The 72,089-nt window shown below is 38.8% G+C and overlaps 1 protein-coding gene across 1 annotated transcript; it reads right to left on the reverse strand.

Moving 5' to 3' along the window:
• Positions 1 to 18,998: 18,998 nt before the first annotated feature.
• ALKAL1 (ALK and LTK ligand 1) lies at positions 18,999 to 55,987 on the reverse strand. Its single transcript, XM_033070849.1, has 6 exons — positions 55,713 to 55,987; positions 54,662 to 54,975; positions 29,554 to 29,607; positions 25,531 to 25,611; positions 22,492 to 22,568; positions 18,999 to 19,655 (listed from the first exon to the last, which is right to left on the reverse strand). The coding sequence occupies exons 2-5, from the start codon at positions 54,963 to 54,965 to the stop codon at positions 22,504 to 22,506; spliced, it is 504 nt and encodes a 167-aa protein (XP_032926740.1). The 5' UTR covers positions 54,966 to 54,975; positions 55,713 to 55,987; the 3' UTR covers positions 18,999 to 19,655; positions 22,492 to 22,503.
• Between the last annotated feature and the right edge of the window lie 16,102 nt (positions 55,988 to 72,089).

Below are 72,089 nucleotides of genomic sequence, written 5' to 3' on the forward strand. Positions count from 1 at the left end.
AAGGCCACATTGAGCTTTTAGTCAAGCCCTGTAATGTTCTCCAATCACTGAAAATTTGCATGAAAGCCTTGCGGCAATGAGCTAAGTTGATATAAGTTAAAACATCCCTGGCAGGATTTATCCCTGGGTAATTAACTAGACTTGGCATAATGGAAAGGAACAGATTTACCATTCAGCTACAGAAACCTGTTGAGGAGAAGTAACTGCTAAACTTCTCTTTTTCCTAATTCTTTTCCTAATATTATGGACTATACTTTTGTTTCATTAAAATGAAAAGAATGTGGGGTATCTTATATATCAATGCAGAAAATTACAAGTGTGTTTCTAGCATTTTTATTTTTTAAATTCCTGTTCGCAACTCTGCCATATCATATGAAGACATGTGCAGTCTATTAAAACCACAAGGTGTTCCACGCTGGGGCACATTCACAATCTCTAAGTGAAGCTCTCCCACTTGATGTGAAAGACCTAACATCCCCCACCAGCAGCCCTGGACGTTGCATCACTGAATGAGCTTGATTTTCTCTGTGCAATCCGTCCACCTCTAAATGGACCCAGTTCAAGAAAAAGAGCTGTGAAACACTGTCCACATTACAACTTTGCCCTCTAATTTGGCAACGAGGAGTATGAATTTGCAAATGGCTATGAAACATCCCAAGAAATTGAAAGATTTCAGACTGGACATCGGAGTAACCACGACTGATCTTAGAGATTGTATTTTTGTCCCCTACTGTGCTTTATTGGGGGATAGCATTATATGCTTATCCAACAGAATGCCTTACTTCTCTGTGGGGTCCAGAGAAACATAAATCTACCCAACACATTTTCCAAAGACATCTGAGAGTTCCTCTGCCAGCATTCTGAGCTCACAGACACAGGCCAGCTGTGGCTTGGAAGCTATAGATCCAATTTAGCATGGCTTTGTGCCCAAACTAAAACGTCTTGCCTCAGCAGAGCTGTGTTCATGCCTAGATGACTTGCCTGTGTGAGCCATATCTCTGTTTCCAAGTACCTTGGCTATTCAGGCTAATGGAGCTCACCAGCTCTGTCAAGAGTGGTGTACAGGTCAAGAAAAGGCCCCCCGAGGAATTTTCTGCTGCAAACTCTAACACCTTGTGAAATTTAGTCTTCCCCAGGCAAAGGAAAGGATTTGGGTGCCAACTAAGTTCTTAGGGACAAAATGATGTTTGTCCATCTCATCCAGTCTTGTGAAGCAGCTGAATGTTAGATTAAAGGCATATTAATACATTATAACCATTATAACCTATAACAATTTAGACTAAATATTCTATTTATATAGTGTATAAGCTAGCTTGTTCTGCTCGGCTTAATTAGGATCTTAATGATGCAAATTTAGAGAACATGTCAAATTTTTAGACAAAATAAAATCTATTTTATTTCCACCCAGTATGTACAGTTGCTGCATATACTTTCAAGACGTTGTATAGTAAAAATTATTTTGGTTTTCAGAATCTTCCCTGAAAAGATGAACTGAGATTTCCTGCATTCTCTAAATAATTCAAAGTAGGAAGTCAGTGGTACAAGTGTGGGGAGTGAGTATTACTTGCCTTTAATTAAAAAAAAAAGAAATCATTAACAAAACTCACAAGACCTAAAAGAATTAAATGTTTTGGGTTTGTTTTGTTCCCTTTTTTCCCTTTATTTTGTTTTGTTTTATTTTCTGGGACAATTCCAAAGATGATTTGGGATTACAAATTTCAGGTTCAAACTTTTCAGTGACCAGATCAAGCAATAATTCAGGTCACAATTTAGGTGGATGAATGAAAATGAAGAACAAGGCCTATAGAAGTTTGAATGATAGTGTAATTGCTTAGTACCATAGAAACATAGAATATGCTGAGGCAGAACGGATCCATCAGGACCATTAAGTCCAGCTTCTGGGCCTGCACAGGACAAGAATCACAACACAAGCATTTCATATAGGCTTTAGATTACTGCCAGAATATTGCTTGCCTATATGGAGGTGTTCCATCCCTGCCATATATTCTATTAATGGGATCAAAGACCCTCACTTATTAAATTACAGTAATTTCACGACCATAAGGTGCACTGGACTATAAGTCGCACGGGTTTTTTTGCAGCAAGGTTCCGCCCTCAGTTCCCTCCGCACGGTTGCTGGCTGGGGCCCCCGCCTCAACCCGGCAGCCATTGGCCCCCTGGCCCGCCTGTACCCAGCAGGAGGGGCCCCACGGGCCCCCAGGCCTGCCGGTACCAGGCGGGGCCGGGGCCTGCCCGCCTCCCCTCCATGCTGCCTCTCTGGGGCTGGTCTGTGCCCACTGCCCCTCCGTGCCGCCTCCCCGGCGACGGGCTATGCCCACCACCCCTCCATGTCCCCTCCCCTGGGCCGGGGCATGCCTGCCAGGGCTCCTGCCCACCTCCACGGGGCTGGTGCAAGCCTGTTGAGGCTCCTCTCCGCCTGCACGGGGCTGGGGCAAGCCTTCCAGGGCTCCTCCCCACCTCCACGAGGCCGGGCTATGCCTGCCAGCGTGCAGCCCTGCCTCCACTTGGCAACCGTGGCCCTGCCGGCTCCCGCCGCAGCTCGCAGCTCTCACTTCCGGGTTCGCAAATTTCACAACTTTGTCCATCAGACAAGGCGCACCGGACTATAAGGCGCACTTCCGGGTTCGGGGGAAAATTTTAGTCAAAAGGGTGCGCCTTAGAGTCGTGAAATTACTGTATATTAAACAGATAGGAATTAAATAAATTATAAAAGTGTATTATTTCATTAATAATTTGATTAAAATTTGGAGGGGTATCACAAAATCTCATGTCTGAGTACTCAGAATTAGTTTTCTAAACTGTGCACATACCCTTCTAAGTAGTGTGCTCAAGGGAAAAAGATTACAGTAATTTCAAGACTATAAGGGGCACCCTTTTGACTAAAATTTTCCCTCGAATCCAGAAGTGCGCCTTATAGTCCAGTGCACCTTATCTGATGTACAAAGTTGCAAAATTTGCCAAACTGGAAGTGTGAGCTGTGAGTCGTGGTTGGAGCCGGAAGTGCCACCGCAGCCGGCTGGAGGCGGGCCTGGAGGCCCATGGCACCGCCCCTGCTGGGTCCAGGCAGGCGGGCCAGGGGGCCCATGGCTGCCGGGTTCAGGCGGGGCCTCAGCCAGCATCTGCGCGGGGGGAGCTAGAGGCGGAGCCTCACTGCAAAACAAAGCGCGCCTTATAGTCCGGTGCGCCTTATCTGATCTACAAAGTTGCGAGTTTTGCTGACTCCCGGGGGGTGTGCCTTATAGTCCAGTGCGCCTTATGGTCGTGAAATTACTGTAATTGCTAATACACCATGATTGATACATTAGCTATTGCTGTAATTATCAATTTGTTATTTTGAATAACCTTTAAGGATGCAAAGAGATGCAAAGAAGTCAGACGTTTGATAATTCATATCAATGGATTCCACTTTCTGAAGTTCCAGTCAGGTTTTTCAGAAGAATCAGGCTTGCATACAACTACAGAAACCACCATATATCAACATTTAAGAGATTTCTCCAAATATATCAATAACATTACTGAAATCAATATTGACAACCTAGTTAGAATTTGCCAGCTTCTTTTAATTTATAACTGTAAGTTTGGTAAAATATCATTTGAAAAACAGTAGGAAACATTGGAATTCTACGCATGAGTGGGAACAAAAAAATCACATAATTCACCTGAAAGATCTTTTTTTTGCAGCTTTCTTTTTTCCTCATACATGGAAACACATGCACATTTTGCTGCTCCAATCACAAGCTTGAAAACACACTAAAGTCAGGAAACTTTAAAAGAGTGTAATTCATTTAACTAAAGCTTTATCACTGCTTTTGTTTGAGTCTCCATCACAATCTCAACTGAGGTATTAATTCTTATTTGATTTTAATAATCCTTAGCTATGGGTGTGCTGAAGTGATACAAACACATTATTCTGTGACTTCAACTGCTACCAGCCTTCTAACCAATTGGTGGCCTTCCAGGAGCATGTACTCAAACACAGTATAATACTTTAGTTTCCACTGGCATTTTGCCATGGCTACACTACCATCACATTTCTCTCATCCCAGTGGTTAAATGCTTGGAGGACGAGTTGTTTTAGTCTATCCAGTAAGCTTACTAAAATATAAATATTTATGGATGCAAATACAATTCCAACATCTTATCAAGCTGGCCAAAATCTACTCACATATCTGTTTCCAGGGATTTGACTACTGAACTTGGCAACAGGAAAATGATTGAATTGATCAGCACTCTAAGAAGGTAAATATGACAGTGAGTTTGCAGGAAGTCAGTACTAGTGACCTACAAGTGAAAATACACTGCTGCTGAGATTCAGTAACATAACCCTATGTGAGGTGGCCTAGAGAATAAAACAGATTTCTGAGAAATTATTATTTTACAGAACACTTTCCTACTGAACCACAGAAAGCATGGCTCACTTACTGTTCCATATATTTTTATGCTAACCTGAACTTAAAAGGATAAATATTCTAAGAAGCAAATACAGAAATATTTTAAGTGCTTGTTCTACTACTGACCACCGCAGAGATGAGGGTTGTGAGCATAGAACAAAAGCAGTGGCAACAACTCTGGGCAAAGTGTGGGCTATATTACAGAATAAAAAGTAAACAAATTATTCCAAGGAGTGAAGCAAAATTTCAGAACACCAACGGCAGTTTCTTGTTTGGGCCATTGTTCCCTGAATGCCTTCATGGGTTTACATTTCAGGCAGGGAAGAAAGCATGGCCAGGAAATCTTAGGAAAGTCCTATGATCCTATCATCCCATCCTTAAGCAAGGGAATGCAAGTGCAACCACTCGTTAGCTCCAATTTCTGATGTAGATTGGGAAAAGGAGGTGGGAGGACTGGCTTAAGAGGAGAACTTGGGCCAGGGAAGAGAGCAGGGCATCTATCTCCAGGCTTCTGTGGAGACAGATGAGGAATCCGTCCAGTAGGTGGAAAAGCTTAGCCTTATCTGTCTTCTACACTTCTTATGTAATCAAAGAGAGCTCTGACATAGCATGTGCAGTCTTAAATGTCTTATTAACCAGAGTAAAGTGAGATTTTGCTTGCCAGCTGTGTTTTTCCAATGTTCCTTGGCTCGGCTGTGCACCATCTGTCTTTAAATCGTAAATAACATTTACCCCTTGAGTCTCTAATCACCTAGGCTTGGATGACCCTCAGATCACAGGCTCATATTCAGCTCAAGTCTACTACCCAGACCAGGTGCAGCAAACAGAGATAAGCTTGCAAGATTTTGTTGATGAGAATAGATTCTTCTGAGAGCAGAATCTGATTTAGATAGACAGGCTTTTAAGACATGGTATACATTTTTGATAGCAGAAGTGTTGCCTACAATATATGTTCCATTATCATTTAAATATTCAAGCAGTAAAGCTTCCACTGTATTAATCGTGAAATAATTCTACAGAAATAGCCAAAAAATGAAAACCAAGTTGGATCATGATTTTCCTTTAGTTTTTATTTTGTACCTCATTCATGTTCATACAAATGTTAAAAAGTTTAGGAGGCAGCTGAATAACTGAATGGTTTTAATAATATTTTCTTTTTACAGAACTTCACCATCTACTGTAGCTCCAAGACATCTTCTGAAGAAAGCAGTAAAGAAAGAAAAATAAGAGGTTGAAAAATGTCAAGCAGAGAAAACCTCCTTGACCTTTTATACCTTCCTGTCAGTAATTCTAGGGCCAGTTTTAGCTCATGACATGGTAATATTTCCTGTGCAATATATTTGTAGGGATACATACATTTGCATAAGAGAGAAGAAACAAAGTAAATATCCTAAAGAAAGGATACAGAACAAGCAGAAAATCAGAAAAGCTGAAAAAAACTGAAATAAAAGACCAGAAGAAAGATTTGCCTTAGCAGAAACAAATAGTACTCAAATATTTATAATAACTCCCTTTGGAAAAACTCATTGCATCCTCTTTATTGACAGTGAAACAAGTGTGTCTTTTTCAGCATATGTGCCCCACATATCATCTCTGTGATAGTATAAGCAAAAAGACATAAAAACAGAAAAGATAAGCAAAATCAGGGCAACTATTTCCAAACTTTTCAAGCAATACTTGCTTTACCTGGTACAGTTGCAATTTCGGCTGTCTTTTCCAGTCCCTAACTTTTCTTTTAGTAGTAAACAGAGCTTATTCTGCAGAGAGCACTGCCAAAGCTGTTGGACTGTATTATTTTACTATTCTTAATAGTTAGTATTTCAAAGACAACAAAAGAAGAAACTCACTGATAGATAAACATTCATAGAAGAGATGGAAAATTAAAGATAGACCATTGTCTTGTACGTGCAATGGTTTGTTCAGATTGAATGTATTCATTTTGAAGATATTTTATGCCTTCAGGGTGAAAAGTTCTGTTTATTGTACAAATTAATTTCCTAAAATTCCTTACCATTTTAAAAGGAGACTCTGCCATTTTAAAAGGAGACTCTAATCTTTACACTTCTGCAAAGATACAGCAGAAAAGTACTTTGAACTCTCCAGCTACGTCCAGACTGCATTGACACACAAGTGGTGCCTAACAACAGAATTCCATTTGTAAATAGCAGTTGGAATACTTAGGATTGCCTAGTCACACCAAAAAGAAGAAAATAAGAGGGAATTGTGGGAGGATGGTTTGTAGGGATAGTGCAGAAGACAATTTTCCTCAATGAATTACAGCTGTACTGATTACTGGGGAGTGAAAACAGCCTTGCCTGCCCAAGGAGGATGGGGATTATAAAAGAGTGGGCTAGGTGGTCTGGTGTTAGTTGAAGTCTGCTGCAGTTTGGGATGGAGTCTGCTGGCTGTGCAGAGGATGGGACATGCTGTTGTGCAAGAGACAAACAGGGTTAGGTGGCTGGGTAAGGGACAGCTTGGGGTTAGCCAGTCATGAAGAAGGAAACTTGCAGAGAGGAGTCAGTGCTGTGTGGAGCTGCCTGTGAGGAAAAGAGCCAGAGCTGTCTGGAGTTGCCTGAGAGTAGGCACAAAAAGTGTTTAACAAGGGACTGGTGATGGTGCCAATTGAGTCCATTCCAACAACTCCAAAAGGGAAATAACTGAGCAAACCCAAAACTTCAATTAAGGTGTTCTTGCAGCTCACTAGCACCTCATTGACCTGTTCTGAAGAAGTTAAGAATTTGCATCACATGAACTAGTGGGTAGCAAAAAATCAGTTGTGGCTCTTTCATGAGGTTGTCATGGTGTGGTGTGCTCAGAGAGGTCCGGTTGATAGTAGCACACAATAGGACATGAATACAGCAGAGAAACAGAGGTTCCATACACATTACCAATAGAGGTGCGTGTAATTATTAATATATTGCCCATAAGGTTGATTAATGATGTGCTAACAACCCTAAGCTATGTTTTTTGGCTATTTACCTGTTCTTGTATTGTTCTGACATCGTCTTTGTAAGACAGTACAGTCAACCCTGATGATCCAGACCACTGGAGTAATTTGTGTAACTAAAGTAATCGGTTTTTCAAATCACATCTGTGCTGCAGAGTAAGACATTATCTTAAGTGAGGATCTAGATACTAATCCATAAGATCAAAGGGTCACAATACACGTGTTACTACCTCAGAGCAGGTCTATCTGAACATTGTGGACGAGTGCTGCTGAGTGCCAGATGGCATAAACATAATGCTAATGTGATGTTCTCCTGCACGTAACTGGAGCTTCTCATTCTTTGAAGACACACTCCACTGATGTGAATTTGTGCAAATCTGCCCCCTGCAGCCACCAGCCTCCTGCAAACATGGCCTTTATGTCTTTCCTCATGTTTTATATCAGCTGATCCTTGTCATCATTCAGCTATACAAAGGACATATGGTGCAGATCTCTGGCATGCAGGGACTCAAATTTGGCCAAATGGGAAACAAGCCATGAAGGACACAGAGAGAATGTTGCTTTCATCACAAGCCAAGACTGTAGGAACTGTTCTAGACATTAGCAGACCTTTATGTAGAGGTTTTTCAGCGCGGAAGAAGATGCATAGCCTATTTCACGACAGCCAAAGTAAATAGTGCTAGCAGGACTCCCTTATTTCTCTATTTTTGTACTAGACATCAGAAACATTTGCCAATGTGATGGTGGCTGATATAAACTCAGTACACAAAATACCATCCTCACTGCTATTCATTGGCAATATTTTAATGCTGCTGCTGATCCTCTTCTGTAGTGACCAAAGACTGCTGTACATTTTTTTTTTAGGTAAATCTCATGAGGAGAAGTCAGACCAATTAAAAATGAATAGCAGAAGACTCTTTTAAAATACTAGGTATCTTTATTTTTTTCAAAATTATTTAATAGGAATTTTTAGTCATGGCCTGGTTTTCATCCTCAGATAATTTAATGTCAGAGTACAGCAAGAATTCCTGGGTGGTTTGTAGTTTGTATCACTCTGGAGAGACATTGTCTTTTCCATTTCTCTGTCCAGCAGTTATCCAGGGCTCACATAACTACTCACAGTTAGTGAGTACAGCATTAGAGTGATGTTGGGAAAGCATGCAAGTGTTTTAAATATTTTTAAATAAAAAAGAAACCTTGACTGTGTTCTGTCAATTTCAGAAAAAGTTCAGTTACAAAAAACAGTTCTCTCTATCTGATCTCCTGTCACATATAGAGCCACTAAGAGGGAAAGCCAAAATTATGGATGTCTCATTACCTGTTAAGTCAGTCATATAGCAGGCATAGTTGGCTTATTCTTGTCTATTCTGTGTATAGAAAAAAAAGCTGTCAAGAAGAAAACTTAATAGTTTAGGGAATAAGGGAGGAGAACTTTAATTCAAAGTCATTTTTATAATTTATCCTTGAAGTATGAAAAAGTTTCTGACAGACATACCTTAGCACTGAGATAACCTTGATGTGTCTGAAATTTCAGATGCAATCAGAACAGTATCAAAAAATTCTTCATTTTCTTGCAGGGGAAGATAGGCCTAAAATGTTTTAAAAGACTTCCTAATTATAGAGTATAGCCATTGCCAGTCTCCTGAAGCCTTATTTAGAAAGAAATGGGCAGTGTAAAAAGCATAAGCTTTAAGGCCAGAAAGGATGATTAGATTATCCAAATTCTTATGTGTTTCAGGCCAACACATCTTAATATGTTTAGCTACTTACTAAGCCTAATAATTTATGAATTATCCTAGTACATTTTTTGAAAACCATCAATTTTTAATTCTTCCCTAATGCTCCCAGAGAATCGAACATACTTCAATAGATTAACTTTTTTCCACAGATCATTAGTGATTTAGGGCCATTCTAAATTTAAATCTGCATAACACCAGCGTCCAGCTTTTTGTCTTTATTGTACCTCTCCATACAAATTTATGAAGTCCTTTTGTGCCTTACTCTTGGGAAAGTAATTAAACATGGAAATCTATTCATTACTTGGTAGCCTTTAAAATCACTAGGCTTTTTAAAAATCAACTGAGCCCTTTAATTCTGTCATTCTAATGTATACTTTCCAGCTCCCAGACATTTGTATTCTACTCTCTCTCCACTTGTGCAACAAATCAATGTATCTTGAAGCTGTACAGATAAACCACAGACATGGAGGTAAAAAGATAAGTTTGACACTGTGATGCAGCATATCACAAAGGTAGCACCACTTTTTTCTCTCAGTAAAAAGCTTGTTAGCACACCTAATATGAACCTAGAACTCTTCCCAGGGTTTTCAGGAAGTAATTCTTCATTCTCTATTTATGATCTGTATTCCATACTTCTATATGTGTAGCCTTAGTCTTACTAATATTAATGCTGTATTAAAGCAGGTCTGCCCTATAAATCAGTCTGGACATCAAATAATCCATATGATTATATTTTTGTGATTATTTAACATGACTGTTACCAGCAATAACTTCATAGTTCCAAATTATAAATCAAAAATATGTAATAAGCTTTAAAAGCATTAGTTGATATGGAGTCCCTTTTCAAAAACTCTCCCAATTAATAATGAGTTGTCATTGGCAATTCATTTCAGATTAGCCTGTCAGATGTTTGCAATCTGTCTGCAAAGACAAAGTGCAGATTATATAGAGCATAGAAAGCAAAATATGAGATTGAGGAAATGATAAAGTTTATTGCAATGAGAAAAGAGCTCATACTACCTACTTAAAAAGAAGCTGATTGAATTCACACAATAAAGCACATTAAACTCAGATGGATAAATGTGTCTACAGTTTGGCAAATAAAATCCTTAAAGACATAAAAAAAGTCTTTACTTCGTGTTGGGCTCCTAATATAGTAATTGTCAGTTAGGATCTCATAGACTGCGAGGCAGTGAAGTGAATAGACATGCTCTCCTCCCACTTCTAATCTGTTTCTTCAGACAGCCTGCTAAAACAAACTGCACTTCTCTGCTTATTTACATACTCAAGTTTGCTCTGGGAGGTGGTTAAAAGCTAGAGAATATATAATTCTTAGCCAAACCTACAGCCACAGAAATACAGTGGCACTTTAAACCAGAATGCACTTTCCAAGACACATGGGATCAGAGTATCTTCCTTAAAACCTGTGCTATTACTGGTTTTGCTATGCCCAGGCAATTCTCAGCATTTTCTTCCCATTCTCCAGTTCCTCTCTTCCATATGATTAGATGTCAAAACATAAAACAAATTAATCTTTTATCAGTGGAGTGCTAAATCTTATAGAGTCTGATTCAAGTTCCAAGGTCACCTCCAAAACTTTTTCATATCATTGCATTACTTTAGTTAGCAAGTGACAGGAATTCTATTTAGGAATGACAGATTTACTGTACAGACAGCTTCTTCTAGTGGAAGTTTTGACTAGATTTCATCTTCTTTGAGATATTTTGCAAATATCATGTTGCCAGTTATTATTAGACCTTATGTTAATTTAAAAATAAAAATTCCACTTGACAAAAATATTATTGTACATGTGTATCCTTTGGCTCAAAGCTATTGATCATCATGATGAAGTAGACATAAGTTATGAGATTTCCATGGAGGAAAGAGTACTGGACCAGTGAGAGAATGTTATAACCCAGCTGTAGCAATAATTCCAAGCAGCTTTTAGGCAGTGAAGCCTTAATAAACTTAAACACTTGTTTAAGCCAGATTTATTGGAGCAGCTTCACATAATGTGGTTCTGGTTTAGGGTTTTCTTTTCTGGGCAGAGCACCAACTGGAAAGAAGCCTTAGAATATGCACTCCCTGGTCCACTCCTCTGAAAACACTTTATACCTTTTTCTCTGCTCTTCCCTGTCCTCCCATCACATGTATTACTAATGTAAAATGATAACATAGTTCACTATTTTATGATAAACAAGTAAAAGTAAAGCAAACTAGAAGGATTGTGTTTTATTCACCAAAAGAGGATGCATGGAACTAAGCCTACACCTGAGACAGCAGGTTTCTGACAGTTCCCATGTGGGAATTTGCCATTGCCTTGGATATGTCTGAAAGCTCAGAGTGTTGCTTATTTTGCTTTGTTTTGTTTGGTTGTTTGGTTTTCTTTTTTCTTTTAATAAGGAAAAAGATAAGTACACTCTAAATTTTCTATTTGCATACTTCGTGATATATTGTGTCACTCATTCATGTTATCTTGAACTTCCTTTTTCTTAAGTGTAATTTGCTCTGTATTTCTCCCTCCAAAGCTTTAGAATGGCTTCTATTTAGATTTTGTATTTCAGTCATTTCCAGAAGCTATTGTCACTTCCATGACCACTTTTTCATAAGTTTCTTTCCACCTCCCTGATTTACTCAGAGGAGTTTTCCATTGGTATCTATTTCATTTCTGTTTACAAATTTAAAGGCATATAATATAATTTTGGGAGTTCTAACAATCATCCCTTCCTTTCAAACATAAGCAAGTCTGGAACTCATCTCTACTCTTTCCAATAATAATTTATACACATAAAAACAAAGATTACTTTTCTTGCAAAGCACATTAGTCTTCACCATACTGTGGGGTCTCCAGGATCTATTTGAGTCTAACAAGATTCTAGTTCGGTTCTAGTCTAATAAACTAAAAGCAATGCCTGAAATATGCTGCTTTGTACTGTGCTGCTAAGTGTCCAAGTTTTTTCCTCCTTCTCAAAAAATTAGTATTTTGATGAAAGATACAGTGTGACTGAATAAGTGTTTCTTGTTATTATACAATGAGGAAAACTAAAACTGGAAAGAAAATTCTTTCAAACTGTCTCCATTATTGATGCCATCAAGTCATAATGAAAAAAGAAAAAAGTCACAATCCAAAGCCTTTAAGCAAAGCAGTGACAATGACTCTGATACTCTCCATTAGATTTGCATTGGGCTTGAGGAACTGCTGTCCATCCTGGCCTGAGGATATAAAGACAGTGGAGAACAAGGCAGTTTCCTCAGAACTCTGACATTCAGTTTGGTGTTGATCTTCAGCCATGAGACTCTCTATGGATTAACTGCAAGAATTCAAGCAGTACCATGGATACATTTAATTTCATTTGGGAAAATGCAATATAACTCCATAAACTGAGAAAATCCAGTCCCACCAAGAGCAATTCAGCCGCAGAACAACTTAAAAACACATTCCTGTTCTTCAAGTGAGAAAAAAATATCAGCTGGTGATTTATGTGCTGCGTCAGTCTGCTGTGTGCCCTGTGTCTGTGTGTGACTGGGCTCTAGTGTTCAGAAGCAGCCTTTTTGTACTTTGTCTCTAGTTAGCACCTGTAAATAAACCATAATCCTAGTTAATGTGCCCTGAAAGCTGTAAAATTCATATAAGGCAGGTACAAGTTTTCCTCAGGGTTTGGAAAAGATGAAGGAACTCTCCAGGAGCAAGTAACGTTTAATAACCTTTTTCACCATCTTGCAAACTTCAGTTTCTGATGTCATCAGTGTTATTTCTTACTTTTCCTTGGGGTATATGAATGGGAGAGACCTCTTAAGATGCAGAATTAACCTATTAGACCAAGCCATTTTATAATATTTTAATTGACAAAATTTAATAAACATAATTGAGTTCGCTAATAAAAAATGCTAAAAACAGCCATGATGAGACTCTCTCAAAATCTGATGGTGAAATCATTCAGCATGTTATACTTTCAAAACATCCCAACGTTTGTCCATAGTCAACTTCTATAGAGTAAATCTTCCTACAGGCTTTTCAGACAGTGAATTGCACCAAGGAGTTACAGATTGACAATCTATGGGTAAGGTATTAAGGATTTAGAGATCTTGTGACGAGAAACTATTCCCATTGAAAGCTCTAAATAGCTCAAGTTCACCGAAGCCTGGAGACACAAAAACTTTAAGCAGCATTTCCATACAGCACTCAAAGTGGCATTCAGGAATGTATGACTTATATAGATCCTCATTTCTTCCAGTTGAAGCAGGGAGAAAATCATAAGGCAGGGACATATTTATTGGGAGAAGCAGGGTTGAAAATGGAAAAGAAAGTCAAGGCTGCAGCTTGTTTGCTTTCTTAGCCCTCTCTAATGACGAAATGTGACATATACCCCTCTCTAACAAAGCACAATCAAAATTTGATCACTTTTAAGTACTTACAGTAATTTCACGATTATAAGCTGCACCATTTTGACTAAAATTTTGATCCCTATCTGGAAATGTGGCTTACACTCAGGAGCGGCTAATATATGAAAAAAGTTCTGAAATTTCCAAATTTCCAAACCCAGAAGTGCAAGCCGTGGTGCTGAGCCAAGCACCTGCCAGTAAAACCTGGGATTGCGCGATTGTTACAAATTGGTTACTCTGTTGCACAGGGGGTGGAGGGGGACTCCGTGCCACCAGCAGCGTTGGGGGGGAGGCGGGGGGCTCCATTCCCGCCTGCCACCACGGGGCAGCACCAGGCCGGGGCAAGCAAGCCCAGTGGTAGCGGCAGCGGTGGCTGGCCCCAAGCAGCCCCGCCAAGCCGCAGTGCTGAGCTGGGCCACCCGGCTTGTAATAGTGAAATTACTGTATGGCAATGATAAGAAGTCACTTTGTGCGCCAAAATGAAAGATGACCTGTAAAATATTTCTACCAGACCTTAAGATACTGAGTGGTACTGACCTGGATAATCACAAAGCAATGCATATGAGAAAATTCATTTTACATTTTATGCACTGATAAAATGATGGGCTTCAAGCTAACATTTTTTGAGATATGGAAGTGAAATATTTCCATGAAAACATAAATTCATTTTTCAACTCCATGTTAATGTTACTAGAAAAGAAATATCAGTTACACAAATTGGAAATATTTAATTAATACACTATTTAGACAATAAGTTCTAAGGGAAGCAAATGGCATAAATGGAGTTCATATTGCTGAGAACAGAAGACTACTGCAAAATGTTCTTCATAAGTGCATGATCATCAGTAAATATTTAAAATAAAGATAACAGTTTTGTTTGTAGTAAATGAGTTAGTAATTATTCCTTTAACTTGTTGCTTCATGTGTAAAATGCAAAAATTACCATATTCAATGTAAAAATAGATAACAATTGAAGTGACAGGACAAAGGAACACCAAAGCTAAATTAATTGCGCTCATTACATTGTGCAGTGTAATTGCATTAATAACACTCTACATGGATAGTAGAGTGATGTTTGTATGAATGAAAAAAATACTCATGCTTGGGTCTAGGAACAAAAACCATGATATCCAAATGGTATAAAGTTGTTTGTCAAAATATTTAAGTATTATCATCTTACAGTGAAGCCACATGACAGCTTCACAAATTATTTACACCATGTTCTTTCTTTGGTGGGCTTTTAATGAAAATAACTTATATTTGATTTTTAAATTTTTTTTTTAAGTACAGTAATTTCACGAATACAAGCCACACCATTTTGACTAAAATTTTGCTCCCACACCGGAAATGCGGCTAACACTCAGGAACGGCTAATATGTGAATAATTTTCTGACATTTCCAACCCCAGGAGTGCAAACCGAGGTGCTGAGCTGAGCGCCGGCCAGTAAAACCCGGGTTTATATGATTGTTACACATTGGTTACTCTGTTGCACAGCGGGTGGAGCCAGGATGCCTGCTGGCAGCACAGGAGAAGGAGGGAGACAGGGGAGCTCCCTCCTTCCTTCTTCTCCCGCAGCCCAGGGGAGGCTGGGGCTCCGTGCTGCCAGCCCCGCGTCTCGGGGGGAGGCGGAGGGCTCTTGGCCCCGTCAGCAGCCCCGAGTGGGCCGAGCCCTCACAGCCTGAGCTGAGCCGGTAAACTCGCCACGCCGCGTTTCTGTTACTATTTGGCAACTTTGTTGCATGTGGGTCCTCACTGCAAATGACAGAGCGACTTATAAAGAACGAAATGTTTGCCAACACCCGGCAATGCGGCTTATAGTCCGTGCGGCTTGTATTCGTGAAATTACTGTACTTGTCTGTGAGCAGAAGATAAGGCCTTCATATTCATAGAGACAGTGAGGAGGTAAGATTGGGTGGAAAGTTCAGCTATTATATGATTAATGAAGGAGGAAATAAATTAGATGCAGACTAGCAGCAAATACCAGCCGTGGGAATTCAAACCTCTACTCCAGAGTATTAAGTGCTGCCTACCCTCCCTCCTTTCCTTTGCTTCTCCATAGCTATCTTTCCCAGCTCAGGTCCAGTGCAGGTAGCCCCTGATAATGGGATGGTGAGAGCAGTGGGACTTATTTCAAGCATATTCTTTCTTTCCCAGCATGGCAGCTGTTCATCCTGGTCTTCTTCACTGACCAGTTGTCGCAACGCAAAAGTCCCTCACACCAAACCACCTAGTCCTGAGTAGCTCTGGCAGGTCTATAAGCAGCACCTCTATTTCTGCTGACCAATGCAAGTTTCTGACCCAGGTGAATTAGAGATCCCATAGTGGACAAGGAGGACCAGGTGGGATGAAAAAAATGTCTGTGAGGGACTGCTTTCTTTGGTCATGTTGAAACAATTAGGATTTCTACATCTCCTATGCCTGTTCATCTCTTTAATGTCTCAGCTTTACCCATTTCTCCCCGCAGCTGAATATCAACGTAACCATTAATAAAATCTTTCATATATGATCTGAACATATATTCATTTTGCTGTTTTACATCTCAGTCACTCTCCCAACACTTTTGCTAATCTTCAAAATGGGTGACCAGTGCATGTGTCTAAGGTGAATTTGAAAGTTTTTTCCATATTTTTTCTTATTCTCATTTTTGGTGTCTTCCATGACGTAATTTCCTTTTTAAAACTATGTCTCATTCCATGTTAAAATTTCGGTTTCTGAACGTTACAAGGTGTTCATACTATCACTTATTTCCTGTGTGAGAACTGTTGGGTTCCTATGCGTGGTGTTGGGTTCTTTTAATTTTTTTTTAAAGACCCTCTACAATGAGAGCCCTCACCACAGGAGGAGTTCCTTACAAACTCTTCTTGGCTGTCTTGCTCTCTGCTGTCAAATCTTCAAGTGATGGGTTCAGACAGCTGACAATGGAGTCATTTTCTACCTCACCAAACACCAAAAGTTCATTGTTTTCATGTACACTTTCCTCACAGTGTTTTGCTCTGTGGCTTTAACCTCTCTGAGATGAGAAATAGGGTCTCTGTCCTGCATTTGAATAGCACCCAAAGCACAAACTAGGAAAACTTTTACAGTGTTGTGATAGAAAATTAATATGGTCTCAGCAATAAAGACAGAAAATTTAACTTTGGGTTATGGTATCCATTCACACAGATCCAGGTTAAATTGCTGCTGGCCTTAGGCTGTTGCCCTTCTCTCTGCAATATGCCAGACCAACAACAGTATTTGCTGACAGTGGTTTAGTAACTCAGAAGTCTGGAACAATGAAGCTGTTTGAAAAAGCTGAATAGTTTAGCAGAGTGAAAAATTGGGATGAGTTACTACTGTAGATGCTGGCACTGTCCCTATCCAATATTCTCCACAAGGACAGAAATTACACAAAAAAATTTGACATAGGCAAGGGCAACACAGTAATGGGAAAAGTCTTAACCAGAAGTATTTCTGAAGTCAAAATACTTTTTATTAAATTGCATAGTAAAAAAATGAAAGAAAATCTGGAAGAGAAAATTATCATGTGAAAATGTGACAAAACTACAGTTTACTTGAGTGTATCATCTTGTCTCAGCTTCTATGGCATTTGACACTTTATTTTGGTGTTTCCAAAAACCATTCTCTAGACTTGATTTCTAAAATGTAGGACCATTAACAGATCTTAAAAGGACTGCAACTTTATATTTCAGGTTAAACATGAAAGTGACTGTATTATTCTACTTTGTGATTTTTATATTACTAACTTTAGAACCCCTTTAGTATCTAAAAACTATGATGGAGTATAGTGACAAGCAAAGGTGTAGAGGGGTTGTTCAGAAAAGTTAGTTTTATTTCTAGCTATTTAGAGCATACTGAGCATCAAAAAGGGGCCAAACAGAAAGAAGGATCCATGTCACAAATGTCTTAAAGAATAATTTGTTTCCAGAAAAAAAAAATCCTCTAAATCTAAGCCATTTGACTTCTGGGAAAGAAGAACTATGGGGGTTTATCCTTTTAATCCTTTCATTATTTTTTTTCCCCTCATAAGTATTTTAACTTGTCATACTAATCTCTGCTTTGCATCTTCGCAATATCAGTGAATCTTCTCTAACATAGGGACTTGGTCAGTTTCTACTCAATAGAAAGAAGATTTCTTTACTTTTTCACAGAGGAAGCTCTTGATTTAGCACATTAGATTTCAGCTCAAAAATTTTATTAAATAACCCAAATTAGGTCTTCTCATTGGAATTCAGATATCACAAAAAGTAATTTTCATGGGGAAAAAACCCATAAATACTTGAATTCTTTTCAGTCCCTTGAGGAAAGAAAGGATAAATTTATTTTTTTAGACCTAGAAGCTAGCAAACCAGAGTGGAAATATCAAATCAGAACTAAAGACAAATGCTTTTCTTTGGAGTCTTATTGCCTGTTCTGAGCCTCATCCTGAGCAACACTCTGCTGAAGTGTTTTAGCCAATAATCCTTCTATGAAGTATGTTACTCACTGAGATACAAAGATATCCTTCTCACCATTGAAACCATGGGGATTTTCAGTATGAGTATTGCTTTCAACATGGATTAGAAGGAGACTTGAAAACTTTGCTTTTACCAAAATAACATGATTGCAGAAATTTTAAAAACCCATCCAGTTAATCACAAATACAAAGAGCACAGGACAACCTTCTAGCTGGGACTATCAATAGAGTAAGTACTTGTAAAAGTTGTGGGTTGGACTGCTTAGAGCATCAGAGGACACTGCACAGCTTTGGTGGGGTAATGCGCTGAACATATTGAATGAAGGAAGAAAACCCCTTTGGATAACAAGGCAGCTCTTTGCTATATGATGAGGAATCCCTGGGCAAAGTTTTCTTGCTATTCTGTAGAGGGAAAAGTGCAGGGCAGAGAAGCTAAGGGGCTCATGAAACCCACATTGAGGGAAAGGGTAGAGATAATATTTAATCTGAAGGGACTGTCCTGAATGTTTTGTGCATAGTAATCAATGTGTGCTGTCAATTGCTGTGGTTCTGACCATAAAACCACCACCGGATACAAGGTTGTTTGTAAAGCAATCAGATGAGCTTGCAATAAAAGAGATGAGATAGAAAATGGATAGCAGATGTGACCAATACAATTTGATTTTAAATAAAAAATATGTAGCAGTTGTGCCTTGGAGTCTTCCCAAATATTTAAGACTGATGTATCACCAGTCAAATTCATTCACTATACCCCTTGGATTTATGGTATTATACTTTAAAGCATTTTTTCTTCTGTTAGACTTTTTTAGTATCCTCTTTGTGTACTTATAGGTGTTTTCCGTTGTTCATACTAGGTACTTGATGCATTTTTTGTTTGCACTTATTCAGTTGGAAAATAAATGCCTAAATAAAATTTACCTCATGACAATGAAATGCTGTAAAATACAAAACCCACAAGTCTGAAGTTCTCAGTGGAAGATTATTTCAAGTTCACCAGTAGATTGAATATATATATATTAAATAAGTCACCTCTTAATATACTTAAATAATCCCTCCTGTAAAATAGTTTCTTTTTATGTTCTTTATTCCACCAAAACTGCATTGCAGTTTTCCAGTCTTTATATTTACATTATTTGCAACTCTTTCCATAAGTGCCAGTACAAATGTAACTGATGAAAATCCAAAATAGTCATACAAATGTTCCTGAAAGCAAGGTGCATTTCTGAGCAAATTTTTTCTGATGCACAATAATATATATGCATATATTAACAAAGCTCCATAATATAAAATATCTTCCATGGCAAGTAAAACTTCCCCACTTACAGCTTATTCAGATTTCAGTTACACAGACTTCTGCATTTCAAGTTAGTGCAAATAATGAGAGTAAGAGCCTGAGCAGAACGATGTAAATACAACGGAACAAGAGAAACAGCAAAATTTTACCAACTCCCTGCATACGGTTATAACATTTAATCAGTATATCATTAGTATTCTTCATATACAATGTATTTAAATAATTGGCTTGTCTGAACTATAGGCAACAAATTTACAAAATAAAATAATGCTTCACACAAATATGGAATGTTGGACAAATATATGAAAATAAAATGCATCTAATAACAAAACGTTGTAAATCAAAAAGATAAAAGATGTCTTCTCCAATTTTGAAGATTTCAAGGCACTTTCTTGGCAAATCAGAATTCTCTCCTTGGTAGAAAGTCTGCAAGAGAAAAGGACATGCCATTTTATAACTAGCTTCAAACCAGAGAAGCAGACTGCTTAGTAAAATTCTGTTCACAAACCACAGTTTCATGCAGATTGCATAAATCATAAGATTAACTTCAAATGCCAGTGGGTCCTTCCCTCCTGTGAACACTAATGAGTTTTGCCGTGGCAAATCCTCAGCGTCAATGCCAAGAGATTTAACACATAGTGGTCTATACATAGTCACGTGCAGTTCTACATTCTGGGTTCCATCAAAAACCGTGCTTCCATTTGCAGGCATCCGACTCGGGAAATGAATACAAACCCACCCAAACCTCCCAGAGCTGTAAGGACAGCGCGTGCTCCGTATCCCGGCCCCGGAGCCACCCCAGCGGCCGCCCGGGGTGCGGCGCCTCTCCATGGTGCTGAAACATCCCGCCACGGCTGGTGCGACCAGGTCCCGCAGGAAGATGACTGGTTTTGCCCAAGCAAAACGTCATCTCGAAGAGGAAAAGACCATGTCTTCTTTGTATACCCGCATATTTACAGACAAGGAAGGAAAATAGTTGCATAACAGTACTTCAGCCCTTTTTTTTTTTTTTTTTTTTTAAATGAGGAAAAGGCAGCCTATTTTAGTGCTGGCAGGAAAAGGCTTGAAATAGCTGTCAGTTCTTCAAGTGAGAGAGCCTCCTTCTTCAAGGTAACCAAGAATCTCCAAGACTCTGTTAGATGTTAAACTGAAGGCAAATTTTCTTACAGGCAACAAGATCTATGGCCATGTCCTCTCTATATTAGTATGAGGTTGGTAGGAATAGAGATCCCTTCTGCCAAAAGATGAAGTAGAAGCAATCAGAGAATCATGTTACAAATGCAATGTTATTGAGGAGTGAATGTATGTAATTCCTTTGTTGCATTCCCTTCTAACAGAGAAGAGAGAGCAACTCCTGCTGACGCGTCACTCTTCTCAAGAAAATGTTTCCATTCCAAGAATCAGTGGATATGAGTAAACATGAAGATCTGAGGATGTCTTATTTATAATGGAAACCATCCACTGCACTTATTGGAGGAATGGGGTGAGCACAGAGACAGCTGGGAAACACTCAGATCACAGCTCTACTGTATCCCATAATGTTTTCTCTATTTTTAACAAAGTAGAGAGAAAGCCAGCCTAGATACAACTTTTAGTGAATGCAGTGCACACGAGCTGCAAGCAATGCTTAGCATTTAAATCCTTCCTTCCCTATTTTTCATGTCTTTGAGTGTATTTTTGGCAGGCAAATTAAAACACCTGGCTTTGCAAATCATAGCAACTTTTGATCCTTTTGTGTTTTAAAGATGGAAATAGCATGAGATAGATGCTTCTGTACTGTGGATATGTAGGCAGATCTTTGACTCATTCTCTTCAAAGAAAAAGAAAAAAAAAACAGATTTGGAACACCAGAAATCTCTCTGAAAGCCCTGATACACGAATCCAGAGGTGTAAATGGGTACAGATAAATGAAAAACAGAGACTAAAAAAGTAAAACTGCAGAAAGTAAGAGAGTGGTGGAATGTTTGAGAAACCTGAGATGTAAAATGGAAAACTTAAAAAAACCCCTGGAATTTAAGTACCCCCCGCAATTTTTATTTTTTTTTTCAACAGGGCATTCAGAAAAGGATTCCTGTCTTGAGTCATGAAAAGGAGAAAAGGAGATACAGGCAAAGCAATGAGATGTCTAGTCAGTCTCAGGAACATTGTCGCTGGTATATTCAAAAACATTTGCAACACCTGGAAATCAAGAGGCCAAAGAGACTGGAAATAGTTAAGAAGAGAGGAAGAGAAAGAAATTATGTCATTTCTTCTCAGAACTGAAACATTGCCAAGCACAGCCACCAAAATGAATCCCACCTCCACTGAGAAATCAAATCAGCTAACACTGACTCATATCCTACTTTTCTTATTCTTGATTAGTATGAATTGAAGTCTTGATGCAGGAAGAACTGACATACACAACTCCCTCAAGCTCCAAGCTTGCAGTATTTGTTAGGAGGAGGTGGTGAAAGGAAACTATCTTTAAAGACATTTAAATAAATAAAATTCACTGATTTTATACACTTTAGTGGTTAATAATAACAACCAGCATGTGTATTTTCAAATTAACTTTTGAAAGTATAACCATCTTATTAATATTTAAGCAACAGGAGAAAACAGCTGACTTGGAGATGATACTTTTCTCTGTGACAATGGTGTATAAATAACACATTTGACATGCTATTCATAAACAAGAATGGGCTTTTTTTTCTTCCTCAGACTATTTAGTGAAACCTTTAGCTTTCCACACCTTTATGTCCAGTTTCCTTCCATCACCATGAAGTGGTTATTAACTTTGCAGAAATTCTCAGGAGACAACATGGGAATGAAAAGTGGTCCCAGAAATTAATGAAGTGACAGGTTTTCTATGAAGATTGCATTGGTAGACCTGAGACCAAGAAATTCTGTTTCTTCCACGGATTAACAACAAAATCTTCTGCACAACGGCCTGAAATAAATGTGTTGATGATGTTCTTGGGAAATTTTCTTTCACCAAGCAGACTTCTTGAAATTTTGAACAGTAAGAGGTCACTCAGTGCAAAATTATGGACTGCAGTGCCCAAGTGACTTGTAGGAAATTACAGTGGGGTCTGTCAGAGGTATTTGTGCTTCTATGTATTTCTGGGAGGAGCCAGTCAGTTCTGCAACACCAAAGCTGCATGTTGATGCATTCTGATATTAACACATTTTTGTATGTACACCTGATAGGAAGGTACAAGTGTGAAGTAAACCACTAGACCATTCAACAAATAAGAAAATGAGTGTGGAAAATGATACTTACATAGCAAACGTCCTAGGACTGTGTACACAAAGGGCTCATTGCTAATCTCGTTAGCAATCTTGCACACCTTTTGTAATCTATAAAACAAAATTCCCCACAGTAATAATGAATCTCAGTTGCCAGACACCCTCAAAAAACTGCATAAAATTAAATATTAAGTTTGTACTTGAATTTCAGACACTCTACACAGTGAAGCTGTTACCTGATGGAAATTCATGAAATTATGTGTGCAAGATGCAATATTAGATTGTACCTTAGCATAATCAGTGCTCTAGAGGAAAAGTACAAGTGATGTCAGGAATTTAAATTTGTACCAGGTAGTTTCCTGCTGGGATGTGGAAGACCAGGAATTTAACTCATTAACTGTGAAGTTCTTCTAATTATCAGACTATAACCTGGTCAGATGTAAGGATCTTTCAAACATTTTATTCTTCTATTTAGTATCAAAATTGATTTAATTCTGTATTTTACATGTTTAAGTACATCTCCTAATGAACAGACTAAAGATACTAACATCCCACTTCCAATCCCTCTATCGTGTGTCCTTGGTTCAAATGACCATTTGGTTCAAGTGGACCCTGAGTCACTGCCATCTTTTCTGATGTTTTCTAACAAGAAATGCATGGGTGCTAATTTCTTCTCTTGTTTGATAAGTATTTTAATAAAACTTAATATACAGTAATTTCACTAATACAAGCCGCACCATTTTGACTAAAATTTTGCTCCCACACCGGAAAGGCAGCTAACACTCAGGAGCGGCCAATATGTGAATAATTTTCTGACATTTACAACCCCAGAAGTGGAAACCGAGGTGCCGAGTCAAGCAACCTGCCAGTAAAAGCCAGCATTTCGCGATTGTTACAAATTGTTACTCTGTTGCGCCGCGGATGGAGCCTGGCTCCTGGCAGGCAGCACAGGGGTACAGGGAGAGAGGCGGGAGAGCTCTCTCCTTCCCTCCTCTGCCACAACCCGGGGGAGAGACAGGGGTGCCCCGTGCTGCCATCCCCGCGGCCCGTGGGGTAAGCGGGGGGCTCCTGCCCCTGCCTGCCACAGCAGGAGCAGGCAGGCTCCGTCCCTGCCTGCCACCACAGGGCAGCGCCTGGCCGGGGTGACCGAGCTCAGTGGCAGTGGCGGCCAGCTCCGAGCGACCCCGCCGAGCGGCCCTACCGAGCTGGGCCCCCTGTCCCCGTTGGCAGCTCCGAGCGGGCCGAGCCTGCACAGCCTCAGCCGAGCCAGTAAACCCCCCGCTATGCCGCGATTCTGTTACTATTTGGCAACTTTGTTGCACACGGGTCCTCGCTGCAAAAGACAGAGTGGCTTATACTCAGGTGTGGTTTATTTATGGACAAAGAACAAAATGTTTACCAACACCCAGAGATGCGGCTTAAAGTCCGTGCGGCTTGTATTCGTGAAATTACTGTAAATTGGGCCAAACAGCAAGAAAGTGATTACTATATGGGTTTCAGTTCCTCAGAAAATATTTGTACAGTGTATAACCATGAAGGAGAGGAAATAACTCATCAACTCATCCTCTGACATCCCATGATGACTAAGGTGTCCCTGAAAGAATATAACAAACCTCTCTAAAGACACAGGGAAAGATCTTGCCTATGATCAGCCTGAGTGATGGATAAGGTGGAGACAAATGTGAAGATTTAGCTGTCCTTTTAGAACAGAATATTTCAGGTGAATGTAGCCCATCGTTTGCTTTGGGTTGGCTTGATAAAAGGGAGAGCAAAAACTGTGCTGTAGTTTAAATCACTTTTTATTTTACATTTTACTTTGATAGTTGAACTAAAAAATAAGTTCACACCATTCAAAATCACAGTCTTGTTTTCAACTTTAAGAAAAGCTGTTTAATTAGAAGAAAAAGAATATTACTGTGTTTCTTTAGAAATAAAGTGAAACACTTGGGCAATACTTATGAGCCCAAATAATATTAGCATGCTCTGGATCTATGTATCAAGGCATACAACAACCAACATGGTATTTTTGTTCCACAGCATGTAATAGAAATATGCCTTGCCTAACCCTCTGTCTATTTAGAAAGCTGTATATATAGCTTTTGAGGATCAGCCATGGATTCCTACATTCCAGCTTCTGATAAGCATAAAGGCAAATGGAGATGAGGGCTGCCCCATCCCCTTTCAAATACTAAATCCTCTGAGGTGCTGAGCTGTGCTGAGAGTATCTCAGCTGCTCACAAACAGTACTTCTAAGTGATGCAGTCAGAAAGTGCCATTGTTTTTTCATGTTAAATCCTGAAAAGCTTGCAAAGCACCAAACTTTGTCCACAGTTTGTGCTTATGTATCTCTAATAAGATTCACCTTCTCTAATTAAAACACACTGCTTATTTTCCACTGACTTTAATTGAATTGTCCATTGCACTAGAGAATGCTGAAGTAATTTCTATTTAAGGAATTTCCTTTTTGGTTTGAGGATTTTATTTGCTTTTTATATTCATTTTATCCAGGAACTCTTCTATTTTTCAGTATCTCCAACAAAATTATATTCAGACTGTGTTAAAACAAAGCTTCTGCATTCTCAGAGAGGAAGGTTGTTTGATAAGAACTGAAAGTATCAATTACAGTATGATGAATCAAATAATTTTATGTTGTTTAACAATGGGTATATAATATAAAATTATACTCACAACCTAAAATATACTAAACCCAAAGATACAATCCTGCTATTAAGCATTAATAGAAGGTAAAGAATGGTTCAGATTTTCTCTTGTACAAGTAAAGCCAAAGAGAGCAGGAAGGAGAATATGGTTTCAAGTCTGCCCTCTGCATAAGCATGCTCTACTGATCTTTTTTCAATGTAGTTTTCATTTCATTTATTTCTGCATCTCTTTGAAGGAACTCCATGATGTTCTGCTGCGGGCAAGTGCATTAATAGAAAATCTTTATATATTAGAGGACCTTGGATATGTTCTGTAATGTAGTGCTAAAGAGCAACTGTTAAAAAGGACTAGGACATCAAAGTGTTGCTTTCAAAGTATTACAGCTAGCATTAAAAGGTACTTTGCTACTTACAGGTTGGCGTTGAGCAGTCCCTTGTGTTGTGATACAGTCGATGAAAGTGCTTACTACACTCTGAGGAAAATGTGACTGGTCCTGTTTGAAAATAAGGAGGAGTTAACAACAAGCTCTCAGTGTCACTGTTGTGTATCTTCAATGAATGACAGCAGCACATAGAACTAAGTTCATTTTTTCTTGGTTAAAATTGCATTTAGTCTTCACTGTGCCTTAAACAACTATGATGCAACACAAGTATAATAATGCTAGTTAAATACTAGAAGAAAATTCTGTTGCTGTTCCTTTATGCTTATGATATAAAAGAACAGAAAAATGACACATGAAAATGACACATGAAAATGACAGACTGGTTTAGCCTTGCTATTCCAGTAATTCAAAATTAGCAGTAACATTTCTTATATGGGGAAAAATAGATTGACAATTACAATAGAATTTAGTTCATTCAATAGTTGTCTGTAGTCTAATGTAGAAGGAAAAATGCACCTGTACTGAGGATACTATTTGTAAAGGTAAATAAAAGCAACATTTTAAGCAAATATGAGTTTTTAACCCCTGGAAAGACTAAGTACTTTCATGTGCTAATGCTTTTAATTTGCACATAGATGGTTTATAAAATTCTTAATATACAGTGTGGGTGTTGAGGGGAAAAAATGACAGCTGAATAACATCTAGAAACCTGATCTCCTGTTAAAATAATCCTAGTTTAAAAGTACACAGATGTGCAGAATGCAGGATGTATTTCATCTTTGGCAAGGCAAATCCCTGCATGTCCAGGGTACAGTGTGCTGCTCTCTTCTCTGGACATACTGTGCTATCTGTTTACATTAATATTTGATAAAAAAGGGGTCCCAGCTCATGGCTGGGAGTTGGAACTAGATGATTTTTAAGGTTCCTTACACCCTAAACCATTCTGTGGTTCTATTTTTTTATAAAAACACAGCTCAACTGTAGCAAGTTGCCGAAGACCCCTTCCAAAATCTATGATGTCCCTGGAAAAGTATTACTGGTGAAATACAAGTTGAAAAGGGGAGAAAAATGTAAGATTTGTATCATGTAACCTGCTTAGCAAGACTGTCACTGACAGCTGGGGATGAGTATCCTGTGGTTTGGACAGAAAACATTGACATGAACTACATTAAGTGAATAAGACTAAATTTAAATCTAAATTTAGTACAAGTAGGAGCCCTGAATAAGAATAGCTTGTTTCAAGCAATGCTACAAAATGATCAACGTGAAGAAGACTTTGTTGGCCAACTTTCTCTTCAGAGGAAAACAGGAAGCATTTCTGGGAAAAAAATACTTCTTTTGTAACTTGAAAGATGGTTTATGAGCCTGGTAAAATATATCAAGATAATTCTCTCTGGATAGTGAAGTCAAACAGTTATGAGCTCCAGAGAAGATTCCTCTCTATGGCAATGAACATACTTGAAGATTAGATATATTTTACAGTAGTACATGGATTTCAGTAGATTTTTTTCAGCCACAAATAAACTTTTCAACAAACTGGATGAGCAGCCTTCACAAGTCTGAGCTGGAATATTGTTGCCATTTTTTTTTTTATCTGAGGGAGTAATTAGGCTCAAGGAAAAATATGTAATTTGAAATTATCCAGCATATATGGAGACAACACTGGTTTTTGTCACTCAATAAATTCCATGTCCCTTCACATAATATATGGTTTTCTAGCACTCTTCCCTGTCATCAAAAAATAGGCTGTTAATTTTATTTGTGCCTTACAAAACACTCTGTGTCAGCTGGCTTTCCAAGCTAAATTGATAGATGGCTTTATGACTCACAAGATTATTTATGATTTTTCCTACAGTCAAGGACTGTTACATATGGTTCTTATTTGGCTTTAAAATATGTCTATTATTCCTGGCATATGAGAAGTGTGCAATAATTTTCTTAACCCTGAAACTGTAAAGATAATGGACTATAAAGATAATGTTGATTCCAGCTTCTCTCTTTTTTTTTCCCCCCCACAACTTCATTAGTTTAGGATGTCCCAATTCTTGAACTAGTAAGGACTATAATCAAACAGTTTAATTAATGAAGGCTGCTAGAAGATTATGATTGGAACAGAATAACAAAACCCAAAGTTCCACTGTATTTTAAGCAAATGCCTGTGGATTACAGGATCTAATAAAGCCATGAAAAATAAAATAAAATAAAATAAAATAAAATAAAATAAAATAAAATAAAATAAAATAAAATAAAATAAAATAAACAGGAGCAGGCAGAAAACTCCATCACTGAAGATCTTAAGATATATTTTAAAAAAGAGTAAAAGAAAAAGAGGAAGAGAGAGAGAGGGAAAGAGAGATAAAGAGAAAAAGAGAGATACAGAGGTAGATAGATAGATAGATAGACAGACAGATAGATAGATAGATAGATAGACAGATAGATAGATTACATAGATTACATAGATAGATAGATAGATAGATAGATAAGAAAAAGAGAGAAAAAGAAGAAATAAGATGAAAGAAGAAAGAAAGAAAAAAGAAAGAAACTAACTGTAGGCAGAAAATCTGTGCCAACAAATAAACTTCTAGTATTTTGTACTGATCCAGCTTTCCTCATTCATTCCAGCTAATCTTACTCAAGTAATTTCAGCAATTTTAATGGTAACTACTCATGCAGAAAAGGACTATTAATTTAATGAATGGCTCCAGAGTCTGGCCTTCAAGTATTTTTTTCCTCCTTTTCTTTTCTATGATTTACCACACTTAAAATACCTTCTGTAAAACTCATGGTTGTTTTTCCCTGGTTTTGAGTAATGAAACTCATTCTGTATTCATTACTCAGCTTCCTCAGATTCTTATGGTGAGCTTTTTATGGTAGCTGAGGAGTTTCCAAAGCTAAAAATTAAAAGGAAATAGATTAAGTACTAACATAAACAAATCTTTCTTGTCTGTCCTTCCCAGGAGAGGAATATTCAGTGTTGCTGTGTTACATAGCATAGCATACTTTGAAGCTTTATGTTAATTTCTTTCTCATATGGACTGAAAATGGTCAGGTTCACAATTACTCTTGTTTACTGCAAGGGTGAAGGGCCAGCTGGCTCTGGCACATTTCCTGTAGATTCTGTTGGGTTGCAGTGAGAGATTGGCAGAAAGATCCTTAAAGCTGTGCTTATCCCCATGCAAAAGAGACAACAAATACCTTCCTTTCTTGCCAAGCACTGCCTGAAATTTCCAGCAAAGAGGAAATGCATAATTATTTCCAGTTCTCTGTTTCATGCTCCAATGGCCAACTATTTTTCTAGATTTTAGTTTCAATACTTCAAATAACCTTGAAAACCACCAAGAGATTTGTAGTGTCATACTTTGAGACCTTCACTTTTCTGAATTACAGAAAGCTGGAACTGGAGAGTACAGAACCAGTGCAAGCACCTGGTCGTTGGCAATTCGTATTGCACGTATTCAGAGGGTACAATATTTTCTCAATAGTTACAATCCACTCCCAAAGTTAAGTGCATTATACAACTCCACCTCAGTTTTCAAGTGATTGGCTGCAACCATCATAAACTTTCATATTTGAAACACCAAGTTATTTTTCTTTTTCATTTACACTAATTTAATCCTTCCTTGTTCTGTTTCCACTATTAAAATAAGTATCCACATATAACATCATGAGACAGATGCAAAAGATCTTCCCTGATTTGGTGAAAACTTACTTGGCCACAAAAGTCTGTTTCCTAAAGATATGTGCAGTCCAATGAAAAATTCTAAAATTACTGAATGTGAAAATAAATATGGAAAGCAAAATAGGAGGATAAAAGCTAAACAACGACTTTTAAATGATGCTTTAACTTACCACATTTTGAAAGTTATTTTACACCAAATAGTTCAGTTGATTATTCAATGAAACTAGAGTTCTTAAAAAATTTCTAGTTCTAAAAATATGCACATTTAACTTCAGAAATGTTAATTTAGTGTTGGGCCTCAAAAAAATAAGTGGTGTCACATTTGTAGCTACTTAGAGTATGCACATGTTGGAAAATAAAAGCAGCTACCTTACCTGTAAAATGTTTTATGAACTTGTCTTTTAGACTGGAATCTCTTGGAAAAATTTCTGAGGAGAGAAGAAAAAAAAAATTATATAGCCTAGGAATTACAATAAAAGCTCTGAAAGCATAACATGCCAATATGTCTGATGTCCAGGGACAAAATGGCTTCCCAAATAAACTATAGAATTAATTTTCATAGTTGTGGGGGTATGGGTATGTAAACAACATTGTGAAGTATTTCAGGTAATTCCCAGATGAATACTAAATGGTCATGCTATAATGCACAATCATTTTCTGACACTAAATTCTGTACATCTTAGGTCTGAGTGGGTCTGTAAGTATGGAAATACTGCAAATAGTATAAACTTAAGTATTTAAGTACCTGAAGAAATTATATAAAATATTTAGATAAATACAAACTAAATGTCACAAGTACCTGAAGAGAAAGTCTCCTACAAATCACAAATTTTCATTGAAATATTAGTTAAAAAAATGATCCTCCTGCCTGTGAAAATTGCTGTGAATTTAAAAATATTCACTTTCCATTTATGGCTTTTTTTTTTTCCAGAAAGTACAAGAGAATAGAAGCCTCAGAACATACAAAAGAATCACAAAGAATGGAAAATGGAACTAACACAAAAAGATAAAGTTTCTTTTTCTTTTATTTTCCTCTTTTTTTTTTTAATGGGATGCTGCTTCTGGCTGAGAGCAGAAACTTTTAATGCAAGAAATACCCTCAGAACCAGTACACCTCCCACCAGTCTCATGAATTTTCCACTGAAAGAATCCATTACTAAATTTTTGGGTACCTGCAGTTATTACTGGAGACAGTAACAAGCTGCCTGTTATGTCAAATTCAAAGAACCTTCCATGGCAGTTAGACAAGGAACATTACTAACTTGCAGCATTAGGATCTGGAGTTAAATATATTTATTCACTGAAAATATTTCTTTACATCCAAAGTAATTTTAAATCTTTGTACTCTCCTATATTTTTTTTCAATTCCCAATCTGAATTAACATTTAGCTCAGAAGACAGCTAGTTTCCTTTCATACTACAGGAAGACGTTGGTTATCTGCCAAGATAAATTCTTACCACTGGCTTTAGGTAGTTTCTCAGAGGTCACATGGGTGTATTTTTAGGCTGGGATTTTTAGATAAAATGCCCAAGACTTATTGCAACTCATCAAGGTTAGAAGACCTACTTTACTTAAGATTCCCTAAAAATACCAGTTTTAACTATTTTCTTTTCTTATTGAAGAAGAAATGCCACCACTTCTCCAATAAACTTAGAATTTTAATAGGAAATGTCAGATAGCTTTAAATTATACAAAATTAAGAATATAAAAAGGTAAAATAGGGAAACAATTGGTGTGAGTTTTGAATGAGATGCCTCAAGTGGACAAGTACTGATGAATAATCACAGCCTGGTGAAGGGTGGGTTAGGAACTGACTGTTCCTAACTGACAAAGAATATTTAGATACAGACACTTGCAAAGTACATAGAATTTCCTATGGCTGCTTTTTGCCCCATAAAACTCTCTATTTGCCCCATAAAATTCTTTAGGAAAAGTCTGTATGTGGCCAGAACCCTGTCCCTTAATGCCCAGAAGGTGAAACAGGAGGACAGATTGATGCTCTGCCAAGGAGTAGTTATTCATTGTCAGTATAAAATTGCAGCTGTAGCTGTGTTGGTAAGCCTGAGAAGGAGCACTGCAGGGTCTGCTATGCACGAGTAGCACACACTGGCCCAGGGTTCAGAGCCCAGCCTCGCCTGCCCCAGCAGGGAAATGTAGGTCAGTTGTGTGTTGAAAAGCAGCCCAGTGACACTGCCTGCGTGCCTGCTGCTCCCCTGCTGTGGCTGCTGTCCCTCCGGGCAGCAATCAGCTTTTCAGCATGTGCCCATGGCTCAGGTCCCTTCAAGTGCTCCTTGGCTTCATAGCACAGTGCATATGTGGGTGAAACACAACCAGTGAGCCCCCAGCCTGCTCAAAAACAACCTGAGCTCATTTGTATGAGAATCACGGGCAGCACAGGTTGCTGGAGCACTTCTGGCTCTGATGGCAGAGGCAACTCCCCCTGAACTGTGAATTGCCCAACACAAGCACACTCATTTTCTCCCTTCTTCCAGCAGCATAGCCAAGCCCTTCTGTCTGTACACAACTGCGAGTCTGAGGTCTCAAAGGACCCAGCATTTCAATCAAACTAATGAACATCTTTGAACAGAATATATGTCACTGACTCCTGATCACACTGCAGCCAGAAGCAGGATATCAAGCCCATACACACTTCTAACAAGCTCTTCTATAAAGCAGCGAAAAATCACCATGAAAAAGCCCCTGAACTAGCTTTTTCTGGTTTCTAACTAGTTCTTAGTTGCTCCAATCATATTTCATGCATTATCTATCACCTATTAAGGAGTCCATTTTCACAACAAAAGCTCATAGACTCACAATGCAAGTTAAATTCCTTTGACATGCTAATTTAACAAAGAAAAGCAGAAATGTTAATATAATAAGATAGATTGGCAAAGTATTACTAAAATCAAAACACTTCAAAGTCACACTGTGAAAAACTAAAAAAGAAACAGGGAAATGAAAAAATAAAATGTTATAAGTGTGAAACCCACATGAACAAGAAATATTGAGTCGAGAAAGCTTACTCAATCCATTCTTGCCTCAAGACACATTACACAAACTATTAAAATACAGCCAGTATATATCCTATGGGATATAGTAACATTGGTTTTAATCAGCTGGGAGAATATTCTCACTGCAGCATTCTTGTGCCCAGGCTTACAAAGTCTGCACTGCTCATCACAGAGTACATCTGAGTTTAAAGGCACTTGAGCTATTGACCCTGTATTGGTTCTGGGTATAATCTCAATTTATAATCATAAATAACCCTAGTTTGAGGATTTATTTCTTATTTACTTATTAGGACTTCTGTGTGTATCCTCAGATATTTACTCATTTGGGGCAAAATATTGGCTGTCCTTCCACAGACATCACTGACCATGGGCAACTATTAAATGGTGCTAAGATGGATTTGCTACTGGATCTTCCATCTAAAATAGAAGAAATATTTATGGTAAACTCTAGGGACAAGACAAATTTAGAGAGTTTTCCAGCTCTGCTTCACAGACAGAATGGTTAAGTTAATAATGTAAAGTTGGTTCCAAATCAATCCATACTGTTAGTTTTATCAAGATGTGACATTTCAGCGATCTCATGGCTTTAGGTAAGAGGTGACTAGATCTGCCTGCGTTTTATCTTAGCTGGGATAAATGTGATGATGGTGAGAGCTGGCCAGGTCTGAGCTAGGAATCAGTAAGCAAAAGCTGATCCAGCTCTCCTCTCTCAAATTTCACTATAAACTTCTCAAAGTTGATTTAACCACTGTTGCAAAGCTAATTGCCCAGAAGACTATTCTCTTGGTTGTTATTCAGCACCCAGCAGCTGACAGCAATGTTTATTTTTCCACTAATTGGAGTGAAATTGCAACAAAGGTGGGAGGTTAAATAAACTACAGCTTGGTCTCAGGTTTGTCCTCAGCCTGCAACTTAAGACACAGCTCCCATCTTCAATGGGTGTTTTCACCTTTCTGTGCCCTCACTCTCTGTGTTTTGTCTGTGGAGACTGCAAAGTTGTGACAGCAGGTGCTGATTTTTACCCTGTGTTTGCACTGTCTCCAGTATCATGTCGCCATAATTGTGACAGGAACATTCATGTCCTAATGGAGTATAAATAAATAAAACTGTGATCACAGCCCTGAAATAAGTCAACTCCACAAAACAATTTGTTGACATGGAACATAAAACCTCCACATCCTCAAGCAGAAAAATCAAGTTCTCCATTTGTTTATGCTCCCAAAGACAACTTTTGTATATTTTTATTTTACTTGGAGAATTAGTGTCAACCAGGCAGCAAAAGTGCTCCACTGGTCAAGCTTGGGCCAATCAGATGTGTTGTAACACCTTTGTGATAACATATTTAAGAAGAAAATAGAAAGAAGTTATTGTGTGGATGTAGCTACAGACAGAGAAAAGGAGATTGAGAACATTGAGAGGAACAATTCTGAAGACACTATGGTTAGTGAAGAAGGAGGAAGAAGAGGGGAAGGTGCTCCAGGCACCAGAGCTGAGATTCCCCTATAGCCCATGGTGCAAACCAGGGTGAGGCAGTTGTGCCCCTGCAGCCTGTGAAGGTCCAGGGGGATGCAGAGATTCACCTGCAGCCCGTGGAGGAACCCTACACCAGAGCAGGTGGATGCCTGAGAGGAAGCTGTGAACCTGTGGGAGGCCCATGATGGAGCAGAGTCCTGGAACAGATCTGCAGACCCATGGAGATAGAAGCCCATGCGAGAGCAGGTTTCCTTGTAAGACTGGTGACCCATGGGGACCCACACTGGAGCAGCCTGTCCTTGAAGGACTGCATACCATGAAAGAGTGGCCCACATAGCAGCAGTTTGTAGAGGACTGTTCCCTGTGGAATGGTCTTCAGCTGGGGAAGTTTCATGAAGAATTTTCTCCCGTGGGAGGGATACCATGCTGGAACAGCAGAAGAAACTACAGACCTAATATCCATTCCCTATCTCCCACTGCCACTGAGGGGGAGGAGGTAGAGCTCAGAAGAAGTCAGGGATGGGGGAAGGTGTTTTAAAAGTTTTATATTACTTCTCATTATCCTGCTCTGGTTTTGTAAGTAGTAAATTCAGTTAGTATCTCTAATTCCAGCCTGTTTTGCCCATAACGATATTTGGTGACTGATCTCTCCTGGTCCTTACCTCAACTCGTGAACCTTCATTATATTTTCTCTCTCCTGTACTGTTTCAGAGGGGAGTGATACAGTGGCATTGGTGGGTGTCTGTCATCCAGCCAGAGTCAACCCACTACAGTTGAGCATTTTCCTGTTTCTATCCTGTGAAATGGCAGAAGAAAACTGTCTGCAGTAAGATGCAGCTGACTTTCCTATTATAAATCCAGATTCAGGCTTCCATAACATTTTGACATGAAAACAGCATGTGGGTTTGAGTTTTTTGTTTTGTTTTGTTTTTTAAAAGGAGCATTTTATATCATGAAACTGCTTACAACACAGTATGTTATAGCAGTTTTAAATAAATGCGACAACTTAAAGGACAAGGCTCTCCTAAGTCTCAACTTATACAAAGGCTATTTTGGTTCATAGGATACAAATAAATCTTGCAATGATTGAACTATCATGCTCCCAAAAATATTGGAACACTGTCAGCAAAACTGTCTCAATTACTTACACAAACAAGTCACATTTATTTGCATAGAGCTTTTCTTTACTACAAATTCTCGACCTTGCCTAAAGATGGCAACTCTTGCCTACTACAATACAAGATGAAACACTGCTAGGAGGAGGTTTACTTACTTTCAACAATATCAAGATGGTTTAGTCAGCACAGAAAATAAAATGTTTGGTGACAAAAGTGATAATAAAATCTTTCAAATGTAAATTTCTAAAGAATTTTATAAGTCCCCAGAAGAATTGAAGCAACAGAGATTAGATTCAACTGGAACAAGATAATAATACCCAAGTAAAGTTATATGCTAGAAAGATGAATGAATAGAATGACATTGCAATGCCAGGATAAAAGTATCTTCAGCATGATTGTCCCAAATATAAGTGAAACCCTAGAAAAACTGTGCTTGAGAAAAAAAAATATTCAAAAACATAATGTCCAAAAATATCCTTTCTCTGCATTTAATCTACATACATAACTATTCCTACAACTTTTAGAAATAGATGTACTGCCTCAGTTAAAAAAAAAAAAAAGAAATTAAAAAGGGTTTTGCTCAAAATAGAAAACAGTTTAAAAAGCAAAGATAAGGCATCCTAGTGGAGAAAAAAATTGTTAATGTTCATTTGATAAGAATTCAGTGTGGTGTGGAGTAAACTTGAGATTCACAGATAAAATACCCTGTGAATAAATGGAGGATGAAGTGTGTGCTTAGAGCTCTGACCTGGGTATAACTGCTAAAGGTAGACAGAACATGGAGTCACCAATGTGGGCAGCTGTGACAGGGAATCAATCCCAGTCCCTGGCTGGGCACTTTCCACACCGAGGTTTCATGGTGCTCAGGAGAGCAGCTCTCAGCACAGCCCTCAGCAGCAGATGACATTAGGCATGGTTGAATCAATTAGCGTATACTCCTTTCCTCAGTACCCCAACCAATTAAAAGGTCTTAATTTCCTCCTTTCCTTATTACACTTCAGCTGTGACCAGATTGCAGAAAGCTCTTACTTCTGGACCCAGGATTGGACAAAGTCCTTACCTGAAAACCTGAGGACTTCCAGAAGCTTTGGCTAGGCTGGAAATGAAGTATTTTCTAAGCTGCTGTGCCATTGCTACCAGAATGATATTTCTTTTTTTTTTTTTTCTGTAGACAATAGACATATCAGTATAGATTGAAATGTTTCTCTGGTTCCTCATATGGTGTCTCAAACAGCAGGGATACAGAGTATGCACTTTGTTGAAAATGTGTGACATTTTTATTCCCTGCTAAGGAACCACCAATTGATTCTGAGGTCTTTAAGAGTGCTCAAAATCCATAGGATTAATTTTTGGTTGTATTACAACTCAGCTTACAGACTAATAGATTTAATGCTTTTCCTATTGCAGTCTCCCATAGAGAAGGAGAAAAAACCACTTGTGCAATGAGCAGCTCCTTCCATCATTAGCAATCATAAATCATTAAACATTTTATATTATTTGTATTAGAAATAACTGCCATATGAGAAAATATCTACTTAAATGATGTATTTTAATTCTCTTAGACTACTCATCTGCAGTTTCTACTACATAAACTGCATTTCTACTTTTGTTTTGTTCTTTTTCTTCCAGTTTTCCACAATTAAAAGTTTTACAATAATTTCCAATTTTCTTAGTAATTTGTTTGTTTATATAGCCCCCCACCAACTCATATACCCTGCCTTCACCCACTAGATCTGCAATTCATTCCTTTAGACAAGGTAAAATATCTATTTCTGTGGGCAGTGTTCTGAGAAGTCACTGTGTTACTACTCCTGTTAAGTAACACACACAGTTCCCACTTACTGAATACTTTTGTTTTGAGACTTTGGTGTGTACATACTGAGCATAGATGGAAAATGAGTCAATGCTCCAGACAGACACATTCCTTTCTGGATGTAATATTGCTGCTTGAAATTCAAAACTTACCAGATTCCTCCAAGGGCTGTGTAATGAAGATTATAATAACTCAGGAATTTTTTTCATTTTCTGTCACTTTCTACTCTAGCAAGTGAAGAATCATATAGTATCTTAGTATTTTCTGAGGTACTAGAATATCAATACTGCTTGGATTCACAGAGGTAAGAGTGTCTGCTCAAGAGAAAATCAGGAATTAATATATCATTGCATACCACTGCCATCTACTGAATGTAGAATATGCTGAAAGTAGTCATGCATACCATCTTGCTCTGAGAGCAGACTTTACCTGGCTTCCCATTACCCTGCCTAATGGGAGCACTTTCAGTTCCCACAGCAAAAAGTATACTCCAGAGCTTAAGGATTACACATAGAGTACAATTAGGAATTCATAATTAATGACTTGGTCAATTTATCCTCTCAAAGAGTAGACATAAACACTATTGTAATCTCTTTGGACTTACTTGTTGTCCATAAAACTTTTGTCTGGCATTACAACTTTATTTATACAGAAAATTGGAAGGCACATTGTGATATGTTATTGTACTGCATTAGTGAAGTCCTAAAAAGCTAATTCTGTTCCCACGTCTAATAAATGCTTCCATGTTTAATCATTTGTCCAGACTGGAAACAGTGCTCCTAAGGATACTTAAAACCAGTGACTTAACATTTACTTGCCTTGGTATTCATTCCAGGAATATTTTTCTGATGTGAACATGGCAAATGATACTCCTCTTAAATACAGATTAATTGATATATCTTCGGATTCTCCCAAGTTTAGTTAAGAACACAATATCTGGTCTTGTGTATATCAAATTTTAAGGTTTTATTCTGGAATATTCACCAGAAACTTGAGTAATTAGGTGGGCTGTGACATCAGGGATTTTAGAAGTACAATGGAATGACCCCAAAGAGAAAGTGTACCAGGGTCTGCTTTCATAATGGTTGATGAAGTTTACCATTGTCAAGAGTATTACCCTAAAAAAGTCACTGTTGTTAATAACTCTGCTAAAGATGGGTGTAAAAGGAAGCACTAGCTTTTGAAATCACAGTCTGGTACTTAGTCACGATTTCTATTTTTGTCCTCTCTTCACTCTAGAGTCAACCATTCACTCTTATCTAGAATGTCTACTCACATATGCCCCATCTCTCTTACTCACCCTTGTAAGTCTTATCTACACCAGCTGCTCTCTTAAACCAGGGGGATTAATATCCACAGGGTATTCAGGAGCATAATTGCAATCAATTTGGTTCCACTGAAACTGCAGTATTGCAAATTCTGGGCATTTGAAAAAATTTGCAAATTATTGTACAATGGGATTCCAAAACTGACCAAAAAACCCAAAACAGATAAGGAACCTACAAATGGTAGTAAAATGTGGAATAAAAAGCCCATTAAAAACATACAAAGAGCAAAGGCAGTTTTCCTAGTTCTGCATGCTTAGTTTTTGTCTGTATATCTATGTTTGTATGTCCTCATAAAATTTGTTTGAAGAATTGACACCTGCACTGTGCAAATAGATTAGAAGTATTTCAAATTTCTCATTATTCACCTTTTGCTTGGAATGTAACATTCATTATTTAACATTTCTAAAAATAGTCCTGAAATTTAATTTGAAGTGCTGCCTGTTTACAGTGACCAAAGTCTGCTCTCAGTGATGGTTGTATATTCCCTCTCACCCATCAACACCTCATTCATGTAATTGCAATAGAATTATGGAAGGCATTTTTTACTCAAATAGTTTTTAGCTTTATTGTTATTACAGAGACCTTCAGATGGACATCAAGAAAACAAATGAAAATGTGAGACACTTAATTTCAGTTGGATTTACAGAATTTATTTGAGGAATGGGGTAGTAAACTTGAGGAACATTGTTATAAATAATAAGGAAGATTTTGTACATACTATAATATAAATAGCAACATAAAAGTTGTGACTAGGACCTTTCTTCAAGAATAAAGGGGCACTTAATTATTTCTAATAACTTATGAACAGGCAAGAGAAGTCTTACATTAGCTTGGCACATTCCATTTATTTGAAAAAGGTTATGAACAATATTCTTGGATGTGTTTCCCGAAATAGCAGATAGCTGGATTCAATAAATCAAATAGGCTTCAGCCAAATGATTCTAAGTGTGAAATACCAATTTTAATTCAAAATAACTGTCTCAGTTATGTTTAATGTTCTCTCATCCCCATTGGATCATGGCCTATGAACACCTAAGAGGAATAATTTCTCCTTAAATCCCTACTACTACTACCTCTCTCCTGGAGTCCTTCTAATTAAATCCTACCTAAAAATGATGCAAGTTTGTAAACCATGAACTAAAACATGTTCTTAAACCTTGAGAAGAAGTGCATTTATTTGCCAGTGTTTTATCCCTAAATCCCCCATTCTTTTTTTACTGTAAATCATCAAATGGAGTCAGTTTCTGAATTAATTCAGTTTACTCACTACTACATACGAAAGAGTACATGGAATTAGAAATTAAATGTCTCAAGCTCCTCACTGCATTTTTGAGAAATTTTTAAGTAACATCCTACTGATTCAGTGCTAGTTTTTATGAAAAAACTGCCCATTACCCAGACCCTTTTTGGATGTTTCAAACTGTAAATCATCACTGTTTTTAAGAATAGCAAATTAATTTGGTGTACATCACATGACAGATAACTTTTAAAGCAGTCCATTTTTTTCAAGTTTCTCTTTCTGAAGCACCAGAGCCATAATTGTGCTGCTGTCTCAGAAGGCGTTATGTGCTCATTTCTATTCTAAATTTATATTCTAAATTTGTGCTCATTTGTATTCTAAATATTCTTCACTGCTGCAGTTTTTTCTCCATTCATCTGTGACAGAAAATGAATGAAATCTTTTTTGAGAAAGCAAGACCTTGAGTCCTGTAATCCTTGTACCTCTCTATTAAACATCACAGGACATGAGAGCAGATTGCCTTGGCCAGGGATGCTGTGCTATTGCAGCTGGATCATGGCAGTCTTGCAAGCACAGTTCCATCCCAAGCATAATGAGGGATGGACTGTGGCAAATCTGCCTTCTTTCATGCAAGTGCAGGAAGGAGAAGTGACACAAAGTCCTCTGAGACAAACTTTTGTCTGCAGGTTTTTCTATGTTTCATGTGAAAACAATTTTTCAATAAAAATTGAGGCAAAATCAGGTCAGTAAGAGTACACAAAGCAAACACATACCAATTTTACTTGACTTTGCCTTTTCATTTTGTTATGCTGTTAATTAGAAAGAATAAAGGGGTTCTTTCCTTTCCCAGCTTTCTGACTTGAACTCCAGGGACCATCTTTGAGATACCACAACTGTTCATGCAGTCTCAGTATCCCACTCTCCGTGATCCACATCACCATATTGTTTGAAAGTAAATGCACCTGTGACAGTACAAGGGGACGGAAAAATTCATCCAGATGTAAGAGTACAAATGTAGGAGAAACAGGCATAGGAGTATTTGGTGTTGATCTTGCATCACTTGGAGCACTTTCAGTGGATACAAAACACATTCCTACCTTTAATCATACCAAGGTTAATCCTCCAGAAGCTATGGATGGCAACTTCATTTAACCAAGGCCCTTCAGTAGCCTTAGAAGCAGAAAAGGTTGACTTGCAATCAGGGAAGGATGATACAGATCTGCTCACATCCATGGTAAGGAACCAGACAGATACTTCCCACACGCTTCCCTGTCCCTGCCCCTGCCCTACTCTTCCCAAGCCATTGTCCTTTGCCTTCTCCCCTCCCTCGCGTTCTGCTTGGCCTCCACACCTTGTCTGGACTCTGCTGAGCTGCGAGTGGGAACAGAGAGTGACAGGAATAGTTAGCAATCATTGCTATGAAGACAATTAACGGCATGAACAGTAATTCCAGGGAGGCTTTCCCACCTCAGCAGAGCAATGACTATTTACGGCCTGAAAGGGCTTGCCAGCCACCACTTCAACATCCTCTTAAGGGCAACAGATTATCCCTAGAGTTGGCTCCTCCAAGGCTGGGCACTGAATTGTGGGAAGGACATAACCTGAAGCTGGAGGGAGATAACTCGTTCAAGCTACAGAAGACACATTTAATCATATCTGAAGTGTCAGGATAGGTGGACTGGGAATGGGGAACATAGTTTCTCCTGCTGTGAACTATTCATGTTTTTTAACACTGGGAATATTATGTTCCTCCTCTTCCCCTCAAACTTTGATTTTTCTTTGATTAATTCACCATTTGTGAAGGAAACATAATCGCTCGCTAAGTGCGTAGACACTGTACTTTCATTTCACATAAAAAGAAATCACAGTTCAGTTCTGGTTAAAAGACTGCTGTAATAGTATTATCATCCTCAAAAACTTGAAGAAGCTGAGCACTAGCTGCAGTATGAATGCAAAAACGAGCACATAAGAACCATCCTATCTAAATCAGAATATTTCCCACAGTATCTTCCAAGTATGTCCAGAAATATGATACTAAATAATTTCTCTATGCTCTGTTCCTTTATAATATATCAGTTACATGTTGTACCAAGTCATTCATCATTCAGACAGAATTTGTACAAATATAAATTGGCTGTAGATATTTCCAAACATCTTTTTTCTGTCACACATATAGTATTTCACCATGTCACTAGTACTATGTGAAGGATCTTAGCCAGATTGTGGAAATGTACTTCAATTGCACATATGAAGCCTTCTCCCAAAACCATCACCTTCTTCCTGAATGTGAGATTGCCAGTCAGCTCCAGGTAATTCAATTTTAGATGTAGCTAAAAATTCCTTTCACGTTTTCAGGTGCTTCTGTCCTTCTTTGGCTAGTTTCCTCACTCCTATAAAACCTTCATGATTGAATTGGATGGTGGGGGCGGGGGAGTAAATAGATAATTTACAAATACTAAAGGAAGCATTCATTAGTGTAAGATTAAAAGTGGTGAGATTTTTAAAAAATCTCCTTTTATTTATAAAAGTAACAAACATCTCTTAGATGTTCACTACAAGTAAAAAAAAAAAATCTCTATGAAGCTGTAAGTCCTTCAAAACTGCAATTTCCCAAGGGGATATTTATAAGCTAATGTCTGAGCTGGGGAACAGGTCTAATTTCAAGACTGGAAGAGCTGTAATGCAAGACTACAATATAGGGAGGAAAGTAAGTGTACATCTCAGTGTACCTCTGAGACTGGCAACTGTCAAAAACCACTGCCTGAACTGGGAGTTCCAATTGCCGTGGTTAGTGACAGAATCCATTGTTTGAATGTCAAATTTTGGAATAAAAACCAAGAGCAACTAAGGAAATGGGTTTTGTTTAGAGTCTAAGCTTATGTTTCCAGCAATAACAAAGCAGATGTGTAGAAGCAGATCTCTGGATTCCCAGCTGATACAATTATTCTAGGAGCTGGTGTTCTCTCAAATAACACATTTTTGAGGACTGAAAAAATGCTGGAAGGAGAGTATGCCCTGATTCTGTTCTCCTTGATTTCAACAGGAGCAAAACCAGGTCCTCAATCTGTGTGTAATTCACATGATCTACTTAGCTAAACAATTAAGTCACAGCTCTGACATCTGATATTTATTTTAAGTTCTTTGAGCCAGATTCTCTGCTCTGAGCCAACCCTTTTTTCTGTTCTGGTGGCACAGAGGCTATAACAACCATGGATTTTCCCATCTGGAGATTCTACCAGCATGAATTAGTCTTTACCTGTCTGGCAAAATCAGTTTTCTTATTTCCTCCTCTATTTTCACCCTCTGAATCTTTACCACACTCTTATGAGAAAGAGTAAATTACTAGTCCTGAGTTACATTCCCCATTACCATGCTTCAAATATCCTTAGCCTCTTCAAATTATACTTGACTCTTCAAATTAAACCTATATGGTTAATTTGAAATAATCCTTAGGCTATTGTAACTGAAGCAAAAGCACAGTCTGCTCCAATGTTCCTTCTGTGGTATTTCAGAAGACATGCAACAGAGGATCCTTCCAAGGTGTGTTACCAATGAGATACCTCAGTTGTAAACCTGTGTACTCTGGGTCACTTCTATCTGTGCAGGCCATGCTTAATAATTTAATCATAATGCAAGGTCATCCCTAAAGAGCCTCAATCCAAGCATGCCAATTTCTTAACCCCCCATCTCCATTCTAAGAGAGGAGAGGGTGTGTGAAAGGATAACCTGAAGAAAGGTTCAACTGAAAAATTCCACATAATCTGAACAGAGTGTTTGTCAACCATTGCCTGAGTGGGGAACCTTATGGCACCTTCCACATTATTGTAAGGGATGCATGCAATGAGAACTTTAAGTGAGATTAGTTTAATGGAGATGATGCAGTTTAACACTGCAGTTACTAGAGTCTACTTTAACCAATGATGCAGTGTGGAACTGATCTGCTGGGGAATGTGAACTGCCTCCTATGTGTGCTGTGGGAACTAATGGACCAATGCCAAAACTTTCTGAAGGGACCACCAATTATTCAAACTTCATCCACACCTTTGAATACGTTCAGACTGTCAAGGAATTAGTCAAGGATCCGAGTCCAATCTCAAGATGCACTCCTAATTCCTTATGCCTGTGCTCGTTTTTGGACAGCTGAAGAGCCATTGATTTTGGAGGCCACTGGAAACTGGTAGCAAATAGGTTTACCAAGCAGCAAAAAAACTCAAAAAAACCCCAAAAAACACCCAAACAAACAAAAAACCCACTAAGTATGGAAAGTGTGGTTTCTAAGAAGAAATTAAAGGTCTGCTTGGGCATCTCATTTATTTTGTTGTGTCCCCTTTAGCTACCATATAGCTGTGCCCCATTTCTGGGGAGAATTCTATGCTAAGGTGTGAGTTCCAATGAACACTTACAATGTTCACCAAACAGCTGCCTACCACATTAATCTTCCAAATATAATGGTCCAACAAAGCAGGCTCAGAGTTTCATGCACAGAGATTGCTGGCCAAGGAAATGAGTCGACTTGGGAGGTAAACAACATCAAAGAGAGCAACATTTAGAGTGCAGCAGCCTCTTCTGATCCAATGCTTTTTAATCAGCCACTTTCCAATAATTCATTAAGACTTGAACAAAGAGATTGAAGCATTGGCTTCTTCTAGGGCTTCAGCCAAGCGTAATGAAATTATACCAGGATATATTTACAAGGTTGGATACCTTGAACTCAGCTGTAATTATGTTTTTTAGTAATTCTTCAATAGCTGCTCAGAAAGCATATTTGTATTAGTTAATCCTTGCCTGTGGAGACCCTTATATTAGCTTGGCAAAAGAACATTAAGAAGGATGGATTTCTTTTTTTTCCTCTCAGCAAATCCCTGTTTCCATCAGAAAAAGCTTATTTTATCAAGAAATAAGCCAATTGTAGTGCATATGTTTAATTTTCTGCTATTACTATTAGCAATCACTTTAACAAACAGTTAAAACTAGAAAGGATAAAGATCTAGATTAACATATTCTGTTAAGTCTCCATTTGAAATATAAAAATTATTTAACAACTATACTTTGCATTATGAGACTGGAGCAGTACCACATATGTACAGATAAGTAATGTGTGCATACTTCACCTTTTTGCTTTTCTCCTCTGTCAGAGATGCAAACATGTAAAACACAGAAATAGATATTTATTTTGAAAAGCAAAGAAAAAAAACTCAACACTGTTACAGATCTAATGTATGAGTTTAAGCAAAAGATCCCTCCTTTTAAAAGGAAGTCTTATAAATAGGATGGCATGTCCCTCAAACAATTTGAATGAGAAAAAGTAGGGTATTATGAAACCCCTGCTATTTTGAATATTAAGCCATGAATATGCACTTTCCCCTTTCCAAGAGGAAAGATGTATTACAATACTAATTGTTCATTAAACTTACAAGAGGGTAGTTCACTGAAAATAACGAGACACATAGGAAAGACTGGCTGAACTATCCAAGGCGTTATTTACTGAAGTTATCTTTCCCTATTCATAATTTTTTTTTTTCTGTAACAGAAAACAATTTTCATTAATTCGTCCATCAGCTACTTGGAAACATTTAACTATCAAGATATTTCAGATGATATTTCAGATGAATCCAGAGATTCCAGGTTATGCCTGGAAAGTTACTGGAGGGCTCCTGCCTGAAGGCAAAAGCACTCTTAGAATAAGACACAGAGACTACATATCGGTGAGCATTAAGAGGAAATTCACTTCATGCAGTTCTGCAGGACTCTATGCAAAGCAGTCTGTTTTAGCTATCACGGCTGCTAATAAATGGAGATTTTGGAATATTTGCATAAATTATACACAAGAACAGCTGCAATACATCAAAGGCAGTATATGAACTAGTTGAATCGACTGAATGAAAACTGATGACATGTGCTTAGCTGCATTACAAGCCAAACTCAGCACTGACAAACATAGGCAAACTCTATTGGTGTGAAAGGAAATAGAATCGAGTTTGCCAGGGCTTAATTAGACCCTGTTCTTTTTTCTAAATATGAATAGGCTCCAGGTTGATTGCTGTGCAAATGGCAATGTTTAACTGTACTTCTCCTGTGCTTATTTTAGAAATGTTTATATTTCTTTCTGAATTAGAATAGATACAGAACTGTCACAAATGGATTAATAATACACTATTACTCCATTATAGATACTTTATTCTAAACTACTACTTTAAAGATGCTCCCAGTGATCATATGTCAGGTTTATACTCAGACTGAGGTCATTTTACCCTATCATAGTTACATAAGGAAACTGCTTATAAAGTATAACTAAGATCAAAATATTTTATGTGAGTGTTACGTCTAAATTATGTAATCAAATATAGTGAGCTATTTATTAATATTAATATTGGAGGTTTTATCTTCAAGGACTACAAACAGGAGTAATATACACGCAAACAAACATTTCAGTGGGCCAAAAGGTGCTGATTAGAAAGAACTAACCTTAAATAAAAAAGCAGAAAACACTTTCCATATTTTGTGACTGAGTAACTTTAATATTTCCCTGACTTTTTAATACCACTGTCACTCTTATAATACTCTGGCATTCTGAGATACAGTGTAATTGCAGAGAAAGTGCTACCCTTAATACTTGAGAGATTTTCTATTTGTTCTAAGATAACACTTAGCATGTTTGTAATACTTAATCTCCTGATTTCCTCCTTCTCTCACTCCTTGTTCTGACAGGAAAGAAAAAAGCTATCCCAGCCAAAAGTAAAGAAGGAGAAGTAAGGCTTTTCTGGAGGTGCTGCTCAGTTCTGGGACAGTGGACTTCAGCATAAATGCGTCATTTGGATTTGTTTCAAGGATTTTGAAAGCCCTGACTGCATCTTATATAAGTGATTCTCCATACTCCCATGAAGCTGAATCACACATCCACAAATGGAGTGACTCCATCATGTAGGTAATGTAGAGCCACCCTGCTCATGAGAAATAGATCTGAGTGTCGATTTGCTGCACCTTTGCCAGTCTTATCTATCCAAAGTATTTATTTTGTAGTAGTCTCTTTTCTGAAAAAATGAAAGTTGCCTGATATCTGGAAAAGTGACTTGGTACTGAATAAAGGGAGAAATCTGTATATGTTATCTTCATATACAAACGTAGCATTGATCGTATAATATGGTAAGCCCAAATGGTGGCCTTTGCTAATTTACTACTGACCAAGAGGTCCATTCAAACTTTAGGTGCATAGTATGAAATGCAAGCAATTAGCCTGCTCTAGATTGCCTTCTGACCCAGGAGATTCCTCTGAAGGCCACAAGAAATCCACTTATTAGTATGTCTCAGCCATAACTCTTTGTTTACTGTGTAAAAGACAAGTTCTGAAAATCGCATTCCTAGATTTCCTAAATTGAAATTTCTGTGACAGCAGAGAAGTCCCTCATGTCTTAGGCATGCTATGTCATTAACAGACAAAGAAGTAATTACTCTATCATGATTAGAGTAATAAAATCACAGCTATCTCCTTACTTATTTTAATCCAATGGGATTTAAGGGTTTTACTAATCCAGGGCATACATCCACTACTGCCACATATACTGACAAGGATGCATTTTTAACACGTCATTTCAAAGTCATCATAACAGCACAGGTAAAGGAAGAAAAATTGTCTGACTGTTTTCCAGTAGGATTTTTATTTTGCTTTCATCTTTATTTTACAGGCTTGTGTGAAAAAAAAAAAGGAGAAAATAATTTGAGTAGTAAGGCATTAATTAGATTTGTGCTATGGCACTGAGGATGCTGTCTAAAATCTGCAAGGAACATGACAACAGTGGCTTTGCTGATGTAGCTTTAAATGTTTTTCTTTAAGCCAAAGACACAGATTTCAAATCATGTAGTAAGATAACATGTACTAGAATGCAATTGAACCAACTTATTTTAATTGAGAAAGAAAATCTTAATAGACTTTAAAAAAAAGCAAGAAGAAACTTACCAGAAAAAAAAGGTTTATATATTCTTAGCATTCAAAATTGTGCCTTTACCATGAGTGGTTTTTCCTTGGCTACATACATTTTAACAGTGTGTTTAAAAACAAAGTATTAGGATCAAAAAATAGCCACAGTTTATAACTCCAAACAGTATTTTCCACTGATGTTAAAACCTATATTAGAGAAACACATTTTTAAGCACTGTTTGGTAAAATCAGTGGTGCACTGCACATCAATGATTTTTTTTGCACAAGCAGATATAAAAAAATGCAGGATAATATCAAAATGGCCCCTAATCAATCAATTGCTTGCATCCTTCATGTGTTAAATCTTGTTTATAACCTAAAGAATTGTGCCCTCAGTATGTAATCAATAGTCAATTAAACTCCTCACTAGAGCAACTGTTTTCCAATTGGCCGACATTAAAAACCCACAAAACTTGAGAAAATAGCCTGTAGGACTTACACAAAAGTAGTAACCTCTAATTCACAAGTGACAAAATGAAGCAGTCATCCTTAAATTGAATAGAAAAGCCCAGCCATCAACCACAAAACCAAACACAAGCAACCAAACTGAGCTTTTTCTTTTTTTCAGTACAACGTCATCTGAATGCATGTGATGAAAAAGAAGATATTTACCATGACTATTACAGTGTACTTATTTGGTATATTTTAAAACAAGTCTTACAAATTATTAATATAGGATTAGTTTCCATTTCTCTTTTTTGAGTATTTTTACTTCTGTGAAATTTACTAGATAAACCTCTGAAAATTTTAGTTTTCTATAAAACAGGTTTAATAAGGAGGATATGTCCCCCTTCCAAAAACTGTTGTCAGGTCACTTGAAGAGATCTTCTTTAAGAATAAAATGATCCCAATACAGACAGTGGCCTTACATATACTTTAGGCATGGAACCAGTCACCCCTTTCTCTCTGCAGCCTTTCAATGGCTCTTTTTGTAGATGGAGCATCTTTCTCAGGTATCTCATTGATTAGTAAGTTTTGCTTATAGCTTTCCACACGGATGACTAATTTGAAATTGCTTTATTTTGTTAAGGCACTTTGGAAAATATGAGCCTTTATATGTCACATATGTAACTCTGAAATCACAACTGGGTCTAAATCATCACAGCATTCTCATGCAAATTGCCCTCAAACCTTTTTAATTAAAAGAGGAGTCTGTGTGCCTAGATGTATGGATAAATGTATAATTATCTTTTTATGTCTTTCTTCCTGCATACATACTTATTTAAAAAGTAACATCATCTCCACACCTGAAGCAGTGTGTTTTCAAGGCTAAAGGCTAAAGGCTATCTATCAAACAATAAATGTATTACAAAGCCTTATACCTGTGCATTGCCACTCTCCCACCTCTCAGAGGCTTTCCCTGGCAGACTAACACCTGAAATAACAAACCACAAAAACACAGAAACCTACCACTCTTTCTTGATAGAAAAATCAAATTGTATGTAATGTAAAGAAAAAAAAACACACAAAATATATCAGCTCTTCAGTTTGCTCAGGCTCAGGGCCAAGCTAGACTAATACAAAATTCATGCTGCTCCTGAATTACAGATAGTAATGCATGCAGATCTACTTTGAAACGAAACTTCTGTTTTCTTTGCTATTCACTTCACTGCATATCAGAGAAGTCCTGGTGCACTTCAGGCCCAACCCTGGTGTAATACAGTGAAAATTCTGACATTCACTTTTTTGGGGCCAGAGCTTCACACATTAGTAATTGTGCCGTGCTAATTCAAGTTTTATAAAAATATGGAATAGGATTAAAACAAAACCCAGATCTCCTCTTATTGATCAAGGTAATAGCTTTTCAATAGAAAAGCTTTTCCATATGCTGACATCCTCCTGGGACAGCACCGTGCACTCTGAAATGTTTGCTGCTCAAGGTACTGTAGCTCAACGATGCCCCTTCCTTTTTGTGCCAGGACAGCACAACATCCCAGATATGAGTGCCCTTCACCAGGATTAAAGGGAGTGAGAGCAAAGCCCCTTGAAGGACTACTCTGGTACTTCACTATATTTCAGGTCTCCATGTATGCAGCAAGTACATTTTATCTTTGCTCACTCCCTCGTAAGCTCTCAGGGTTGGTCCATGGGTTTGATATTCTCCACCACATTATGGAATATTTCTGTCTCATCCTAGATTTCAGATGCTTTTTGTTCAGTGGCCCTGCTCTGGCAGTTATGTTTGCCAAACACAGAGTATAGCTGTTAAAAGTCATATTGCACAATGCACCTAAAAACCCAAGCAGGCAGGGAAGGGAATGTAGCAGTGGTGTGACAGATCACAAAGCCATCGTAAGCAGATTGACCCAAGCACTGTGCAGAGCTGGAGGAATATACAACCTCTGTAGCATTTGGGACTTCCTTTCACCAAAGGAGATTAAAATCTACCCTGCCCACTTGTATTTTTTGAGTGGAACAGACACTTAGCCATGGTAAAGAAGAGACAATGGTTATTTCCACTGAACCCTCTGGGACTGTTTATACTTCTATCTCATGGTGTGGTGAGGTCCTCACAGCCTCTCTGATCCTGCCTCAGGAAGCACTGGCCTGGAAGCATATTGCCCTATGGAATCGCCACTCCTCCCAGCACCCAAGCCAGTTACCCTGTCCCAAGGACATTGCCAATGAATGATGATTCATTACATTTGCTAATTTATGAGAATATATTTTCTTTTAACCACTAGATTGGGAATGTACAAACTTAGAATTTATTTCCAGATCATGTCCATGTCATTGAAAAATAAAGGAAAACAAGCCCCTTGCCCATTTGGAATTAATCTTTCAAAAGCAGAATATATTTGCCTGGTTTTGTTTCAGAAAAGCCTACCTACCTATTTGACTGTAAAAATAACTGATTCAAAAATGTCAGTTAGAGAATCAGGAATGATTGCTATAAATCAGGAGAACTTTTTTGTGTTTTTTAAATATAACAGTTATTCTTCTTTTAAACCAATTTCATCCATTATTTTGCTAACTTCTAAGAGAATGTGTTTTTTGTAAATGTGATTTTGGAGAATGTAATTTTATTAACTCCCATCTTCTTCTAATTCTCATGAATGCCCAGCAATTCCTATTAACACAATACAGTAAAAAACATAAAAAAAAATAAAGCTATCTTATTAACAGGAAAAATAATGGGATGAGGCTTAACTATTACAAAGAACTCTGTTAGGGCCTTCCAGCTGTAATTATCACTATACTTACTGCAGATCTCTTTAAGTAAGGAAAAATAACAAAACTTTTCTTATACCTTACATAGGACACAAGGGTTTGATTTAACCATAAACTAAAATAAACTTCAAAGATATCTTTCAAATCTAATTCATGATGAATAATGGTTAAAGTGCCACTATGTCATACGACAACTTACAGTTTTCTGCTGCTGATGTGTAAGAAATTTTGGCATAAAACTGAACTTGTAAGTGCAACCTCAAAGTTTAAATATTTTGAGGGCCAAATTCTCTTCTCAGATATGTTATTCTAAATCTGAAGTAGATATGCTCAGGAGGCTAATTTGAACATACTCATAAACTCAGAGCAATATTTATCTTTATTCCTTCATGCTTGAAAAATGACTATTCAAAATGTTTTAAAATGTCTTGTTGGTCTCCCAGGACAAAAGAGAAATCTCAGCCCTCTAAAGCTTCTAACTTTCAATAGCTCCTTTCTCCACCAGGGTGGGTAACATGTAAGGAAAGAACAGTCAAAGTAGATTTTTTTTATTTCTCAAGATTTCTTTAAATCTAATTACATGGAAGCTATTCTGGTTTTGAAGAATAACTGTAACAAAGAAAATCTAAGAAGAATGACAAACTATTCTAGCTCCCCTGACGTGACATCCAAAAATAACCTGAAGCTGAATCTTCTCTTTGTGAAAATGCATGTTTTCTTAATAAAAAAAGCTGACCACAGTTATGCATCAGAAACAGGAGATAGTTATAAAAAAGATTATTCATTGAAGAGCTTTCATCACTAAGCTTAAAAAACTTTAAGATACTTCTTAGTGAAAAAAAAAAAATCACACTCAAGCATAGAAACTTCATGGAAATCAGGCAAGTAAAGGATGTTATGACAGAAATTTTAATCTCACGGATATAATAACTCAAAGGAACAACTTGTATTTTTAGCAACATCCTACCAGGAATCCTAGAAAAGATGAAGATTGATTTTTGGTTAGTTGGAATTTCTTGTAAAGGTACTGTTCAGAGTAAGTGCTCACTCCCATTAATCAGATCCCCAAGAAAAAAAGGGACAGATCTTTGTAAGATAAGACTTTTGAACATGTAGGGATAAAAGAGGTAAGAAGTTAAGACAACTAAAGTGATGATGAAACTGGTATTTCTATTGCATATGTAAGTCCTGGGTCATACAAGAACCATGACACAAATTTTCTAATGGTTAAGAAGCATGTGACATGGAGTATATGGAATGCCCCTGGTCATTGAGGGGCAAGAAAGACCTAAAAAGCCCCTTCCAGGCAGGTCACAGCATCCCACATATCTGGGCAGGTTTGAGTGACCACTCTATTTCAGGCATGCCCCTTTGCTCTGTGACAAAAACACACGAAGTAGAGCACTACTCATTCCCATGGCATAGCTCTGGCTCAGGACCTGTCCGTGAAACCACATCCAGATGGGGTGTCACAGAACAAAACCACTCTTGCTTTTATATCCTCTCTAAGTATCTAAACAATGTCTGACAGGTAAGTGTTTCACTCTTCTTTTTCCTGCCTCACCAAAGACATCCTGTGGGTGCTGTGCTTTTCCACTCCCTGAGCTAAATGAGCAGGACCCCATGAACACAAGGAGGAGGTCCCATCCTCTCTCAAACCTCACCCTGGACATGTGCTGTAGCCACTTGTCTTGTGCTGCCCCTAGGATTCACCCTGTGGTACTCCAGGTCAGCTTTCTCACTACACAAAGAGTTAACCAGGCCTCGAAATGAAATAAAGGAAAGGTGAGTGTGGAGGCTCTGTGAGTGGCTAGACTAAAGCTGGAGAGAGTCCTGAGAGTGAGGGAATGAGAGAACAGGAGGGGAAGTACATTTCAGTTCTCCTGCTATTCAAGTCATTGATAATAAAGAGTAGCATCCTCTGAAAAGGAAAAAAGGAAAAGAGAAAAACACACGGAAATTCTTTGTCTTACATTCTCTGTTCTGTACACAGCACTATTCCAGATGGTTTTTTTGTTTCAAACAGAAGAAGTAATTAGTTGCTCAATTGTCTTTTAAATCAGACACTTGGGTTTGATTTTCAGCAGCTATAGACAATCCAAATACATAACTCCAGTTTCAAATGCTTGGCTGAGTACTCAACTGAATGCAACAGTTTCCTGAATTTCAGGTCTGAGGGGAACATAAGCTGTTCTGTTCAGCTGATGATCAGGTACTACCAGTTGGAGTAAAAAGCTGCCATTAATGTGTTGGTGACAGGAGTAATTAAAAAAAGAGTAAATTACTTGTAAGAAAAGCCTTGTCACGGTTCTCTACCCCAAAAAGCAAGTATACACCATCATGACAGGTACTAATTTGTATCCTTGGTATTGGTAACAAAAAATGAGATGACTAGAAAAATTCGACTATTATTTGAACTGCAGATTTGTGCTTTCTAGGCTGGAGAGACCCTTGTGGCTGCCCCGAGGACACTGCACCTATGCCAGGGATGACTGGAGAATTTCTCTAAGGATGTTCTGCTGTTCCTTTTATGTACAACATAATTACTAAAAGTAACAACTAACAGAAAACACTATCTTACTGTGTATAATGCTGATGGATTTAAGAAAATTCCCCTTCGAAGTTACAGAAATATTTATGTTTTCTATTGTTAAATAGAATTATTAAGTTAAGAGCAAACATCTCAAATGGGAGAGACTGTTGTCCAAAACAGAATTTTAATTCAAACCACCTGATAATTGTAATTATTGCAATAATTATTGCAAAGTATAAACCTCAGACTAATTCTCAGGTTTATACGTCATCTTCTTGATAAGAAGAATGTAAGCCCTCATGTTATCTGCCTTGAAAAGATCATTTTACTCTTTTCTTGGGCTGAGGTCTTGCCCATAGCACATAAAGAATTCAAGCCACAGTAAATAAACAGTTATGACCAGTCGTACTGATAACCTGCAGCATCTTCTCCAGTTAGCACAAAATCTGTGGCAATCTGGTTTGGGTTGGTTTGCAATAACTATCCAAAACGTTACAGTCTGAAAAAGCAAGAATGTCTGGGAGCTCACGGGAACAATACAACCCCTTATGGATGTACAGTTCAATACCTGAAGCAGATCAGACTGAAGTTTCCAAGGCCAGAGCACCGATTACTTTTTGATTGGTAAATTTTAGCCCAGTTTCCTTAGAATGTGTAGCAATCTCCCTGCGCAAGTGCCACCCTACCAATCAGTTATTCACCTATTATCTTCTGAATTTGTCACCCAACTCTGATTTTTTCCAAAATGGGGCTTAATTTAATTTAAAACAGACTAGAGAACAGAAAAGAGTAAGTCTACCAGTGAGACTTGAGAAGGGCTGCATCGCAACTTCACCCATTACCAGCCATCAGCCACAAGGGCGCTCTCCAGGGGCACAAATCCCTTTCCTTGGGTTCCCTCAGTTTGGTTTCTCTCCACAAAGTTCTGTGGCAGCCAACAAGAGAAAAATATTAGTGGGCTACAGCCAGGGACAGTCACTAGATTCTTCGTTTTTGCAGCACTGCACTATCCTAACCCACACAAGCCCCTCAGACAGCTCCACTCCAGGAGGAAAAGTTTTTGCAAAGCTCTGCATCAAGCCTAGCAGTGTCAGTCTCCTGGGCAAGGACAGTGTGAGCATCACCAGGCAGCTATGCTTGGCCCTGACCTGTCCCTGCTGTCACTGCAGGCCTGGCCCGTGCCAGTGCTGCAGATGCTCCCTGCCCCAGTTTGAGCATCCTCCGAATGGTGAAATAAGCCCCATGCCCACCTCGGTCTGGATCTTCTGCACCTGCCCTGAAAAACTAGAGAAGTGCATCACATGGGAACCAGCAAAGTTGAAGAGGAAGTTTAAAGGAGTAGGTCCAGAGAACTGTTGCTCAGATTGGCCATTTGTCCTCTGTGCAGATCAGAGTAGCAGTCCTAAGACTGGGGAGAAAAGGGGCTCCCCCAGTGCTGCGCTGCAGTCTAGGGAAGTGGGAAGCCTTGCTCTGAGGGGCTGTACATCAGTGCTGGCCGCAGCTGACCTGCCGGCCGAAAGTGCCGAAGCCCCAGTGACCCTCTCCTCCCTTCCATCTCGGACACCCCGGAGCTCCAGCCGGGGAGCCGGGCTGGGCTATGCTGCCCTCGGCGGGGCTCCAACTCAGCAAGGGCAGAGCCCCCGCCGTGGCAGCCCCGGGGCGATGGGAGGGCATCCTCCGAGCCGCTTTCCGCTCGCCCGCTCCCTCCCGCAGCGGGATGCGCGGCAGAGGAGCCGTCGGGCTGGGCGGCGGCAGGAGGCGGCACGGACGGGACCCTGCAGCCCGGGCTCCCCGCGCGGGGCAGCGCGGCGTCTCTTACCTCCGTGCCGGGCGGCGGCGAAGAGCCGCGGGGGCGGCGGGGCGGCGGCGGCGGCGCGGGGCTCCGCAGGAGGGGCACTGCCGCCGCTGAACCGCCGGGAGATCACCCGCTCCCTCCGCGCCGGGCGGGGCGGCAGCGGGCGGCCGTCGTCGCCCAGGGCTTGGAGGAGGATGTCGAGGAGCGCCCCCCGCTCGGCTCCGGCGGCAGGCACGTCCCTGCCCTCGGCGCCCGGCGGCGGAGGGGCCGAGGCCAGCAGCAGGAGCACGATGGCGGGCAGCGCCTGCCGCTTCTTCGCCCCTCGCATCTCTGCGGCGCTGGGAGGAGGCAGAGAGCGAAGGCGGTCAGCGCCGGGCCCGGCCCGCACCCCAGCTGCCCGCCCCCCATGCCGCGCCCGGGGCACCCCCGCCCGCCGCTCCGCACGCTGGGCCGGCACAGCCCGAGCACCGGGGAGCGCGCACCCGACGGGCCGGCAGCCGCGGAGGCTGCGTGAATAGACTCGGATTAGGGCACGGTTATTGACCGCTGCACATGCTGGCGGCACGGGGTTTTGCAGGGGATTTGCTCGGCTCCCTTTGCCCCTGGAGCCCCCGCGCCCGCCATGGGCCAGCCTTGTCCAGCCGCCCGGCAGTGCCGCACCGGGGCTTCGGGGAGCGAGCACGGACGGCAAAAGGATGGAGCTCAGTTGCATTGGAAGTGCCGCAAGTCAGGGTGTAAAGGGCGAAAACAATTACCACGGGCTAGGGTTTCGAGAGCAGCACTTAATGCCCTAAGTAAGCTATTCTAATTATAGAAAAGGGTAGGATTAAGAGGGAGGGAGGGAAATTCTGTTATTTACAAACGATTTTCTAGTTGGCCTGCCTTGCAAATCCTCTTGGGCGAAGGAGTTAATCGGAGCCCCAAGGGAGCTGGCTTTCCCCGACGGTCCCGGGCTCTGCCTCCCTCCCTGCCGCACCCGGGCAGTACCGGGGGAAGGAGCCGTGGCTCGCAGCCGGGGCAGCGACACCCCCTCGTTCCGAGATCCCCTCCGGAGAGCCGGCGGGCGGCCGCTTACCGTCAGGCAGAGGCGAGTCCGGCTGGGCGCAGGGCGGTCCGGGCTGGGGAGCGAGGTGCGGTGCCGCCGTCCGAGAGCCCGTGTCCCCGCGGAGGCTCCGCAGGGCGCGGAGAGGGGCGCTCGGTGCTGCGCCCGGAGATGGGGGATGCGCCCTTCAGGGCCATGCGCTTCTCTTATATAGTCCACACCGGCGTACTCATTTGAGTACTATCGACTTTAGGTGGGTGGCAGTCGATGGAGACACCTCTGGTAATCACTCTTGGGCTCAGAGAGGGTCTTTTCTGACAAACTTCCTCCTCCCCGTTTGTCCCCCGGTGGATGGCAACTGAAAGCTGCGTTTGAAGTGACTCTGATCTATTTGTGAAATTAGATTTCCCTGAAGATTGGGGAACGCTTACTAATAAAGCTGCCGGCTCAAGAGATTAAAATGTGCTTTAACTTAGCGGGATTCCCTTGGGAGTACAACAAGGAAACTATTTAATTCCCTCCTTTTTTTATTGAACCAAGAAGCCATGAGCAAAGTCTGAAGTGTGTATAAATTTGGTTCTGTTTCGATGGCAAGGAAAGTGGTACTCTGGCAGGTGAATTCACAGACTATGAATCTTGTAAAAGTTTGCTTCTTCAAAACAGCTGTTTTACTTTTCGAAATGAAACTTACTGAAAAGCTCACAGAAAAAGTAGTGACCTAACAAAACCATTAAACCCACAGATTAAAAAACTTGCCTCCTAAAGGCTGAAGTAGATCAGCCAAAAATTAGCAAATAAAATCTCGACTTTCAGGGGGCAGTTGTATGCTGGTGGGCTTGATAGACTCAAAAGCAATACACATTTTTCAAATTACACCTGATAATATTTTATGTTGGTATTTTGCAAGTATAACTCTGTAATAAGTTGTCGTTTATATCTTTACTTAATAAGAATAGGACAAAAAGAAAAAAATATTTGAGATATCTTTTAAGATGTGAAAATGGGGAATTTCGATTTGAAAGAGATTTAAACTATTCTGAATCTGTCTGGCACACAAGATTTCCCTACGAATTTTGTCTCTTTCCTCAAACTCCTTCATTCATACCCTTCTCTGTCTCAGACAGCACACACTCTGGGCTGTATCTCACGGGGACTGGGAGGTGATGGGCACCAGCTTCTTCCCCACATCATCCTCTGCTTGGGCTATCCTCACTCACCTTTGCGGATGTGATCCCACAAAGATCAGAGATCAAACCATGTTTAACTAATAAAGGCTTGCAAAGGGTTTTATCACACAAAAACATTTTTAGAGGTCAGTGTACTGCACTAGATATATTGGTCTGACCTGCGGATTCCCAGGATAACTGAGGCAAGGTGCCATTCTTTTTTGCTAGGTGATTTCCTACTTTTGCATCTTTATTGAGTGATTTCCTACTTTTGCATCTTTTAAGGAGTTTACTTTTGTCAAACTGACAATTAAGTTCAGTGAAGAAGGAAAGGGGAACAGTAATCATCTGAGAAATATTGCAGCATATTAATTAACCAGCTGCAAAATAAATGGCAAATTTTCTCTCCATTTGCTTATTTGTTTCTATTACCTTATTATTCTTTTATTTTGCCCTCAGAGACATATATTGACACTACAGAATGGGATTGAATTTTTCTATGGAACCTACTGAAATAGTGCCTTGACTCAAGCTCTTCTGCCCAGCTTCATTACTAGTCATGAACCAGGTTTACATCTTCTAGCCCTGGGAACAGGTCATATGGGAAGGAAATTCATGGGGCACTGTTAAGACAGAATAATTTTGCTACTCATAAGAACCCCAAAGTCTTTACTGGATGTCTGTTTGAGGCAGATAGCAGAATACTCATAAGGATTAAAAGCAGTATTGAAAAGGGCAAGCAAATAGTCCCTCTTTTCTTACTCACATCCCCAGAGAAGATCTAGGGAGTCTGCAGACTGGCATGGCTGTCTATGCAATCTTGATGGACAACATCCTGGAGCTGTCAATTTTGGAAATTTCTAATCCCTTCAGCATATATTCTCAAATATATCACCCTCATGCAGTGGGTTTCTAAGATACAAATGCTGCTACAAATACTATGGCCATTAAATTTTGCATTCTTTAATTTGCATGTTGATTATTTAGAGTTTTGAAGTTTTACATTGGAACCCAACTAGGTCCCCCAACATTATGAGCACCCCAGTTTTACCCTTGTACTTTACCTCTGCTGTAACTTGTTTCTCTCCTTTGGAAGAGTTGTATCCTTCTTTCCTTGAATGGACGTTATACCCACCCAGAGGGCAATGAACTGTTTTATAATTAGTTTTAAGTTAGACAAAATAAACAGGAAGGTTGCTTAATTTCTTACCCTTTTTTAATGTTATCTTTCGGTATTTTTCAATAGAATAATCAAGAAGTCAAGAAAACAAGAGAGTGGGTGTCCCTGCAGAGCAGCTTGAGAGGCAGATCTATCAACCCTTTAAGTTACTGCAAAGATTTTTATTCACTTCAGTAGGAATTGGGACAAGCCTTAAAATGAAAAGAGTCAATTAGAACTATAGGACATCTAAATCACAAGTTTTAAGTAGCTTTTTCAGATTCTTTCTATGCTCAAGAACCTTAAAGTCTTGTGTAAAAACAAAACAAACAAAAAGATTTGTTTTCTATTGTGCAAAGCCTTGTCTCCTTTTAAGTTGTTTTGATATTTGAATTCTTCAGAGAGCAGTTGAAAGAAGGAAGACCAGACTGCATCCAGAGGATGATGTTTTACTAATCCTAGGCAATTCTGGCAGGATGAAACCCCATTCTCATTGGCCCTTTTGTTAGTAGCTCTAATGCTCCTCCTCATCATTATATGGAGAAAGAATCACAGCATGAGATTTACATCAAAGAGACCATCTTAAGGCTTCACTTAGTATCTTATTTAGGAACAGAAAACCTGTTAGCAGTGAGCCTAAATAAGTCTGGTTATATAGCTAATGGATTTAGACAGGTACATCACATTATTTTTCCTGCTACATGTTCTTTTTATTTTCTGCTCTGCCTTAGCCACAAATATGTCTGATAGAAGGTAAAAGCAAACTAGTTATGTTGAAGTATCATGGGGCTGACAGGGACTCAGAGAGATGATCTAATGCGTTCCCTTGCTCAACACAGAGACAATTGTACCTATGTCATCAGGGCTCAGCAAAAAAACTTTTAATTTCTCTTGTCAAGCTCAACACTTCATCACAAATCCATTAAATGAAAAATTGGTAAATGTGGGTTTAGAAGTGACATTTTACCTCGGGATTTACACTGAAATATAAAAATTATCTAAATGTATTCCCAAAACACACACTCAAATAAAAGACAGGCTAAAGTGAAGATTTAAAATTTAGGTGTCTTGCTGTCTCTACATAAATCTGTCTGCCAAAGATTTCCATGGTCACTCGTATAAATCAAGAAGAAAAACAGAGAAAGCCTGTTTCTGTTGAAGTTCATGGGAATTTTCCTGTTAACTTTGTTGAGCAGGGATTTAATGCAGGATTGTTACTAAAGGAGAGGTGAATAAGTGAGAAATCACCTCAAAAATATGAATGTATTAGCCAAGGTAGTAAATTACAGATGTCTGCTATAATTTCTGATAAGTAACAGAGGATTCCAGCTATTTTCAGATCACAGCATTTCCTTAAAATCAGAGTTTTTACCCAGCCACATGCATGCAAGCCTGTTGAGGCTCAGTGCAGAGGACTTGATCAGATGGCTTTTTGAACACTTTTTGCAGTGCTTTGTTTCTGTGAATCTATAGGGGTTACTGCAAGTGGCTTGTAAGGCACAGGTCATGCTGATGAACTGTCTGATGGGAAGGTTACAGTTAAAGAAGTAAAACAGCATTACTAACAGAAATGTGAGAATCACTTATTTATATCTTAAATGAAAACTTAGTGCATCTCATAATTTGATGTTATTTTTTGAACATTTTGGGTAGAAGTAGCACAGCAGAGAATTGTGGCTTTTTATTAATTGAACTTTAGAGAACATCTTCCAGGGGTTATTCCATACAACAAACATCATAATTTTTCCCATTAAAGAATAGCATGTAAGTTTTATTGTTACAAACATATCTAAACATTTTTAATGACAAGGCTGTAATAATCTTTACTGGCCTTTATCATTAAGAATGTCTACAATTAAGTCACCACCTTTAGGGTTTAGGGGGTATTTTGCACCTGCAATTAAAATATGAGTCTGGGGTTTTAGACCCCTTGTGCTCTGGACAGCCAAGCTGAAGATATTAAGTTTCTGACATAGAGATTTCAAACAATAACCTGAAAACTAACCTGCAAGCAAAGAGGATCTAGGGAGAACACTGAAGAGTCAAGTTTGGTAGGACTGTGAAATAAGTCCTTCTATATTCTTTCATTTTTCCTGAAACAGTTTCAGTAGTGAAGGTTTTGTTTCTGCACTGTCTGTCTGCAGCCAGGACTGTTTCAGCTGAAGATGGCACATGGGATAAACTAACCAGTCTGAGCCTATAGATGTTATTTCACAAGAATCTCATCCAAGAAGTTTTTCCCTTATGCTAACTGATACTGAAAACTTAATAGCAAGAAATGTGCTATAAATGTGCTAAACTGTGCCCTGGACAAAATCTTCTACAAGATTTTCAAAGAAGAAAATTAGAAAGACTTTAAAACCTGGAAAGATTTTCCAGGACCTAAGAGTTGTGTGCTGAGGACAACTAGTCTCAAGAGCTGAAAAACAATCAGTCTGATCAAAGGACCCTTTGAACTTCTTGCAGTTCTTCACAAATACTGGCACATGGAAGACAGGAAGGCAATAATTTGTATTACCATGATTCTGAAGATTGACAGTCAAACTTATTTTTAGAAAATATCCAATAGTGACTTGGTTTGTTGTCATTTTTTGATTTTGACCAGAATTACATTTAAGAAGGATAAAACAGACCTTCCACCACAAGAATCCTGCTGCAGGCACCTGCTGTTATCTGACCCCAGAATACCAAAAATAGATACCAAATTGTCCCACTGGTTTGAGCCTTTTTTCTTTTAAATCCAGATCCTCAGCTCTGTCAGGTGCACTGCAAAAGACAAGAGTTCTTTTTCTGAGGTAATGACAGCTTATAACACCTGTCATTATAGCAGCTAAAAGAGTTTATTTGCAGATGCAGCAGGTTTAAATTAAATCTCTTTCCTGGTACGGAAGACATTTTCACCATTATGCCCTTTGTGACAGCATCATGAAAGCAAGTTATTGACAGCACAAAAAAGCTGAATGGGGACAGAATAACTGTGCAGGTGACATGGCTTCCTTGAAGAGATCTGTCTGACCAACATGAGGACCATTACCCAAACATATCCTTTCAACAACACCAAAGACTGAGTGACATTTTCAGGGCTTGGCATTAGGGGCAATATCAAGACTTGACATTCAAATCACTGAGTCAATGATTCAGAAAAAAAAAAAAAATTGTTTCATCTTGCAATGAGAGCCTTCATCAGGGGAACCTGAACCTAGGGATTTTTGTGGATGGAAAGGTTCAAGGGCAGTCTTCACTGCAGATGGAGAATCATTCCAGGTGTGCTGGAGAAGAGTGGTCTGAGGTTAGAGCTCACTGACCTCCACTGCTGGAAGTAATCAACTTTAAAAAAAGGAAGAAGAAAATTTGTATATAAGTGTTGTGCCAGTGGTGAAAGAGGAGGCTCAAAAAGCTTTAGAAAAATAATTAACTGTATGGACTGCCCCAAATGAAAAAGTCCTCCAGCTTAGGTTCATGTTACTTCCAAAGCAGAAGTTAAGGCATTTGATGGCATTCCCTACAGCAAAGATATTTTCTGATTATCTATTACATTAAGGATAGATTTCTACAGTGGTCTCCTGTGAATCCTTGCTGATTTCCTGTCTGATTTCTCATCAGACTGATAAATTTTCCAGATCTGCTGTATATTGATGGCTTCAATGCAAAAAATCTATGAGAAGAATTTGTGCACTTGACAGTTTAGATAAGAACTTTGAAAGTTAAAAAAGTCTGAATTCAGTGAATTAACTGGTTCTCTGAGGCATTCCATACTAAAAATGTTACTGTAGTAATGTTTATTTGAATAAAACACACATCAGTGTTGATTTGGTAAGAGATTTTCAGCAGGAATCGATTTTTAAACTGGAAAGGGGTCAAGAAAATTGGTCTCTGCTTTGCAGGCCAATATGGGTGCTGAGACTGAAGGGGCACAATCAATCAGAACACAGCCACATGCAGAGAGTGAAGCTCTCTGAGGGTGGATTCCTGCTTGAAAAAAGAGTTGGCCAAGCAATGCTGCTGATGTCCAGAAAGAAAAATCTCAAATAATACTGTTTCTTACTGGTGAGACTGCTGGTCAAATCTTGTGCTTTAATCATCAGTTCAGACCTCAGGAAGAATAACAATAAAAAAGAAAAATAAGGAATATACTTTTAAGTTTGGAAAAAATACTTTAAAACAAAATATTTGAGTTTATTAGAAAGAACTTGGAGTTTGGTCTAAAAGTATCCACTCAGAAAAAAGAAATTTGATGTTAGGAATCTCTTTAGTATAAGAGCATGAATTTTTAAAGGACCATGGTCAGTCCTCAAACCTGAAGCTGTAAGAGTGCAATAGAGACCTACTTCAGATGGAGTATAAGACATGCCCTCCACATCCCCCTACAGACTTCAGATGACACAGTACTCTTAAATAGTCTTGAGCAAATTAAAAATGCCTGTGACAGGCCAAAAGTAAATCTATAATGTCTGAAGGCACTTCAGGCTTAAGGCCTTGAAGGAGTAGGGGATTTTTAAAACAAACCAACCTGAGGAAGCAGGTCATTTCCTTGCTATGAATGTCAGAATTCTTCTGCCTACCTGACCTAGAGGAAAAATTTCATGATGACTCCAGCCCTGGTGACTGACTTAAAGCTGAACCTGTGATTATGATACACAGCCAAGCAGCTGAGAATTTTATGAATTACTAATGGATCTTTTTGACATACTGTCTCCAGCTGTGAAAGTCTCCAGTGACTCAAAGGGAAGGGAAAAATACCAATATGTTCCTCCTCTCTGCCTCCTGAAGCAAAGGGATATCTAAGGAACAGTTCCTGTTTCATCAGGTGAGAACATGGGGTTAAAGCAATAGGGATGAAATAGGTGAGCAGTGTTCCTATAACTTCTAAATTCATTTGGATACAGTCATAGTTATTTTTAACAGACTTCTTCTAGGTCTGGCACTCTTCTGGTAGTAGGGGCAGTGGGACCAATGGCTTTATCTTCTCGCTCCCCATTCACACCCCCAGATTTCTTATTAAATTAAGTAATGGTTCAAAGGAATAATTTATCATAGATTTTCCTCATTTCTTAGGATTTCCATCCTTTGATAAAAGATATTTTGTAAAAACCTCTGCCAATGGCAGAGAAAATTCACCTTATAAAAAATTATGTAAAATTGTCTTTGGACCTCGTAAATGAAAGAAATAAACTATTTAATTTGTTAGCATCAGGTTTGAAATGCTTTTAAGGGCCCTGCCATATCACTGACTAAGCTTTTGATCATCATAAGAGAAATTAATCAATTACACATTATGTAATTTATATGTAGGGTTTTTCTGATAAGTTTGAAAAGAACAAGCATTTAATTTTACTTCCTTTCTACTGTGTTGCAAGACTGGACTGTTGAAGAATTCAGCTCCAAAATCATATAAAAATTAAAATAATTAGATCTTCCTAACCCTCTTCAATTTGTCCTTTTTTTGTCCTCTTTTCTAATGCCCTTTCTGTCATGATACTCCTAAATCTAAAAACATCACTTAACCTGTTCCTTCAACTGCCTCAGCTTCTCCTTGGTGTACAATTTTTGTTCCTGACTTCCTAGTCTCAGCCATTCATCCCTGATACAGGTTTTTTTTATCTTTTCATTTAAAATGACAAGATATTACAGCTGAAATATCAAAAGGGTTCGCTCATGCAGTTTTTTACATGTCCCTCGTATTTCTAACAAACAGAAAGCCATTTACGAAGTTCTTTGTTACCAAGGAAAGGAAAAAGGAACCATATGAAAGGAAGCATATGAAAAATTTCTGCTAAACATTAATTTTTGTCCTGATCTGACACCTTAATAGAGAAGCTCAGTAACAATTCTAATGTTTTTTAGTTATTTCATTTTAATAATAATTTTAATTTTCGTGGTGGTGATGTATTTCTTTTTTTCTGTGGGTTCTTTTTCTGAATTGACTTGGACATTTTTAAAAGAACAAAGATTGACTGACATAAACCCAAGCTGTGTTAATTACACAGTGTATTGTTGCTGGAGATTATTTTCAGTCTAGTTGAAACTAATATTAAAACTGGAAGTTGTGCTGAGGTTGTACATTCCTTATTCTGAATTATTGCATCTTTTGCCACAAATCCTGGCAGTGAGACCCTATGGGAGCTAAGCTGTGCCTACCTAACAGCTTCCATTGGATCCCTTTCTGTTCACCACTGAAAGGGCTCCACAATTCAGGTCACCCAGTTTCATCAGTGCCATCTCTCTGTCAAAATGGGACCACTTCTGATATTGGAAGGACCAAATGGAGCAGAAAATAAAGAAAAAAAGCCAAATATCTATCAATCCTTTCCAGTCATGGTCAGGATTAATACAAGGCACACCATGATGACAGAGTCATAGAATAACCTGAGTTAGAAAAAAAGAAGTTGAACTGGCTCAAGTAACCATTTTGAGCTGAAATTAGTTCTTAATGGCTGGTTCCCCCACCAGGCCCACTGTATAGCTCACAACTCCTCTTGGGAAGAATATGAAGAAGCAGATACCATGGAGATGAATTGCTAATAGCAAAGGAGAGCAGGAGTGCCCCTTCCAGAGGGATTGCTGTCTTATATTGTTCATAAATTTGTGGGTCCAGATTAGATTGTGGTGCCCTCCGCCCATCTCAACCATTTTGACAAATGTAAAACAGTTAAAGGTATCCTTATATTTTTCTAAATACAGAAGACAGAGGCAGACAGAGCAATTCATTTGTGTATGGAGAGCAAAAGGAGCTAAAGACCTTTGTGAGGGGTTCCATGCTCTTCTATTCTCCTTCTCAGATCTAGATGGGATTGATTCAGCAGGAAGTGGACCCAGGACTACATTCACTACTGCTTCATTTCTCCTGTCTCATCTCCTGTTTTTCTTCCTCCACAACTCTCATTTCATTATAATTGCAGGAATTTGCTGCTCAGCAAACTGCACTGGGCTCTTCCTGTGCTGCCTACTCACCTGGTTGACAACACCAAGACATGCCAAACCTAACAGAAATCTAGGCAAAGACCATATTTCCCAAGCTCTTTCTTCCTTACACTTCTTAAAAGAAAAAAAAATAATTATCTACCAGATGTGGTGTTTAGACAGTTTATAAAACACTAAGAAAAAATGTGTTACTAAAGCTAGTGGATCTAAGATAAGCAGATCTCCTTGGCCCAGACAAAGACCCTCAGCTCTTTGAGGAGAAAGACTAAGATTAGGGATAGCCTACCACACTGCCTGCCTGCAACATATGGGCCTTTACTAAATCTGATTTCATTAGGTTTAACTTATTTGGATATAAGCCCTAATAAATATTTGAAGAGCAATTTAGAGGGGGAAAAAAAAAAAATAAACACCTTTTTTGCTTTCTATGATGAAGTGTCAGCTCTGTAAGGTAAAACAATAAATACTGCAGACAATACTGGAAAAGAAAGAAGAATATGGATGTCTGACAAATGGCTCCAGTGATACTGGAGTCAAAGCACTCCCATTTGGTTATCTGAAACAGCTACCTATCTAAAGTGAGCTTGGCAGCACTTTAATCCTTAGCCCAATTTTCTCTCAGTAGAGGATTACTGAAACAACAAAATGATGCAGAACTAAACAAGGAATTCATTGTCCCATTAGGTGCCATTGCCTTCTTCATTTCTATTGACCTCACCTTTGTCTCTATAATCTCTTTTTGTATTGTCAGGTTCATTGGCAGAGACCTCTTTTGCTTTCTATGGAAAACTTCTTTTCTACTATTATTATTAACAATAATAACACTGCATGAGTCAAGGAGAGAATTAACCAGGGAAGATAACAAGCTAGTGGAGGAGGTAGAAAAAAAATTTAAAAGAATGTTGAGTGAGTGCAGCGAGGAACAGTGATGCAAGGAGGAGGAAAGATGCAGGACACAGAAGGGTTAAAAGAGGAGCAAAATAAAGTCTGAGTCAATGTGGAGTAGGAGGAGGTGATTAAGAAGAAACAAAAAGTTGAATGTGAAAAGGAAGCAAGACTTTTTTTACAGTGAAATCAGAATGGCAAGGAGAAAGAAATGGAAAGACAGAATAAACTGAATAGGCTGAAGGAAGGAAGTTCTGCTCCACACCTTTCTTACAGAGTCAAGAAACTGAAGCAAATTAAAAAGGAATGAAGGAACTGGAATACGTGAGGTAGACAAGAAGAAAATAATTTTGGGCTGTGGTAGGAAAGGAAATTATGAAAAGCAAAAAACAAAACGCAAAAAATATGAAGGTGAAGAAGCTGAGGTATTGTTTTAAATATTATATTAACTGTATTTTCTTAGAAAATGAAGGATCTTTTCACAGGGAGAGTTAAGTTGGAATTGAATATGTAAAAACAGGAGTTAAAAAACCCAAGCAAATTCCTTTTATAATCTGAGAGAGAGGAGTTAACAAGAGAAATACTACTTAAAATATAATAATTTATGGAGAAAGACCACTATCAAAATGTCACTAAATACATACCTGAAACACATATGGACAGGTCAGATTCTTTTCATGCACTCTTCTCAAATATGAATTGTGTTAAATAGATTTTAGTTGGTATGTTAGTTGGACTTCATATCATTTACTAGCTGAAAAAAATCTCTAAGCAAAACATTTTCTCTGGCATAGGACATTATAGAGGAATTTGATTTGCTACTGAGGTGAAAGAAAGATGATGAACTTGGCTTTGCTGTTGAATAACCAGAGGTGAAGTTCTTTACCTATCTTTTACTCATGCAACAACCCTGAGCTTTTATAAATTAACTTTGGGCATTTCTGAAGCATGACACACCTATAGCTTTCTATGTCTAAAAGCTGAAGACACTGGCTCGTCAGGATTTGCCCCCTAGATTCTTCCCATTCTCTGAGATCATTCCTATCTTTTTGAAATGCCCTACTTGCTCATATCTTGAAATACCTGAGTGTCTTTCACTATTGTCAGCTTTCAGGACCTCTGTGGCTCTTTTTCAGTTTTTCTTGAGCCCTATTTGAATATGGTTTTCTTACATTGGGACATCCTGGAAGTTTGCTGAGCACCCATTAGTACAGTCTCAGCTAAAGCATACATTTGAGAAGAGCACTCCTGCATGCCACAGAATATTACTTGTTTTACTGAGGAAAGTTACTTTTTGTCCCTGAAGGGTTGCTGCTCCATCAGGGAGTACAGATTAAACAGCACATATGGATCCTGCAGGAGTCCATAAAAATTCAACAGAAATAATACAGGCTTCCTTATACAGTTGGCAGCAGGGTAGGGAGGTTGCCTGCTCCCCTATAATCCTGCACTTCCCTGTTGGAGCAGCTGGCTACTCGGGTAGACAGCAAGCCAGCACGGCAACTGGGCAGCTGAGCATCCAGGAAAGCAGTTGGAGGGGTGGGAAGCAAAGGAGCTTGGCAGCTAGCAAATCAAGAGATACATTAGAAGCATCTAATTCCCATGAAAAGTGTCAGGTTTCTGACTTTTCATCCAGATCCAGAATGAAATATACACCTGTGTGTACATATGTCCATGTATAAGCAAAAAAAGTCATATAATACATATGTCTGCATGCATGTACATCTATTTTAAAATGCTACTTTTTGTGAGAAATGGAATCCTTATTCCAGTTGACCATCATGAATTTTTGCTGTTCTCTGTCACAAAGTTTTTAAGGAGGCAACTAAAAGTCCAAAACTAAGCAATTTCAGGGACCCCTGCTGATTATAAAACATTTAATGATGTTGTCACTGTAAATTATTACAATAAAATATGATCCAAGGCACAAGGTTAAATTGATAGAGCAGAGTTTTTTAGTCTTACATTAAACAACCATCACTAAATGCTTTTTCAAGCTTTATTAAGTATGAGGAAAATAAGAAGGCAAGAGGAAATAAATGTAAGTAATTTAATTACATTTTAAAATATATCATTACGTGAAGTAGGGCTTCCACATCAGCAATGTTTGCTCTTACATTTCTCCTATTCCTGTTTGTAAGAAAAAACATTCCTCAGTTTGGTAACACTGAGGAAAAAAAAAAATAAAGCATTTGCTGAGAGAATCATAAACTCTTTCTGAGGAGTTTCTGATCCTGGTTCTTTAAACCAAAGGGCAAATTAATGGAAATACTAAAAAAAACCAGACAATAGTAAATGCTGAAAATACTGTAATAAATACCTCACTGCTTCAGACAGAGGAGCAAGCTCTCCATTTTGGTAGATACTGATGGAAGTGGCCAGCAGAGTCACAGAAAAATCCTGAGGATGTTGCTTTCAGCTGGCCAAAAGCACAAGCAGTGTTTTGAGGAACGCAGTCCTGCCAGTCCACTAGCCAGTGGTATTGTCTAGCCGATGAGCAGGGTGGGGGGAGAGAGACACACAGGTGTCTGCTGTGCGGGTGACCATGCACTGGAACAGAGTGCTCAGAGAGGTTGTGGAATCTCCCTCTCTGAAGATATTCAAGAACCATCTGGATACAATCCTGGTCAATGTTGTCTAGGATGACCCTACTGGAGCAGGGAGGTTGGACCAGATGGCCACTGTGGTCACTTCCCACCTGATCCAATCTGCGGTTCTGTGTGATTCTTTGTCTTGAAAGCACAGGTGATTGGCCTGAAGAACAAACAATACAAAGATACAATTACTGCATTTTAGAAACTCTTTTCCTCCCCTTGTATGTAGAACAAGGGGTAATTATAACAAGAAAGTGTAAAAGATGCAGGAAACCTCCTCACATTCGTTAAGATTTGTTATCTTGATATGGAAATCATTCCTTCCCCTAAGCCTTAAACAAGTACAGAAAAAATGTTACATCTTGTTTTCTTTTAAAGAAAAAATAATTGAATCTTATTTCATAGAATCACAGAATATGCTGTACTGTAAGGAGCCCGCCAGAATCCTTGAGCCCAACTTGTGGCCCTGTGCAGGACACCCCAAGAGAAACACCATGTGCCTCAGAGCATGGTCCAAACACTCCTTGAACTCTCTCAGGCTTGGTGCTGTGACCACTTCCCTGGAGAGCCGGTTCCAGCATTCAGCCATGCTCTGGGTGAAAAACTTTTTCCTGATGTCCAACCTAAACATCCCCTGACACAGCTTCAGGCCCTTCCCTTGGGTCCTGTCACTGGTCACAAGACTGAAGAGATTGTTGCCTGTCCCCTCCTCTTCCCTTCTCAAAGAAGTTGTAACTGCAATGAGGTTTTCCCTGTGTTTCCCTTTCTCCAGGCAGACCACAGTGTCTCCTGATTAGGCTGCCCCTTCAGACCTTTCACCACGCTCTTATCCCTTCTTTCAAAGCTCTCTAGTACTTTAAGGTCTTTTCTATATTGTGGGGCCCAAAACTGCCCCCAGCACTCAAGGTGAGGCTGCCCCAGCTCAGAGCACACCAGGACAATCCCTCCCTTGCCCAGCTGTGATGCTGTGCCTGATGTCCCCAGGACAGGGCTGGTTCTCCTGGCTGCCAGGGCACTGCTGCCTCATATGCAGCTTGCCACCAACCAGGACGCCCCGGTCCCTTTCTGCAGCACTCCTCTTCAGCATCTTCCTCCCCAGTCTACACACATCCAGGATTGCCTCATCCCAGGCACAAAATCCAGCACACTCCTCGTTGAGCTTCATATTATTAGATTTCCCAGGCCTCTAATTTATCAAGGTCTCTCTGCAGGGCTCTCTGCCTTTGAAGGAGTTGACAGCTCCTCCCAATTTGCTGTTGATGGCAAATTTATTAGAAAAATTTGATAATTAATTAGATAATTAAATAAATAATTAGATAAATTAAGAAGACTTTCTTTTTCAAGAGAAATAAGTTCAAACCAAAGTTAATAATATAATATTTGAGAGTGAAGTTTTCTTCTCTTCTGCAATACCTCAATAATTTAATACAATAAACCTGCAACATAAATATATCTATTGATGCCAGCATGCTTTGATCCCCTTAATACTGGCAGGCCTCTGTTGCCTCCCACTCTCGATTTTGTTAACAGTAATTTAAGCAGCAATCCTTTCAAGATAAAAGGATTACAAGTCTATGAAAATATTCTCTTACAGAATTCAAACAACCATTCATAAAGCTTGTCAGGCAGCTTTACTTGCCTTGTACTTCCATAGCACAAGACTGTGGAATCCTTGGTCTGTGCTGAGCAGTTTCCTCCTGCAAGCTAGTAGTCTTAAATTTTGTTGTCGACAAAGTTTTCTTTACTGCTCCAAGCACCTGAAAATCATTCATCTTAAATGAATGAGAAATTAAATTTTAGGCTGTTTGAATCACCATTCTGCTTTTACACAGAATATCAGTTTTCATCTTAGTGAATCTACCGCCATTTAGAGGAAAGTATGTCAGCTGAAGTAATTCCAATCTATGATTGCAACACAAATATGGATGAAATTGGGGGCTTCTGAAAAAATGCATCTGTTAATTTTCAAGAGGAACTAACTTCCTTCAATGTGTTTAGGAATGTCTATATGCCAGTGACTAAAAATTGGAAAAGAAATTCTTTCTTCCAAATTTATTTTGACTAATTCCCTAATCTATAGTTGCAATAATGGCACTGAAGTATAAACTTACACGCAGCAGAAAAACTTATTTTTTGTTAGCTACAACACAACTGCAGTTATGACATTACTCAAGGTAAATTTATATTATATCTTCCTAGCATAAATAGCTCCAACTTCTAATAAAGTTGGTGACATTGAGCCATTGAGGATGTGTTCTAAAATTAGTTTTGAATTATTTATATGTAGGTATGAAAATCTTTTGAACACACAACATTCAAAATAAAGGTATTGAAGAACATTACTTAGTGTATTATTACATTTGTTAGTTCTGTACAATTAGTACCCTTGAATATTCAGATATCAGAGATAAATGCTTAAGGTATTATTAAGGGGTTTGTCTCTTACTTTGTTTTGCCTGTGATCAATTTGATAGTTGCTGGTAGGGTAGAATATGGTAGAATATCCATGTAGCAAGTGTTTTCTTTTCTCTTAAGACCAGTGTGATAATAATAAACAAAAATGTGCATTTCTTTTAGAAGAGTTGATGGTGTTTCTTCTCACAAGATTTGTGTCATGAGTATGAATTTTTTCCCTCAGGCAACCAAGTTGTCTCATACTTGGAAATTTCATTTTTTTAGTCCGCTGGAGCAGTCCTCACCAGGCATTCGTTGGAAACAGGAGCACAATCTCATGTGAATCATATAAATGGAGATTTATGTTGTAAAAGACAAATGTCCAATTAGGACGAAGAAAACTATCACAAGAAGTGTATCTTTCACATGGGGTAATACTCTCATTTAAAAAAAAAACCAAAAAAAACCCAAAAAAAAACCCAAAAAAAAAACCCAAACCAAAACAACTTTTAACAGCATCACATTCAATTTCAGGTCAGTTGTATAATTTCTAGCGCACTTTCTCAGTGGGATAGTAACATTAGCTTATTTGTTACCAATAGATGGCAGTGATCACTCAGTTTCCTTCAGGAATAAAAATTGTGTAACAAATCAAGTGTCGGGAGATGGATAGGTATTCAGGCAGACCCTTCTATAAATCCTGAAGTTACTGGGTGTTTAACCAGAACAATTCCATACTTTTATATGTTCCAATATCAGGTAGTCCTTGGATTAAGAAAACATCTTTTGATGCTTCCTTTGAAGCCAATTTCATGGCCTGGTGTCAGCCTACTGGACTGAATCTTTCCCAGTACACCACTCATCCCTCCTCAGGGAGGCACACAGGCAGGCGTACTCCCTTTGCTAGCTCATATCACATGGTTTGTAGGCATGTCTTCCCTGCCATCTTCCCTTTCTGGTTTCTGGCATGTCCCTCTTGCTTAATGGGCAGCTGCCAAGGGCAACTCGGCAGGCAGCAGCCACTCTCTTTGGAAAGGTGCAGTCAAAAAGGTGCAGTCAAAAGCATATTTGATGGGCAGGAAGCTTTGGGGGATGAGAATGGTGAATTGCCCAAATTGTTTGTGTGATGCAAAGTATCTCCTCATCTGGCGTATGAAATGGATTCAGAATTTCTCCTTTCACTCACTTCCTGTAAGCAAAACAGAAATCAGCTGTGATTCCTGTGCCATCAGCATGAAAGCAAGAAAGAGAAAAGCAAATCCTCACCAAGACACTGGTGGGTTCTTTTCTG

Source organism: Catharus ustulatus, chromosome 1 (genome assembly GCF_009819885.2).
Source record: "Catharus ustulatus isolate bCatUst1 chromosome 1, bCatUst1.pri.v2, whole genome shotgun sequence".
Classification (NCBI taxonomy): domain Eukaryota; kingdom Metazoa; phylum Chordata; class Aves; order Passeriformes; family Turdidae; genus Catharus; species Catharus ustulatus.

Excerpts from the sequence above, each read along its gene's own strand:
- ALKAL1 (XM_033070849.1), bottom strand. The coding sequence starts at position 54,965 with ATGCGAGGGGCGAAGAAGCGGCAGGCGCTGCCCGCCATCGTGCTCCTG. Across the intron at positions 29,608-54,661 it reads CGCCGCCGCCCGGCACGGAG|AAATTTTTCCAAGAGATTCC; the intron begins GTAAGAGACGCC and ends TTCTCTCCTCAG. Across the intron at positions 25,612-29,553 it reads GTTCATAAAACATTTTACAG|GACCAGTCACATTTTCCTCA; the intron begins GTAAGGTAGCTG and ends ATTTTCAAACAG.